The 60,948-nt window shown below is 44.2% G+C and overlaps 3 protein-coding genes and 1 non-coding gene across 20 annotated transcripts in view; 2 read left to right on the forward strand and 2 right to left on the reverse strand.

Annotated features, from left to right (window-relative positions):
* Positions 1-931, reverse strand: part of Alpk1 (alpha-kinase 1) — a 122,589-nt gene extending 121,658 nt beyond the window's left edge. For 2 of the 5 annotated variants that reach the window (XM_039104062.2, XM_039104061.2), the window contains exon 1: positions 1-931. This exon is cut by the window's left edge and continues 1,825 nt beyond it. The gene's annotated coding sequence lies outside the window, so the exon portion shown is untranslated. The other 3 variants (XM_017591342.3, XM_063282918.1, XM_227715.10) reach the window with 3 other exon arrangements.
* Positions 932-4,641: 3,710 nt separating this feature from the next.
* On the forward strand, positions 4,642-19,029 carry Tifa (TRAF-interacting protein with forkhead-associated domain). Of its 7 annotated transcripts, XR_005500306.2 has the most exons (4): positions 9,585-10,010; positions 11,473-11,529; positions 17,656-18,370; positions 18,854-19,029. XR_005500306.2 is itself a non-coding variant. In XM_039102464.2 (3 exons), the coding sequence occupies exon 3, from the start codon at positions 17,669-17,671 to the stop codon at positions 18,224-18,226; it is 558 nt and encodes a 185-aa protein (XP_038958392.1). In that variant the 5' UTR covers positions 9,067-9,403; positions 11,473-11,529; positions 17,656-17,668; the 3' UTR covers positions 18,227-19,029. The 7 variants fall into 7 exon arrangements, 4 of the variants coding, with proteins under 4 accessions (XP_038958392.1, NP_001014066.1, XP_038958391.1 ...); XR_010063618.1 differs by lacking the exons at positions 9,585-10,010; positions 17,656-18,370; positions 18,854-19,029 and adding exons at positions 4,642-6,674; positions 7,697-9,403; XM_039102464.2 differs by lacking the exon at positions 9,585-10,010 and adding an exon at positions 9,067-9,403 and having other exon boundaries at positions 17,656-19,029.
* Positions 19,030-28,021: 8,992 nt separating this feature from the next.
* Positions 28,022-60,413, reverse strand: Ap1ar (adaptor-related protein complex 1 associated regulatory protein). Of its 7 annotated transcripts, XM_063282218.1 has the most exons (12): positions 60,056-60,137; positions 57,766-57,791; positions 48,840-48,844; positions 43,968-44,016; positions 43,150-43,176; positions 41,407-41,432; positions 37,405-37,501; positions 35,946-36,044; positions 33,921-33,976; positions 33,220-33,293; positions 32,904-33,032; positions 28,022-29,755 (listed from the first exon to the last, which is right to left on the reverse strand). In XM_063282218.1, the coding sequence occupies exons 1-12, from the start codon at positions 60,135-60,137 to the stop codon at positions 29,493-29,495; spliced, it is 933 nt and encodes a 310-aa protein (XP_063138288.1). In that variant the 3' UTR covers positions 28,022-29,492. The 7 variants fall into 7 exon arrangements, with proteins under 7 accessions (XP_063138288.1, XP_063138289.1, NP_001178779.1 ...); XM_063282219.1 differs by lacking the exon at positions 35,946-36,044; NM_001191850.1 differs by lacking the exons at positions 48,840-48,844; positions 57,766-57,791 and adding an exon at positions 47,540-47,545 and having other exon boundaries at positions 60,056-60,132.
* Positions 51,904-51,976, forward strand: Trnaa-agc70 (transfer RNA alanine (anticodon AGC) 70). Its single transcript has one exon. It is a non-coding gene; the product is annotated as a tRNA-Ala (tRNA).
* Positions 60,414-60,948: the final 535 nt, after the last annotated feature.

Raw genomic sequence — 60,948 nt, forward strand, 5'->3', positions numbered from 1 at the left:
AGGAAATGGAGTAAAAACAGAAACTTAGTGAGATAGAAAAGTAATGCAAAATTTCCCAATTGTTAAAAAAAAAAAGACTTCGTGCCTTTAGAGAGAGATGTTAGCCAAATTATTTGACATATAATTTTGTTTGGCCTTTAGAAGAATACCCATGGATGTTGTAACACACACCATTAATCTCAACCCTTGACGGAGTGGGGGGATGCAAGTGAATATCTGTGAGTTCAAGGCCAGTCTGGCATGTAGAGTGAGTCTCAGAGGGTTACATAGTGAGATCTAGTCCCAAGGAGAGGAAAGAAAGGAAGAAAGGAAGAAAGGAAGAAAGAAAGAAAGAAAGAAAGAAAGAAAGAAAGAAAGAAAGAAAGAAAGAGAGAGAAAGAAACAAAGAAAGGAAGGAAGAAACAAAGAAAGGAAGGGAGGAAGAAGGAAGGAAGGAAGAAGGAAGAAGGAAGGAAGGAAGGAGGAAGAAGGAAGGAAGAAGGAAGAAGGAAGGAAGGAAGCAGGAAGAAGGAAGAAGGAAGGAAGAAGGAAGAAGGGAGGAAGAAGGAAGAAGGGAGGAAGGAAGAAGGCAGGAAGAAGGAAGGCAGGAAGAAGGAAGGCAGGAAGAAGGAAGGAAGGAAGAAGGAAGGAAGAAGGCAGGAAGAAGGAAGGCAGGAAAAAGGAAGGCAGGAAGAAGGAAGGAAGAAGGAAGAAGGAAGGCAGGAAGAAGGAAGGAAGAAAGATGGATGTGTAGAGTTTTGTTTAGGAAAACCACACAGAGGTCTTTTGTAATTATTTAAGATTATAGTAAAAAATGAACATCAACTTCAATATACGTGACTTTTATTTTTTTAAGGAATCCTGTTTGGGAGCAGGTGAGCACAGGAAGTGTTAGAAATTATTTGAGTCTGATGGAAGAACAGGAGGAAGGATTGCAGGGCCCCAAAGGAGATAGGAACTCTGCAGGAAGACCAACAGAGCCAACTAACCCGGACCCTCATGGCTCTCAGAGTCTGAACCACCAACCAAAGAACATACATGGGCTGGACCTAGGTCTCCCCACTCATATGTAGCAGATGTGCAGCTTGGTCTTCATGTAGATCCCAAACAACTGGAGCAGAGGCTATCCCAAAAGCTGTTGCCTGTACATGGGTTATGTTCTTCTGGCTGGGCTGCCTTGTCTGGCCTCAGTGGGAGAAGATGTGACTAACCACAAAGAGACTTACAGTGCCAGGGTCAGGATACCAGGGGGCTCCACCCACTCAGTGGAGATGGGGAAGGATTGTGTGGGTGGGTGGGTGGGTGGGTGTGACCAGGAGAGGGACAGTAGCAGAATGAATAAGTAAAAACATAAAGTTATATTGAAAAAAGAAATTATTTGAGGAGAAGGAGTGATATTTTAGTGCCTAAGAGAAGGTAATGGATACATAGAAATATGAGAAGAAACTGAGAAGAAACCAGTGAGTAAGTGGTTTATCTTCATAGAGTCTGGACAAAAGCCAAGTCTGTCTGTGATAAGGATTCCTGGCAAAATTCCCAGAGCCATAGCAACATGAGATATAATGTTTTGTTTTTAATCACAACATTTGAGTTCCAGAAATTTCCCTTGTAGAAATTCACAAGCAAAAGCTTCACTTACTGGAAATGTGTGAGGTGTAAAGGCAGCTCGAATGATACACTTGAAAAAAATGCCTGCCTTACCACATTTATTCCGATTATCTAGGTTGCATGGTATTGATTATAAAACACTGAAGCAAGCTTCTACCGCTTATTCATTTGTAAAAGCATGATAGGAGTGTCTGGCTTGTGCCAAGTGCTGCCTTGGCATTGTGGGTGCTCATAGTGCACACGAGCCAGGCCCCCAAGGCCCCCTGGTGGCAGGTGGGTGGAGGAGGATGGGGTCAAGCGTTAGCTGGGTCTGCGAGCAGGAGTTGGCACAGACAGTGGCCTTTGTGCTTCACCATCACTGGGCACTTCTGCCCACTGCCCGCTGGCAAATATTGGAAAGCCTTCAGGTATGTGATTTATTATCATAAAATAAACAGGCACAGATTTTAGAAAGAAAACTTAGAGCAGGAAGTGAAGATTGTAGAATATGGTAGGATTAAAGGCACTGAATTCCAAAGTTATTGTGACAGTCTAGACATAACTGATGGTTGAGTTCAATTAATCTTGACAACAGTGGAAATAAACAGGCCTGGATGAGAGATACGCAGAATGGGAATAAATAAGTTAGAGGTGATAGACAAAAAAAACAAACAAATTGTGGGTAGAGATGAGCAGAAGGTGGGAGATGGACAGAAGGGGGTACTCAGTAATATAAATATAATACTAGGACTTAGATGATTTTGTTCCTTTTCATTTTCCTCCTCTTCCTCCTCCCCTCCTTCCGTTCTCTTCTCCCTCCTCTTCTCCCTTCTCCCCTCCTTCCCTCCCTCCTCCCCTCCTCTCCTCCCTCCTTCCCTCCTCTTCTCCCTCCTCTTCTCCCTGCTCCCCTCCTCCCCTCCCTCTTCCCCTCCTCTTCTCCCTCCTTCTTCACCTCTTTGTGCTGGGAAGTAAATCCAGCACTTGGCACATGTCTAACAAGCCACCACCAGGAACTCAACCTAAAACAGGATTTATGAAGAAAAAGAGGAATCTGATCTATCCAGGATTTGGTGAAAGAATGCCCAGAATGGCAGAAGAAAAACAACAATGACAACAAAATTATGTTCCTCAAATAAAACAAAACCAGCCACATTATATATAGTTTCTCTTTAAAGGCAGATTGGTTAAGGACTTCAACAAGGTGACAACAGATTCAATCAAGGTCATACCCTTGACACTAGGCCTGCCTTAAGGCCCAGCGAGTAGGAGTGGAGATAGCTTGGGCCACGGTTGCAATGAATAGGAGGGATCAGTAGTAAAGGATGATGGAGAGGAAAATAAATAAGGACAGGACAGCATCCCACCTAGCAGAAGCACAGGTCTCTGACACCTTTTAAAGAATTCACCTGATTGGGTCTAGCCCAGCAGGTTTTCCTCCCTTTGGGTGAATCAAAGAAGAATAATTAGAAGTTAAATTCCAATGGTGACATCTTATTCTGGGTTTTTCCCCTCCTTGTGGAAAAAGGAGCTGAGATATGGCGGTGGGGGGCGGGGAGGTAGATGAGTTACTAGGGTACTCTTCACACTGTCTGTCAAAAGGCAGAACCCCCAGCTAGAAGGCAAGGTGATGACGCCTACGTCACCAGTGTGTGAATATCGGGCGTAGGTCTGCGGGATTGAAAGAAAACACATACACGGGTCACCCATTTTCAGAGAGTGCCACCAAGGCTTTACTGATATCTCCTTATATACCCAAGGCAAAAGACGAGGAAAAACAAGGCAGGCGAAAATCCCCAACCAGGAAAACAGGAAAAGTCTGTGTGGTGGAAAGTCCTGGGCCCAATCAGGGGCATAAACAACTTCTTAACAACAACAAGCTGGAGAGCTCCATGCGGGGGAAGGGTGCCATGGAAAGTCCCGGCACCAAATCAGGGGTCAAGAGCAGCTGCCAAGGGTGTAAACAACTTCTTGCTATAGCAGACCAAAAGGCTCAACAAGAGGGAAGGGAAAGACCCCAAGGTAGGGCCCAACAATTCCCCCTCTTTTATTTTTTTAAGTAGCGCCTGTCTTAGGATCAATCTGGGGTTCCAAAATTCTTTCCCATCTCTGAAAACCCTGCCAGCCTCAGGGTTTCTGTCTTAGGCGAGTATGGTCCCAGAAGGTTGCCTTTGGCTAACTAATTTTCGTACAAACAGCCTAATTTGGGCCGATGGATTATTCCTGGCCAATGAAAACCAAACCTGTTTGGTTTCAGCCTGAGACTGGATCTGTTGGTACTTCGAAACAGCCCAAGGGCAGCTGCTAAGAGTGAGCAATCAAGATAAGCATTTAAGTCCCCAACAGCTTTGCTGCTATTAAAAACCTTAACAGGGATTACACACATAGAATGATAAACGGTAGAACAAGATATAACATGGGTTTCTTAGAGAAAGTCCAATTGAGAACAGTTTGTTGGTTGAGATTAAGAATAACCAACTGAATCTGAATATTAACGCTACTCTGCACAGTCAATGCCGTGGGAACTTCTCCAGACAACGTATCCACAGTTCCAATGACAGCTGCCAGTTGATATATGGCCACACTGGCCATTGCAGCAGCAGTGGTGGCTGAAATGGTGATGGTAGCAATGTCTGTCACAGTAATGCCAAAGTCTCTTTTGTGCCTGTAGAGTACCACTGGGAATCAGCCTTCATCCAGACGTATGGGGATGACGCCGCTTGCGCCGCCAGTGTGTGAATATCGTGCGTAGGTCTGCGGGATTGAAAGAAAACACGTACACGGGTCACCTGTTTTCAGAGAGTGCCACCAAGGCTTTACTCATATCTCCTTATATACCCAAGGCAAAAGATGAGGCTGAAAAACCCCAACCAGGAAAATGGGAAAAGTCTGTGTGGTAGAAAGTCTTGGGCCCAACAACTTCTTAACAACAAGCTGGAAGGCTCAGTGGTGGGGAAAGGGTGCCATGGAAAGTCCCGGCACCAAATCAGGGGTCAAGAGCAGCTGCCAAGGGTGTAAACAGCTTTTTGCTATAGCAAGCTAAAAGGCTCAGCGAGAGGGGAGGGAAAAACCTCAAGGTAGGGCCCAACAGCAAAGCACTCCCGAACTGAATTACATACAATCTGAGGGACTGAGGTAGACAAAAAAGTCAGATGAGTGTGTGGGATGCTTCCGTGAAGAGACCAGAGGGAGCCAAGCACCTCTTTCTCACTATTCCTATGTGGTACTACGAAAACCAAGCTTCCTCCATTACTTAAGTGAAATAAGGAAAATTGAGGAATGGAGATAGTACCTGTAAGCTATTTGAGATTCTTTCCATAGCTGAGCATGGTTATGCATGCCTTTAATTCCAGCACTTGGGGGACAGAGGCAGACTGATCTCTGTGAGTTTGAGGCCAACCTGGTCTACATAGTGAATGAATGCAGGATTATGTAGAAAGTGTAAAGACCCTGTCAAAAAAAAAAATAACCTTTCCATGAAAATGTTACCTGAGCTTCAGATAACTGTCTTAGTCAGTGTTCTATTGCTCTGAAGACACACTATATGACCACAGCAATTCTTATAGAAGAAAACATTTATTTGGGGTTAGCTTACAGTTTCCAAGGTCTAATCCATTATCATGGTGGGGAGCATGGCAACATGCAGGCAGACATATTCCTAGAGAAGTAGTTGAGAGTTCTACATCTGGATCTAGAGGCAGCAGAAAAAGATTGACTTGGGCTTCTAAAACCCCAAAGCACATCCATATTGACTCACTTCCTTCAACAAGGCCACATCTACTCCAAGGCCACACCTTCTAATCCCTCTTGAGTAGTGTCACTCCCTGATGACCAAGCACTCAAATACATGAGCCTGAGTGATGGGGGTGGGGAATTCATATTCAAACAACCACATTCCATTCCCTGGCCCCCATAGGCTTGGGGCCATATCATAATGCAAAAAACAAAAAATGCATTCAGTCCAACTTCAAAAGTCCCCATAGTCTGCAACAGCCTTAACACTGTTTCAAAGTCCAAAGTTCAAAGTCTCTTGGGAGATAGTCACAAGGAGAAAAATTGTAACCCACCTGTGAAATCAAAATTAAAAAAAACAGACCACATACTTTCAACATACAATGGCGCATGATATATGTTACCATCCCAAAAACAGGGACAAAGAGCATGGTGAGGAAATTCTGGACCAGAGAAAGACTGACAACTAGCAGGGTCAACACCAAACTGTATCTCCGTGTCTGATGTCCAAGTACCCTTCAGATCTCCAACTCCTTCCAACTGTGTTGACTGCCACATCCTCTTCCTCTCTCCCTCCCTCTCCCTGTTCTCCTCTCCCTCTTCTCCTCTCCCTCTACCCTCCCCTCCCTCCCTCTCCCTCCCCCTTCCCTCTCTTTACCTCTCTCTCTCTCTGTCCCTCCCTCTCCTTCCCTCTCCCTCTCCCTCTCCCTCCCCCTCCCCTCCCCTTTCCCTTCTCCTTCCCTCCCCCTACCTCATCTCTCTGTCTCTCTGTCTCTCTCTCTCTCCCTGTCCCTCCCTCCCTCTCCTTCCCTCTCCCTCCCCCTCCCCTTTCCCTTCTCCTTCCCTCCCCCTACCTCATCTCTCTGTCTCTGTCTCTTCCTCTCTCCCTCCCTCTCCCTCTTCCCCTCTCCCTCTGCCCTCCCCTCCTTCCCTCCCCCAGCCCCCTTCCCTCCCTTTACCTCTCTCTCTCTCCCTCCCTCCCTCTGCCCTCCCCTCCTTCCCTCCCCCTCCCCCTTCCCTCCCTTTACCTCTCTCTCTCTGTCCCTCCCTCCCTCTCCTTCCCTCTCCCTCCCCCTCCCCTTTCCCTTCTCCTTCCCTCCCCCTACCTCATCTCTCTGTCTCTGTCTCTGTCTCTCTCCCTCTCCCCCCTCCACGCCTCTCAGGATGATCCCACACTGGGTTTACAGTTCTCCTCAGCAAGTGTCTCACAATTCTGCATCTCCAACACCTTTAGGTCTTTTAACACAATCCAGGCTTCACCTCCACAGCTTCACATAATGGCCTCTCTGGGGAATTCAGGACACCCCAAAACACAGCTGGCCTCAGTGGCTTTCCTGTCAACTCCAAACTCAGAACCACCTGGCTCAAGCTACCACATAGTAAGTATGGTAGTTAGACGTTGTGTGCAGCCCATATCATGAGGGTTGGCATGCTGACCCCTGGGAGTTTGAGGCCAACCTGGTCTACTTAGTGAACGAATGCAGGAATAAGTAGAAAGGGTGGAAACCCTGTCTAAAAAAAAACTGGCGAGGAAGACAGATCCAGTGAGACAATATCAATGGACTAGGAGAGCTTCGACAAACTTTTACCTAATGTTTAAACAGGAGTAGAGTCTGTGTATTCCAAACTGTGATTGATAGAGATGTGCTGAGTTGTGGGCACTTGATGTTATTTTCTCATTAAATACTAAGTCGCTCAACGTTGTGATGGGAAACCCCTTCTTTCGGAATCAAGAACAGATATTTGATACTGCTGGCTTTTGACTTAGTAAACAATTCAGGCTTAGCTCTTGGAGTATCCACTTCCCTAAAGGGCTCAGCTCAGACTCTGTGTACTTCCTACAAACCCACACCACCCAGAGCCTTTGGCTCAGTCAAGGGAGGCCAATGAAGGGTAAAAGTCAACTGGGGCCTTCAGTAAAACCACTGGAAAGGAGACACTGGCAGCCATGAGCAGCTGCCAGTGCAAAGAACCTCATTCCTCACTCCTCACTCAAAGAAACAAACTCACCTCATCATACAACCCCCTAGCCCCCAAATACAAATTTGTTAACATGACAACCTTAAAAAAGTGAAAGAAACGTTTTGGTCCCTTTTCAAAAAAGGGAACCACAGAACTGGGTATGGTAGCATTGGGTAGACTGTGGCAGGAAGAACATGAATTTGAGGCCAAGCTGGGCTATACAGGGAGAGGGATTTTTCTGTTTTGTTTTTCCTTTAAGAAAACTGTAGAAGATGAAGAAGGTGTTGGGGAGAAAGAGGGAGGAAAAGAAAGAGGTGGAAGAGGAAAAAGAAGAAATCAAACATGAATTCCAACAGTCATGGTCTTAGCAGATTAAAAAAAGTATTTTTGCAACTTTGGTCATACTCTTAATCATACTCTTCCTGTTTTCCCTTCTTAGCACATTTGTAAAAGCAGCACATGCTAGGCCGTGCAGTTCTCAGAGCTGATGAACAGTTGACTGCCTAGGATTTGACTTTGAATTAAAAAAAGAAGAAGAAGCAGCAGCAAAATCTGAAGTAACTTTGCGAAATAATCTCATTTAAAAACTGCTTTTAAAGTTCTCATAGGAATGAACAACTGTAAGGCACAGTTAGAAAAGAGGGCCTAGTGTATTTCCTGCATGTCCTCTGGGGATCTTCAGAAGACTCTACAAACTGAAATTATAGAAACAAGTGAGTGCATTTCTGTTGGCTTTTACCCAAGTTGAGGCCTTAGACCCATTCTGGGCCTTCTGCCTCTTGTCAAGAAGTGTAGCTAACAGAGATTCCTGGAACGATATTGTAACTATCTGAACTGAGATAAGCAAAGGCCAGTAACTAGGGCTCAAGTATTCCTCAGGCCCTGAGGCAACAGGAACTCTCTGATGCGCACTCCTGTCTGCTGACCACGTGCTCATCTTCAGTTTTAAGATCCATTATTTTTAACTCGTTGCCAAGGTTAAGCAGTTGTGACTGAGATGAGATTCTAAAGTCGATCTAGATGCTTATGTAAAGTCTCATTCTGAATCAATCAAGCCCGACAGTTCTAGGAAACAGAAGACTGCTCTCTACCATCCTGAATTTTAACCTGTATTTTCTCTGTCAGTGTTATAAGTAACCCCTTCTTATATATTCATGGTATAAAGTAAAGGTTTCTATGTCATTTCTGTCCTTGTGTTAATGCACTTTGACCATATCCACTGCTTTATTAGTCTTTCTCTTTGTATTTTTTTTTTCCACATGATCTTCAAGTTAATTTTGAAGATTAAAGTGTTCAGAGTGGTGGAGCAGGATCAGGATGCTAGCATTCACTGAGGCTAAGGCAGAAGGATCTTGAGTTGGGCTAGCCTGAGCTACATGACAAAGCCCTGTCTAAAAATAAAACCGTTAACCACAGAGATTTGAGAGCAGAAACTCCAATGATTATGTTATTTTATTCACGGATTTATTTGACACAATCAGTTGGCAATGTCTTATCTTGCACCTGCCTTGAGACTGCTCCATCGTGTCTGTCTCTTCTTCCAAGAAGAAATAATAAACGTTGATCATTAACCAACGGAAATTACATCCCTTACTGGAATCTGCCTCGCTTAAATGCAGACTTCCTGGCCCAGCCTTGGTTTCCCATCAGAATTTGAAAAAAAAAAAGCCCTCCAGTAGACTGGCAAAACAGTGCAGAAGCCGCAAGAGTCTACATCATTTTATTGTCAGAGAAAAAAAGACCTGCCTCCCCTGAAATTAAGGACAGAGTCCAGACAAATAAACGGTTTCCCTGGAATGACTGTGAGAATTGGTATGCGGGCTCCCAAGCAGGGAGGACAACTAGAACATCCTTGGCAACATCTTCAGTCACTCTGTTCTCTTCCCTCTGTTCTCGCTCCATTGCTCTTCTCCCAAAACAGACTTCCACTCCTATCTCTCTTCACACCTGCCTATTCCCATCCCAACCTCCTTGAACTTCGGAAATTAGTGTCCGGGTATCCACCGGGTCCTCTGAAGGACCCCCACGGAACTGTTGCCCCTGTCACCACCCAACACTAGGTGTTGGGCAAAGAAAGGCTGGTTAGCCAGAAGTGACGGGTGAGGAAGCTACTGGACGGCTGTGCGCAGGGTGGCAACATCCCGAGGTAGGTTCCAATCCTATTTGGCTTTGGCTGGACTCTCATCCACTCCCCGCGCCTACAGTTGAGCATCTGCGGAGAGTGGCCACTGTCTCCTGAGGCCTGAGAGCAGGCGTGCATCCTTACAGTCCCCAAGGAGTCCTCCAACTCCCTGCGGGTTCACCACCCCACTACAGCTCTTAATCTGGAACCGACTCAGTTCCCTCCTTGTCCAAGCCCAGCTGCCCGGTCACACGCCACCTAGAGCAGCCTCTGGTTGGAGAAGGTGCGGTCGCCCCGGGTGCTGGGCGACTCAAACCCGGTCAGTCCGGAGACCTCAGAAAGGCGACAGGGGGCAGGGCTTCCGGTGGGAAAGGGCCAGAGGGAGGCGACGGCCTCCAGCCTGGCTCTGCGGGGCTTTCCGCCCCGCGAGGGCTTTGCTGAGGTCACTCGCGCGAGGCCGCTCTTGGCGCGCCCGTGGGAGGCTCGGTGGCACGGGAGGACTGGCGACCTGCGGGTTCGGCGAGCTCGTACGGCGCTGGTCGCGACGACGGTCCCCCACCGAGGCCGCGCCCCGCCGCTTCCACCGAAGGCTCCGCAAGGCTCACGGACCACCCAGCCCTCCCAGCCCCAGGTACCTATTATTATTGGTCACCTGTTTAACCTGAGAGTGGGGACTGTCGCTTGCTTGCTAGCTTGGTTTCATTCTCTCTCTCTCTCTCTCTCTCTCTCTCTCTCTCTCTCTCTCTCTCTCTCCCTCCCTCCTCTCTCCATCCCTCCTTCCCCACCCCCACCCCAGAGGGGGCTGCTTTGTCAGGAAGTTTTCAAGGAGTCATCATCTACCTCCCTTCCACGGCCTGGTTTACAGACGTGCACAATATACTAAGGAAAGGTTGAAAAAATATAGTCAGCACCATCCCAGGTTTATGAAATACGTGATCTTTATAAAATAAGGGAGGAACCGAACAATACTGGGGGAGAGGGAGGGGGGAGTGTGTGTCTTTTCTCTCCTATTCTTGCAAACTTTTCATCGAATAGGAAACTAGAAGGGTGCTGCTCGTGCCTTCTGGCTCACGAGCCGAGGTCCTGTTCCCCACTCCGCCACACACTGTTATTGAACTTGGGAGATTTTCCCAGTCCGGGATGCACGAGGCTCTTCCTGACCCATCTCCGGGCTTCAGCCGGGTCACAGAAAAGCCCAGCGTCATCGGAATCTGGGATTTTCCTATTTTCCGGAACATTCAGATCCGGTGGCTGAGAGAGGCTCCGCAGGGGGTCCGCAGCCGGGGAGGGGAGTGGGGGTGGGGATTAGAACTAGAGGGTGGGCAGAGCGAGGCCGAGAGTTGCGGTCGCTTAAAAGCGTTGAGCTCGCCTGTCGCTCTCCTCTCAGTGCTTGGTTTTCGTCACTCTCTCTGAAAGATTGGGAACCAAAAAGACTGCTGACTCCGCAGAGGAGGTCTGCTTTGGCATAAAATTCGCGGACAGATGTCTTTCTTCTAAACTACCTCGTGGGGCCATGGCAACTGAGGAGTTGGGCAAGAAGATAAATTTGCCCTTTGCTTCTTCCAAGTTTCTCTTCCCCTTCTACCAGCTCGGTGTCGGGTGTTTGTCAAGGAGAGAAGCTTTTTTGCGAAAATAGAAACTTCCTTCTTGCAATCACAATCTCTCTCAGAGACTAAGAGCTGGAGCGCAGAGGGAGGTGAAGGTAAACGTTTTAGAGGGGAACCTTCCCTAGCTCATCGATTCAGAGGAACCTCCATTTACAGCCATTACTGTCTTAAACAAAACAAATTCTCAAAACGTGAGAAACCCTAATAGCATGCGTGACCACCACCCGGGGGAGTCGTGCCAACTTCCCTTTAAACCGTTTGGACACCTGGCTCATTTTAGTAAAAACATCTCTGGGAAGCTTCTCATCTGTGACCTTTGCAACCAATCAGCCTTGCGCAAAAACAAAGCCGGGTAGACCCTTCACTAGTTTCGTTGGACACAGGGGTCAGAGAGGAGCAGCTTGTCCGGTGTGTGCAGCTGGGGTTTCAGTGCTGCTGTGTCCCTAATACACCTATACAGACCCTTCTTTTTTTTTCCCCCCTCAGGAGAAGAGACAAGGCCCAAGAGTCCTGATCTAGCTGTGGCCACTGGAAGACTCTCAGGTGAGTGTGTGCATCTTGGTATCCAGCATGCAACGGGTTAAGCCTGGGTTGGAGGGGGGGCGGGGCATGCCTTTGGCTCCCGTCTGTTAGCAGAACTTGATTTTCATTTCATCCCTCTCCTCGTTGTATAATAGTTTCTTTGTTCACATTTTATTACTCTTTGCCAGATGTTCGTGTTTAACAACTTTGTGATGTCAGATAGCAGAGTAATATACTGTGTAGCCCAAGAATTGCCAATGATACATTATTATTGCTAATTCTATTTTATTCCACAAAAATATGACGGTTTGTGGGCTTTGTAAAGAAAGGCAATTGTTAACTATTTGAACCGGTCTTAGTGTATGTGGTGTCAAATTCCAAAGGTGCATAGTATGCAGGGAGAAATGGCTCTTCTTCCTCTGGCCCTTGGTTCCCCTTCCTCAGACATTGTTACCATGTATAGTCTGTTAGCTTTCTGTCTATTTGGTAATTTAAAACTAGCAGAGTTCAAAACTTTTGTTAAGCCTCCACACACACCAGTGGCTTAAAAAAATCAACAAAAACCAACAACCAAACAAAAACAACCACTACTCTCAAATTTCTTATTTTAATTGTTTATTTTTGTCTTTCTACTGAATACTGACGTGCCAAGGGTTCAAGCTACTTGGTAGAAGGGTCTTTGTGCCTGTGGAAACTAACGGTTTAGTTTGTTTATCTGCCTTCTTCACTCTCCAAACAACCAGCAGAGTTGCCTGTGGTAGGCCTGTGCCCGCATTCTCATATTCTCGTAGTATTCTTGCAGGCAGGAGCAAGGATGATCGGCCTTTGCGGTAAGCCAATGCTTTGGTTCACATCCTCCTCTGAGGCAGCACAGGCAGCCGCACTTCCCTCCTCAACAATGGTGTGGCATCAGGGTTCATATCTCGCTGGCTGCAGCACGTGCCTCTGAGCCCCCCTTCTCTTAACTTCCATAGTCTGCAAAGTGTAACTGTGAGCCCCGGAAGGGAGGCAGTGTGTGGAGCGCTAAGACACAGTGACTTCGTGCCTGGACCCTGCCTTTGGCACCTTGTTTTAGAGGGGAACCTACTCTTTAAATTCTGCACAACCCCATCTCTGTCACCTGTAAAGGGGTCGGTCGTTCATGGAGCTATTTTGGAGATAAGCTGACATGGCACAGGCCAAGGACTCAGCACCATGCCTAGCACATGAAAGGGACACACAAGCAGAAAGCCCTCGAAATGGGTTTGTCACCATTTCGTCCTCCTAAGAGATGAATGCAGTTGTTAGCCTAGCATGGAGTAACACATAGCATAGCTTCAAGAATCCAAGAATCACAGGGACTCAGACAGAAGGGACTCACCTCTGGGACTCAGACAGAAGTAGGGGTTCTTTAGAGGGCTGCTGTTATACAGTAAGGGAGGTGACTTAATGAAGGAAAGCGAAACTGTATGGTGGTTTTTTTGAATCGTTTGCTTGGCAGTAAACTTCTGCATAGCTTCCACTCATGTTTGTTTGTGTTGACATAGTTATTAACTGATTGGGCCAGCAATCTAAACCACGGGGACCTTTTTTAAAGGGCCAGCTGGAGAACATCAGGGAAGGTGGGGCAGAAGTAATGAAAGGTCTACCTCAGTGTTTGCTGGACGGAACCATAAGTCATAATTGTGGACTCAGAGAATCATCAAACCCTAAGAATGAATCCATACTAAGACTGTCATGGGCCCCATCTCAAAGAAGGGGCCGGCTCTCCCTAGAGGACCAAGGGTCCAGGGGTAGAGCCTATTTGCAGCACACCTTTTAGCAAATGGATCCACTCAACAAGACAGAACTGTAAACTCCCAGGTTATATAAAGTGTACAAAATAATATTTAGCTGTCGACAAAGCACATTTGGAAAAATACTTTTTTTTAAAAAAAGATTTATTTATTCTGTGTATGTGAGTACACTCGCTTTCTTCAGGCACACCAGATGAGGGCATCGGATATCATTACAGATGGTTGTGAGCCACCATGTGGTTGCTGGGATTTGAACTCAGGACCTTGGGAAGAGCAGTCAGTGCTCTTAACCACTGAGCCATCTCTCCAGCCCCCGGAAAAATATTCTTAATATAGTTCTTATGGAATTGTCAAAGCCCCAGGATGAGCTGGAGTCGAACCATTTCCTAGACAAAATGGAGATGGTTCCTGCTCTTTAGTTTTAAGAGCTTTGCTTTAAAAATTGCTATTTAAAAATTGTGTGTGTGTGTGTGTGTGTGTGTGTGTCTGTGTGTGTGTGTGTGCACATGTACATGCATGAGTGTATGCACATGCATGTAGAGGTCAGAGGCTGGGGTGAGATGTTACCCCTTAGGCATCGACTACCTTCTTTGGGACAAGGCCTCTCAGTGACTTACTCTTTGCCAAGTAGGCTAGGCTATCTGGCCAGTAAACCCCCAAGGGCTCCTCTCTTACCAGCCCTGGGATTACAAGTACTTGCTCCTCAGTGTCTTCTGTGAGTCCTGGGGATCTAGGCACAGCCCTCACACTGGCAAGGCAAATGCTTTACCAATCAAGCCATCCTCCACGTTCATCATTTTATTCTGATGTTTTCACTTGCAAGTGTGATGCAGTTTCAATGTACACATTTTTTTTTTAAAACCAACAGGGAATATAGATGGAAAGTGGTTGTTACCCAAGATTCACAACAATGAATTATTTTTATCGATTGCTAATTGCATCATCAGATAAGTTAGTGTGATTATTCTCATTCATGCTGTCTGCGTCTTGAATAATGAGACTCGATTATCATAATGAAAGTATATTCAAATAACAGCATGAACTGGTTTAATCGGTTCCACCCAATGCATGGCAGTTAATTCCTGATGGCTTTTGTTTCATTTATTTTTACCATGTTTGGCCCAAGACTTTGAGGATTCCTTTTGCTGTTTTTTCTTTTTTTAACTTATACTGGAGGAAATCTTACCTTGCTAGGCAGTTCAGTATGCTGTAATAAAGTCCAAGAGGTAGGAATATAAAGTATTAAAGATTAATGTCTAAATAAACAAAAGACCTTTCGCTTGGCTGCCATTTATGGGAGAGCTGCATGCAGCTTGGTTTTAGCAGCACAACTTTGTAAACAAGAGAAAAATAATGTCTGAAAAGCAGACAGCCCTGGGTATGGTGGGAAGAATGAGGCAGCACACACACACACACACACACACACACACACACACACACACACACACACACACACAAAGACTCCGTCTTAGTTCATTTCTATTGCTGAGATGAGACACCATGACCTAGGCTTCCATATATAGGAACGTTCATCTGGAGATTGCAGTCTCAGAGGGCTAGAGTCCATAACTTCATGGCAAGGACCACGGCAGCTGGTAAGGAGGTGTGGAGCTGCAACGCACACTGAAACATAACTGCCAGGTGGCGAGGACGGAAAGGAGTGAGCTTTTGAAACCCCCAAACCCTAGACCTCCTCTAACAAGGCCACGCCCCTAATCAGTTCTATGCAATCCCACTAACTGGATACCACATATTGAAACATATGAGCCTCCGGGGCCACTCCCATTCAAATCACCACAGCCCTGTCAAGAAAAACAACACAGTAAAAGGCTGGGATAGAAGAGTCGTGAAAGCACTCCCGGTTTTTTTTTTTCAAACCATGATAGTTTTGATACCAGTGTCTAAGATAGATGGTAGTTTAATATTAACCTATATTTTTCTTTCTTATAAACAAACAAAAAAATCCCACCCAGTATAGCTATAAATTTAATTATAAAACCTCATTGAAGGGGGGTGGAGCGATAGCTCAGTGGTTAAGACCTGGCTGCTTTTCCAGAGGACCTGGGTTCATTCTCGGCATCCACACGCTACCTCACAACTGTCTGTAACTCCAGTTTCAGGGGACCTGATGCCGATATGCAGGCAAAACACCAGTGCACACAAGATAAAAATATTGCAATTAAAAAAATACTTACAGAAGATTAGTGCTTCCCAAGCCCCAAATCAATGTAAGCAGATAAAAGCCAACTACACAAACAAGTGAGGGTCGTTCAGAGGCCGCAGTGAACAGTCAGCAGCTGGTGAGAGTGATGCCTTCGCCGCACTTGGTGGAAGGAGCTCTGTGGCTGCAGCAAAAAGCCACCAACAGGCACGGAACAATCAAGGGCCACAATGAAATATAATTTGTTTCTTTTTTTTTCCCCCCCCCCGGAGCTGGGGACCGAACCCAGGGCCTTGCGCTTGCTAGGCAAGCGCTGTACCACTGAGCTAAATCCCCAACCTATAATGTGTTTCTATTTGTGTGAGAGAAATTGCTCTCTGTAGAGAACATGTGCCTGTGAGTTTGCGTGTGTGTGTGTGTGTGTGTGTGTACGCATGTGCACGTGTGCATGCTCACGTAATTTTGCTTGTGTGGAGAACACGTTTATAAAGTTCAAGAGCTTTATAAGGGTTGATTCTAGAACAGAAAGATAAAAGATTGGGATTGAGAAACTTGTTTCTAAAACCTTTTGGTTTTCTTGAACTTTCAAGTGATATGTGCTTAGAGACACAGCCAGAATACAGCAAATACAGAGGCGAATGCCAGCAGCAAACCACTGAACTGAGAATAGGTCCCCTATTGAAGGAATCAGAGAAAGAACTGGAAGAGCTTGAAGGGGCTCGAGACCCCAAAAGTACAACAATGCCAAGCAATCAGAGCTTCCAGGGACTAAGCCACTACCTAAAGACTATACATGGACTGACCCTGGACTCTGACCCCATAGGTAGCAATGAATATCCTAGTAAGAGCACCAGTGGAAGGGGAAGCCCTGGGTCCTGCTAAGACTGAACCCCCAGTGAACTAGTCTATGGGGGGAGGGCGGCAATGGGGGGAGGGTTGGGAGGGGAACACCCATAAGGAAGGGGAGGGGGGAGGGGGATGTTTGCCCAGAAACCGGGAAAGGGAATAACACTCGAAATGTATATAAGAAATACTCAAGTTAATAAAAAAAAAAAAAAGAAAAAAAACTTAGTTTTTTTATGTTTTATTTTTTTATATTAGTTCTGTATCAAGATGGCTTCTGGAAAATTTAAGAAATGAAATTTTATTTTCTGTTGTAACCCTGTAGATAGCACCCCATCCCACTGCACTGTAGTATAGCCTGGTATATAGCGAGGTTTAGGTGGGGACCTCAGGCCTCGGGCCTCAAGGGCACCAAGAGTAGCTAGATGGAACCGCTGGGGTTAATGCCTCTTTTCCAAGCCATTTACAAAAGACCAAGGACAAAAATAACTCTTGGCACCAGCGAAGGGAGTGGTACTGAGTGGCAGCCTCATGGGAGTTGTTAAAAACGTAATGTCAAAGCAGAACTGCTAGAAATCCAAGACTTAATTTAATATAAATTAATTTAATTTAATGACATAAGGCGATATGGTTACAATTATTTATTTATAATTTTAATGTTTAAAATTTTCACTTTATTTTTTGAATGTATGGATGTTTTGCTTCTATGTGTGTGTGTCTGTGCACCATGTGTGTGCAGTACCCAAGCAGGCCAGAAGAGGGCATTGCAACCACAGAATAGGGGCTGGGAATCTCACCAAGCTCTTCCTCGGGAAAAGCAACCTCTTAACAACTGCTCCATCTCTCCAGCCCTCTGTCTATAACCTTTACGTTTCTTATTTTAAAAAGAGTTCACAATTTATAATAATCATGTTGTAATAGAATCAACAGGCTGTAGGTTTTGTGTATAGCTCCTCTGAGGGTATTAAGACCCAAACCAGTTTGTTTTTAATAGTCTCACTAGGTAGCCCAGGCTGGGCTTGAACTAATGATCTTTCTGCCTTAACTTAACAAGATTTAAGGGTGTGCCACCACGACATACCTGATTTTATTTTTTAATTACAACCATCCTTTTTTTTTTTTTTTGATTTGCATCACTATTTAAATGAGAAGGGAATGAGACTTCCCTCTGCTTCCCCTAAATCACTGTAATATTAGTAATCTCATAACTGTCCACATTATAGGGATGGACAAAGGAGAAGTGAAACAAGGCAAGAGGAAGGGGCTGGTGTTGTTCTCAGTGTAGGATCCCCTATCACATTTTGAGCCTACTCTTAGAGAGGGCAGTACGGGCTGGACTAACCAGACTAACCGGATGCTTTGTTGCAGGCCGGGGAGCGTCATGTCCACCTTTGAAGACGCTGATACAGAAGAGACGGTCACTTGTCTCCAGATGACCATTTACCATCCTGGCCAGCTGCAAAGTGGAATATTTAAATCGATAAGGTTTTGCAGCAAGGAGAAATTCCCTTCCATTGAAGTGGTGAAATTTGGACGGAATTCCAATATGTGCCAGTACACGTTTCAGGACAAACAGGTTTCCCGAGTTCAGTTTGCTTTACAGCCGTTTAAACAATTCAACAGCTCGGTTCTGTCGTTTGAAATAAAAAACATGAGCAAGAAGACGAGTCTGATGGTGGACAACCAGGAGCTCGGCTACCTCAATAAAATGGACCTGCCTTACAAGTGCATGCTCCGGTTCGGAGAGTATCAGTTCCTGCTGCAGAAGGAAGATGGAGAGTCAGTAGAATCTTTTGAGACTCAATTTATCTTGTCTCCAAGACCTCTCTTGCAAGAAAACAACTGGCCAACGCAGAGCCCCATACCCGAGGATGGGGTGTATTCTTCCTACTTCACCCATAGAAGTTCTCCTGCAGAAATGGATGAAAACGAGCTGTGAAGAGGGTCCACCCGGAGACACGTGAAGGATGAGGACGCATGGGTAGACACTCCTGCTTCCCTGGAGTTCGTGAGTGTAGCATAACACAGACGTCCGCGTGCTGACTTCAGTTTTGGCAGTGGCATTTGGAAGTCTGTACACTGGGTTAGTCATCAACTTAGTCAACTGTTTGAGTTTCGGCTCTAGCAAGAATTAAGTGTGCGGAGGTGGCGCGTAAGACACGCCTTCCGCGTAATGACGTCACTCTCGTTGCTTCTCTGCTTGACGCCACCCCCACGCTATGTCTTGGTAGCAGCCATCTTGTCCTGGTCACGTCATTTCGCGGCAGCCTTTGTTTTTCAAGTTTAGAGCCTGGGCAGATTGTTCGCTGCTGGTGTCTTCGGCATGCTAGTGCTTGTAGAGCCAGAGTCCTGGGCTAAGCTCTAGAGTGCTGAGTCCCTGAGTCACTGTGGCTCCATTATGGAAAGACTTGAGAAATAGCTCCTTGGTTTTCTTTCTATGGAACTGTCATGTCCATCCCTAAGACGGCAGCTTTGCTTTCTTATGTGTAGGCCCTTCAGCTAACATGTAAAGAACCAAAATGGTTTTCTCCTGAAGTCGAAAGTGAATTTTTTTGTATCTTAACAGATTTAGAAATGGCAGAAATCAAAACGGTTTAGCAGCCTCTTCGCATATGATGAAGTCGGAGCTCAGTTCCTCAGCTGCTTCTTTGAAACTTCTTAAAGGGAAACATCTGTTCTTAGGCCGCTCTACAGAAGTCAGTATATGTGAATATTTATAATAAATGCTTAACTATTTCTAAACGTTTAGTTTCACGTGAAGTTGTATTTATTTAAAAGATTCTCGCTCACTTCATTCTAGCTAGATTAAGAGGAGTGTTAGTGAACATTATGGAAAAGAGAATGGTAGCCATCAAGTTAAGGTAAATTCTAGCATTACCAGAAGTAAAGCTTCTTGTATAATTTCCTCGGTAAATGAAATTTCATGTTGCAATAGGTGTATGTAGGATTTGGGGGGGGGTGCAGAAGGGTCAGGTGGGGGAAGCTAGCCACATACATATTTTTTTTTCAACAATAGGTTACTTTGAAATTCAGGCAGGCTCTGAACTCCTGATCCTCATACCTCAGTCCCCTGAATGCTGTGCCCAGCTTAATGTAACTATATTTCTGCACCAACCCTTTGAAACTATTTCTAGTAACCTTTTCAGCCTGGTGCCATGCGAATGTTATCTGCAGTTTGCCTCTTGCTACAAATCACCAGTCAATCACCCCCAACCTATAAAATAAGACATCAGCTGCTGCCCCAGCCTAGGGATTGTCACTATGCGTGCCACTTTGTGTCTCTGTGCTAAGTGCTCAGGTGACTACTTCATTTCTTGCCTCGTTTTCCTCCTGACCCCTGTGGTAAGCTGTTGGGTGTAGCTTTTTGCTACCCTGTCTATGCTCTGGGAATCAGACCGCACTACAAACTCCCTCCAGCTTCCCTTGAATCAGCAAATAGAAGATAAGACAGAGTTGTTCGTGTTCAACATGTCTTCTTGGCACAGTTTCCGGTGCTACTATCTCCCAGCTGGAAAAGCATGGCCTTCTCATTACTCTTAGCTCTACTCCTCCGGCCTGTCCTAACTTTAGTTGGTCAGTTGAATCTAGTCCCTGCTAATTGTCTCTGACTACTGCCTATAAGAACAGCCCCAGCCCACTGCTCCTCTTGCCTGGTTCTCCTCTCTCCATCCTCTCTCCAAAGCATGGCAAACTCCTTCCTGCCTGTACCTTCCATGCAGCAGATGTCCAGGTGTCCACGTGCCACCTACCAGAACCTGTGGGTATGTCATAACGGAGCAGGGACAAATGAAAGCTGCAGATAGAATTAAGATTGTTCATTTGATGATCTCAAGTTAAAGAGATCATCCTGGATCATCCCAGACTCAGGTAATAACAAGGTCCTTAAAAGCAGGAGGGGAAAACAATGTTACCGGAAGGTTGCAGTGTGACACAGACTTGGCCGACTGGTATGGGCTTTGCACTTGGGAGGAAAGGAGGCCATGAACCAAGGAAAGTGGCAACATCTTAGAGCCAGAAAAATGCATAGACATCTACATGCTGGAAAAGGCATGGAAACCTCAGCAAGAATCGAAATCCCAAGGACTCTTTAGCCCGGTGACACCTGCTGTTGACTTCTGTCTGCAGAATGTTACATTTCTACGTCTTTGTCGCAAATTAGAGCAATTTGTTACAGCAACAAAGAGAAAACAAACACACTCCCTCTTAACATAAGATTATTATCCTAATTATTCTATCACTGTGGAGAGACATCATGATCAAGGCTACTTATAAAAGGAAACATTTAATTGGGGAGCTTGCTTACAGTTTTAGAGGGTGAATCCATGACCATCATAGTGGGACGGCAAGCAAGCAGGCATGGCGCTGAAGCGGCTGGAAGTTCACATCCTCGTCCAAAGGCTGAAAGGGGAGAGGAGACTAGGACTGGCTTGGGTTTTTGAAACCTCAAAGCCTCCCCCAACCCAGTGATGTACCTCCTCCAACAAGATAACACCCCCTAATCCTTCCTAAACAGTCCACCAACTGGGAACCAGACCCTCAAACATACCAGTCTATGAGGGCCTTTCTCATTGGACCCCACCAACCGATGCACTGCCATCCTTGTCTCTGTCAATCAATGGCCTCCATGACACTACTCTCTGTTAGGATTATAACTTCCTTTCTGAGGCAAATTTGCCAACTAAATCGCCTAGCTTGTTAGAAGTGCTTACAGGGTGGACCGTCTGGGGCAAAGGCTGCCTAGGAGTGCGAGAGGTGTATGAGAGTGTTTCTGATTACAAATGACAAATCTCTTCTGAGCTATTCAAGCACAGTGGGGGATTATTAGCAGGGAAACTCAAGGGTCTCATAGAACAATAGGAAGGAACGCTTCAGGCTCGCAGTGAGATCAAGTGAGATCACATCACCCAGGCTCATTCCTAGATGAGTGTTGGCCCCATTCTCCACCCACACCGCTGCACGTGATCACCACAACTCCCAAGATTTTCACGCATTCATCACTCAGAGAATCTGAACTTCCTGGTTCAGGTCTTGGAAAGAATAAGCTTGATTGATGCTCAACCCTCCTCCAACCAACTCTTCGAAGGTAACACAATCACGTTGTAAAACAGCTCCCTCTCCCCACCCCCCACCCGACCCAGTGCCGGAAATGGGGTGACCATTTAGAGGGGGGGAGCATTTCCTAACAACTACAGCTAAATCTTCACTGCAGAGGGGAGACAAGGACAGAAGAAAAGTGGTGTTTGATGCCTCAGACCGAGGAGCTAGGTGAACATTTCAACACAGGTCCTAGGGGACTCTGCCCCGGGGAGTGGGTATCAAGCTTTCCAAGGGGTGTGCCAACTTGTAACATGTTGTTTTAGCATCCATTGTTACAGCCACTGGCATTCATGACCTGGCCATGCAGTCCTGTGGGGGAAAGCGAACTCACATGGCATATGAGCTTTAAAACTTTTATTTTTCAAAAAATTGTGGGTGTGTGGGTACGTCATGCTAGAGTTAGAAGAAGCTGTGAGCTTCCGAGTATGAGTGTTTGGAACCAATCTTGGGTCTTCCGCAAAAACAGTAGTCAAGGTCCTCTTAACTGCTGACTCACCTCTCCAGGACCTGGTTAAAAGTTAAAACTTTTTTTTTAAAATCAGATGTATTTATGTGTGTGAAAAGTTACACATGAGGGGTGGAGGTCAGAGGCCAGCTCTTGAGAGTCAGCTAAGTCTTTCCACATACAACTTCTACAACCATCTTCTAAAAAATTCCTCTTCTAGAAATGTGCCTTGACCGGCAGGCAGCTGCTCTAACATGAGTGAAGGTCTTTGTTTCAGTGGATGTAGCAGGGGGGTGTGCTCCCCACAAGCTGGACTTTACAAAGTAATTTACATATGTAGATATTATCTACCTGTTACAGAAAACTAACCATAACCTTACTGTCGAGAGATACTGTTGACAGTTTGAGTGGCAGCTGTCTCTATGGTATCTAGTGGTTCCATTGTTTCTTCTACTTAGACTTCATCTACTTCCTTGATTGTTACTTGGGAATGAAATAGGTGTGGACTGTGATTGGGACCATCAGTCACCATTGCAAGTGGTGACTAAGGAGAGAGCTGTGGAAAGTGTGGTTGGGATTCAGTGAGCTTCTAGCTGGTCTGAGTTGCTCCAGAATCCAGTTACTCATCACTCTGCTAGTCTGTCTACAGGAAAATATTTGCCTGCAACTCACCTGTCAAGTACTAGGTTTAAGATCAGGAGCTATGGGGAAGCAAATAGCAAATGGGGGAGCTCTGTTGCTGGGTCCATTTTCTTCTGGATGGAAGGCCACTAAGGAATTGGAGACGAGTATTTGGGCCTTGTGGCCAGCATCAATGATTTCATTGCTCCAAGGACAAAATTGTGGTAACACAGAAAACTGAGGTTAGACGGTTGTAAACTGTGACAATGGAACCCACCTTAGGCCTTTTAATGATGCCTGCCTCTCAAATTCCTTCCCTGAGGAAGACAGCATTTACCCCTCCTCCTGAAGTCCAACCCCAAAGCAAGGTGTGTTCCCATCGGAGTTCATTCTGGGAGGCCCTGCGCTTGTCATGCTTACAGATAGGACAGTGGGTGAGAGGTTACAGGCAGGAGCATGGGTAGCATTGAAGGAGCCACACTGCAAGGAAGGTCTGCTCAACCTAGCATGGATTCTATTTCCATAGGCTCCTCTATAGACTCCCCTATGGCCATGTAGATGGATACCCTGCTCCCTCTCCTTCTCTGTTTATGCACTCTAGCTCTCCCTGAAGCCAAGGGCACTGAGAGCATTGCACAAAACTGGCTAGGAGAAAGGGGTGGACATTTGGGTGAGGGTCCCAAGACCCTCCCCAGCCCTTCCTCCAATGAAGAAGTCCCCAGTCAACAAATCTGGCTGGGATGATCTTTTGTGATCTTTTGTAGGAAGGTACAAATGAGAGCAGTTTCACTCAGAAGTACACACACACACACACACACACACACACACACACACACACACACAGAGAGAGAGAGAGAGAGAGAGAGAGAGAGAGAGAGAGAGAGAGAGAGAGAGACATCATAATTCAAACAGGATAGAAGATAGTTTTATTCTCGAGCCAAGTATGAATGGCCATAGCCTGGAAACACAGATTTAGATTATCCCAAATTCCAAGCATTGACCTGGAAGAAGTTTTTATAGAAATAGAATAAGAAAAGTCATAAATCAAGGTGCTTTTCAAATGCACTGGTGTAAACATTGAGTGGGCCACTGTAGCACTGTGGAAAACCTCGCCTTAAGCCTCAGCTGTGGTTCGATGACTTTTAACTTTTTGGTTGGTGGGAAATTAGGGTGTTGTTAATAGACTCCAAAAGGTTTTAACTGTACCCAGGGTTTTAGGTTTTAATGTAGAGGGGAGCAAAGAATCATTATGTAGTGAGCTAAAAAAAAAAAAAAGCCTAAGATAAATTGTAATTAGTTTCTGGATCTACAACATTCTCAACTCTAGAGTCATTTAAGTTTTTGCAGGCAGTTTCTACCCAGGGATTATTCACAGACGATAGTCTTGTACAAAAACATCACTGGGCTATTTTAAAACGAGTTTTAAATCCCCACTAAGTCAATAAAACAAACCCCAAGCTTCCCAAGCCCTCACCAACAATGTTGACCCAGTTTCTAGAGGAAGCATGACATTCAGTGTGGACTATGAATCATACCGCCAGGGTTTATCTGCATTTCCCATGTATCCTGACACTATTTTCGTTTTCGTTTTTTGAAACTAAGGATTAAGGCAGTGCCTCCCACACAGGACCTCTGTGAAGCTCAGCTGGGGTGTGGTGTCCAGTCCCTCTTCACCGTGCCCCATGTTATGTAAGGAGTAGCACCAAGCAACTGGGCCTTGTATCTAATGTTCTCTGTCTTAAAACAGCTCTCACCTCCATGGAACTAAAAGGGAGGAAGAGATTAAGTTTATTCCTGGGCCAAATTTGAATAACCATATCCAGGATTGCCCTAAAAGATGTTCCATAGATGTGGGTTCATGAGATTTTTTTTAAATCAAAGAATAAATACATTGGTGGGTTTAGTAGGTAGGGGGATAAAACTAATTTATTCTGGTAAAACTATTCTGCTAAGAATATATTTCAAAGGTTCTGACGGCCCTAAGAATGGTAGGTGAGGCAGGACTGTGGATAATGGAGGCTTTCAAAGGGATGACAAAGAATACAACGGTGACTTAACTCTGCAACATTTCAACTCTCCCAGTCATTCAGTTCTAATCAGCCACTCAGGCTTGTAGTACCCTCAGAACTGGGTGGATGCTGTTTTCCTAGGGAATTAATTTACCATAAATGTTATTATGTCTACGTGTCAGGGGAAGGGTCTTCAGATAAATGTGTAATTTTAACAAAGAGCTCATCACAATAATTTTCAAATTCCATCTCGTGTCTCCTTTAAAGTTTTTTTTTAAGGATATTAAATATCATTTTGGTGAAGCTGTTTCTTTCACAGAATTCCATTTTTTCCTCTCTACAATCAAATTACTAATAGGAGATAGTAAATATAGATAGGGAAATATTGTATCCAATATCTTTTAAATTTTTAAACAAATTATTTTTCATGTGCAGTGATGTTTTGCCTGCATGTTTGTCTACATGAGGGTGTCGGATTCCTTAGAACTGGAGTTGCAGACAATTGCGAGCTGCCATGCGGGTGCTGGGAATTGAATCTGGGTTCTCTGGGAAAGCAGCCAGTGTCTTAACCCTTGAGCCATCTCTCCAGTCCTCAATATAGTATCTTATTAGATACTTGCTAATAAACTATGATAGAAGACATTCATCCAATTTCTGAAAAAAAGGGGGTACAATTTCAAATTATATCATTTTAGGGGTAAAGAATCTTCTGTAAGATCCCTCACATAACCTCTTATGCCCCTCCAGCACCCCACTTCTCTGAGAGGAAAACTTTGGAAATATCTATGCTGACCTGTCTTTCTTTTTCACCTCCCCCTTCATTTGTCTAACATACATCATCCATCAGTCTTGCTGCTCCCTAAGGTCGCCCATCCCCTTTACGAAGCATTTGATGGCAGTGACCCACTCTCATTCTCTATGTGCATCTCTAGGTGACTTTTACCACCCACCCCACACACGCCCCAAGAGAAGCTGGGCTGGCTTCTCTGCCTGTACTTCCCTGGGAACTCATCTACTTTGACTTAAAACCACCCACTTACTGTTATGGTTAATGCCAATTTGACAGGATCTAGAATTGCCAAGGAGACAGGCCTTGGGGCACACCCACGAGGGATCACCTAGGTAGGGTAGGGATCCATACCTTGCCTGTGGTACTCTTTGAGGGGATGGGGTCTCGGACTGCATAGACCGGACAACTCGAGCTGAGGATAAGTCTTAGTCATTCTCTGCTTCCTGACTGGGGGAAAATGTATCCATCTGCCTCAAACCTCTGTAGCCAAGACGTCCTTGCTATGGACTGCATACCTGACTATGAGCCCGAATAAACCCTTTGGCCCTCAAGTTGTTTTTGTTATGGTATTTAATGGCAGCAACGAGTCAAATATATATCTACCAAGAATCCTCAAACGTAGAGCCACACCTCTTGAGTGGCAGACACATGTAAACACTTTTTGATACTCTGTGGAAAACAAAAATGTTCACGTCACCAAATCTGTTCTTCCCACTGCTCTGATGACGTCAGTCAGAAGCACAATGCTATTGTCAGGTGGAGCTGCAGAAGGCTGTCTGTCCAATAACCACAGGTTTATCCAGAAGGGAAACAAACCCAGGCACTTATTATTTGCCCAGAGCAAAGCAATCAGAGTTTGAAGTCATTCTCAGGGATGCTCGTAAGGTGTCACTGAACCAAGGAGGCCAAATGTCAGGTCACAGAAGCAGAATCATAGAGAGTCACCTGTGTTTATGCTATTGAGGTCACTGAGCTGCGGCCATGAAGACATAGATTGTCTCTGTATCTGCATGGAGTGACGTCAGTTCTGTGCTTCACTACAGTGATGGCATTGGATGAGGACGGCCTCCCAGCAGAGAGGCAAGTGATGTACGGTCTGACAGTTCCTCTAAGGACTGAATGACCACTTTCCCACATCCCAGGAGAGATACCAAGGCTTTCGGCCAAGATCTGCTTCAGTGCTGAGTCCTGCCTGTGTGGAACGTACACATGGGGTGGAGTATCTGATTCAGCCCTTGTTTTTATCCCTGTATTCAAATCAACAGGAAACCCTTGTGATTCCCCTCTAAACTGCTCTGACTCCACAGCTACCGTGGACTTAAGCCCACCCCACCCACTGAGATCAGTATGCATCTGTTTGCTCTCTTATGATCTGAGCCCTCTTTAATGGCCCGGCCAACTTTCAGAAATGCAAATCTGATCCTTATTTGGTCCAAGCTTCCAACAAAAATGTCAGGAGCATTCTCTTCCACGTCAAAAGATTTGTTTCGTCTTTTGCTCTTAACCACCGCCTGTAAAGCCTCCATGAACTGCACCTAACACCCCCCCTAAAATCATCTCCTACAAGGCTTTCCCTCACCCCTGACATTTCGGTTCCTCAGTCTTTTTCTTCTCAAAACATTTCTTTCCCTGCCTCAAGATCCTAGGACATCTTCTCTTCATTGCCTACGACATGCTCTGCTAGGCTCTCCCACCTGCTCCATTAACACCCAGAACATACGTCTCCCAAGAAAAGAAGCCTCCTGACCTGGGGAAAGCCTGGACTTGTTACCTGGCCCTATCACTCTGTGTAACTGGCGTAACTGGCCTGTGATTTTTTTTTTTTTTTTAACGTATATGTTTGTGGTGGTTGGAATGAGAATGGCCTCCACGGGCTCCTATGTTTGAGTATCTGGCCCCCCAGTTGGTATAACTGTTTGGAAGGATTGGGATGTGTACCCTTGTTAGAAGAGCTGTGTCACTAGGGGTAGCTTTGAAGTTTCAAGAGCCCATGCCATGTCATAGTGCTGTCTGCCTCACGTGTGAATGAGATGGGAGTTCTCTGTGGTACATGAACCCCTGATATACCTTTTCTTGTGTACATTGTCTTGGTCATGGTGTCTCTTCACAGCAACAGAAAAATAATTACGACAGAAGTTGGTGCTGCGGCAGGCCTGACCACACTGCCTTTTGGAGGAACATGGATTAGGAAAGTGAATGCTGTTGAGCTGGGCCATCTAGGCAGGAGCTTGGAAGACAGAGTAGTGCTGAGAGCACTGGGGGCTGTGGTGGCTCCAGTTCCAGAAGCATCAGAGGCAGCAGCTGGGCTAGAGACAGTCCTGTGATCTTTTGGCAAAGACTGTGACTGACTGCTTTTTGCCCTTGTTCTAGGGATCTGCCTTAGGCGAAACTGCAGAGCTCTAGTCTAATTTCATTGGCACAGGAGATTTCAAGACAGCCTATCACCCTTATGCAGGTCTACAGTGAACAAGATCCAAACAAGACAAAGGACACAGTGTTCATGCAGTCTGAGGGAGAAAGAACGATGTTAGGTCTCCAGATGGGACGAAACGCTGAGGTGCCATTGACACACCGAAGCAGGCGCTCGATGCCGGCTCTCCTAGTACCTCCCAGTCCCTACCTGCTTCAGAGAACGGCTAGCAGGAATGCATCCCCCACCCCAATTAAAGCAAATCTTTATGTTTTCTTACCTTCACAGCTGATTTAAGGAAATACTTAACACCAAGAGTCACACTGCCTGCCCCATTACGAAGCAATGATAGGCAAATACGATTAATTGTAAAAATGTTTATTCACAATCCTTGAAAGGTTACCATTCCTTCAGAAAATTCTTTATGAACAAAAAGCCAAGAAAATTACAACAGTAGCTTATGCCAAACCAAAAATATACATCTGATGTAATATAAACCTTAGAAAGCATGAACACAGGCAATGTGAACAGAGTGCCTTTAAATTATTTCCATGACACACCTACAATTTAAATCTTAAGATAGATATAAATAATAGCATAACCTAATGCATATTTACATATCAAAGTATATTTATTTGTATGAGATTTAAAAATGACAAAATTATAGATGTCATCGTATAGCAGTTCAAATATTGAAAGGGCCACATAAGTTTTCACGCACAGCAAGAACTTGACTATTTCTACCTGACCGCCCTGTACTGCTGAAAGCATGCACCATCGCTGCTGAGGAGAGGAAAACAGCAAGGGAGACAGAATGCCGTGTGCTTCCCAAAGTGACACTCAGTCCTCAGCCAAAGCAAGGAACGCAGTTAGGAAACACTTCCCAGCCCTGGCCTTCTCTACAGATTCAGACATGGGTCTTTAATACGCCGCCATTTTAGTTCCATCCCACACAGCGCCTTGCACTACAAGGCGAAGGAAAGGGTAATACAATGGGACCTTTCATATCAGAAAGGAGGTTATATACTTTGAAATACCCGTATTTTAATGTCTTCTTAAATCACTCACAGAATATGTTCTGTGTAAAAATCTTTCAAAGATCACTCACTGGAAATATAGAATTTTTAAAAAATGAAAGTGAAAACTTAAAATCTCAATTTAAAGCCAATATAATGGCATGTGAAAGGAAGTAAAAATTTTAAATATATATTTTTATGTATTAGTTTTCATTATTACCAACTCAAAGTGTCCAAACTCTGGAAGCATCTTTAATCCTGTCACCAGATTGAGTGAAGCAGGGCTTAGGATGTGTGTGTGTGTGTGTGTGTGTGTGTGTGTGTGTGCGTGTGTGTGTGTGTGCGCGTGTGTGCCCGCACATCAGTATGCTTGGGTCATCTCCAATTCCTGCTGTCTACAAGACAAGAAGAGTAAAAGCAACCAAAGGAGCCTCTGCTGGAAGGGTCTGCCTTCCTGGGATCCCCCCACCTCCTCATGCTGCCTGTACATATGCTGAACTAACAAAAACACTTTTAGATTGTTATAGGAAGATAGGCTGAGTAAAGCGGTCAGAGGAAAACGAATGCAGACTTAAGATGCAGAACTTGACGGGGTGAACAGAAAGGCATGAGTGTTTGATATGTCAGAATCACTGAGTCAGTCCTGGGACGCAGAAGGCAGATGCTGCGCTCACACCAACTGGAGCACTCAGCTGTCCCTCCAGGAAAACAAGCATCTGTCACGTGGTATTTTGCTGCCCTCACAAAGAGCCCTGGCGTGCCACCTGTACATTCTAGCTGATTGTTAACATTTGGTGAGTAAGGTCACAGCTTCACCCTACCGGATCTGCTGATCTGTATCAGACTGCTTGATGGCGGACTCCGACAGTTCCAACACAGGATTCACAAACCCCGCGTACTCAGAATTGCCATTGTCGTCCATCTCGGCACTGACAAAGTCGTTCTCCCACTCCAGCCCGTTGGAGTCATCGGAGGCGGACGTGGGGTTGCTGCCCTTCTTGCTGCTGCACTTCAGCGCTGCCCGCAGGATGTCTTCCTCTGTCTTGGAGCGCTCTCTCATGGGCAGCATCCTATTCATTCCTGCCATTGTAAGAACATTGAAAGAAAGCCCAGTAAGACTGAATGCCAGCTAAGCCAGGGTTTCTGACTTTGATCCCAGCACTCAGGAGGCAGAGGTAGGTGGGTCTGTAAGTCTGAGGTCAGCCTGGTCTACAAAGAGAGTTCCAGGCTGTCCAAACCTGCCTGGAAAAACAGACAAACAAAGTGCCAGCTTAATAATATGACTGCTCTTGTTTGACTCTCAGGTTTGCTTTGTAAATTATCCCATGGCGCCTGTCCTGTGAGTGAGGCTTAAGGGAAAAAACCTGAGGTGTGATCTCCACATATCACACCGTTGAGAAAACAAACAAAAACTTGCGACACTGATTTCCTGATAAGAAAAAACTTCTGAAGGCCCTCAAATGAAACACAACGGAGACCAGAGTTCACTGCTACAGGTCTCATAAGGCCATTTGGTGTCTGCCCAGGTCCTTTCCCAGCAGATGGCTGCTGCATTTCCTGGGGAAAGGCGAAGACCAAACTACAGAGATGACAAGGGCTTTTCCAGGAACTCCCAGGTCCCTGCCACGTTGCACTTACGTCCAGTACGCTGGCCAGCCCTGTGAGGCTGCGTACAGCACTATCATCCGCTCCGTTTACAGTGAAAGAAACTGCAGCCGAGAGGTGCGTGTCAGCCACGTCACAGCTATGAAGCAGAGCCTGAACCCCAGGGCTCCCTGTGGGCTGGGCCAGTCTCAGGCTCACGGGCTAACCAAGGCAGGATTTTAATTTACCTAGTCTGGCCCCAAAGTCTGTGTTCTTGTGATGGCTTGGATCTCTACTACAATAGAGTACAGATGTTTCACGGTTCTAGATTTAGTATAAATTGTTAGTAACATGAGTCTCAAAAATCTTGAAGTAGACGGAGGGGACAAAGGACAGTGACTTCTAAATTTCTAAATACAAATTGACATTGGTAAAAGAACTAAAATCTAGGATGGGCAGAGGTTATAGGGAATAGGGGACACAATCGACTTTATTTTCTGACCTTAAAGAATCAGATCTCACAGGAAAGGAAGGAAAAGGAGTATTCTATCTCTACCACTGTTGCCTGTTACTCCCAAAAAAATTACAAAGACTCAACTCAATAAAGTAAGTTGTTATACTAGATGAGGGCATACTCATAAAAAAAATGAGCAGGATTGGGGGAATGGATGGCTCAGCTGGTGACCTGTTTGCCAGACAAATAGGAGAACGTCAGCAGCCATGCAGGCCTAGTGAGCCTGCAAGTGTAATCGGAGAGCTCAAGAGCAGAGACAAGGCGCTCTGACAGCCAGCTCTGACAGCCAGCTCTGACAGCCAGCTAGCATAAGCAGTGAGCCAGTTCCCAGAGACAAGACAGACAGCGCCAGAGCACTTGAGGCAGACCCCGCCTCCACATGCATGCAATACACACATGATATGCACGCGCGCGCGCGCGCGCACACACACACACACACACACACACACACACACACACACATATACACACAGATATTGTGGGCTGAGAAGTCACATGCCTATGTGTTTGTATAGAATAGAATGGACCTGTTTCCTTGGACTGAAATTTCTCTAAAGGAAGCTGCAATTGTGTATCAACCAAAAAGGTTTTCCGGGGATTCTTTCTTCCGCCCACTCTAGTAGAACGACTTTGCTAATGAGCTGCGTGATGACCAGGACAGTCTTATCTATGACTATGACGAGCACATGTACATGACAGAGTAAGTACAAACGAACAGGAGACTGGGAACCAAACCTACACCAAGGTAACTGCAGGACTAGGGAAGGAGACACCAGGAAGATCTCACGAGCTAACGGAGCCCATCATAAACGGAGCTGTTCACGTTCCCTGCCCGTCTTTTAATTGACAAAACAAATGAGCATGCTTACAGGATATCTAGGATCCATTTCATCGCAGCATCCTATGAACTGTGCACAGCTTGCTGGCTCCCTCAGTTCTGTACTCCAGGTCTTTCTTACATTGTGTACTTTTAACATGCAGTGGTGTTGGAAACAAGTCAATATTTTGGCTACAATTCTGAGGATGTGTGTGTGCCATGCCCTGTACTGGGTGTTTTATATATTTAATGCCAACCATTTTCATTTCCCTCAAATAGTTTTCTTTATTGTTTCTTTCTCATGTATTGAAGAGCAAACCCAGGTCTCTGCACACGGTAGGCAAACACTCTCCCTTTGAGCTACATCACTGTCCCTAGCCAAATACAGGTTAGTAATGCATGAACATTATATAAAACATGAAAAATTACTCTTTATTCCTGCCTCTTGGGGATGAAAACCATTGCATGATAGATTACATAGCTATGCAAGCGTTAGAGCTCAGAACACCAAGCAGCTAAAATTCAAACATTATCCAAACAACAGGTTCCGGTCTATAAATGCCTGAAGAGCTAAACTGTTCATTTACAGTGAATCACACATTAGCTGACTTACTTAAAAATTACTTACATTTTTATGTTTTTTGGAATTAAGAAAGCAAATACTAATTTTAAAAATGTTTTTCTAACCTAACGCATGAAGTTTTCCACTTGAAGGATTCTGTCTCCTCTTGAGCAGTTTAAAGTCATTTTCTAAACAACTGATTATGCGATTAGAACTGTTAATGAATTAAGCCATGGTTGTATAATGTCTGAGGTGGTAAAGGTGCTTGCTGTCCAGAGGGAGGTCTGATTTAATCCCTAGGCCCCATATCGTGGAAGGAGAACCAATTGCTCCCGTAGTTGGTCTGTGACCTCCACACTTGTGGTATGAATGTCGTAAGGTGTGCGCACACACACACACACACACACACACACACACACTCTCTCTCTCTCTCTCTCTCTCTCTCTCTCTCTCTCTCTTCTTCCCTCTCTCTAACCATAAGAAACAATAACCATCGGCCAGGTTATTAAAGCTCATGCCTTTAACTGCAGTACCCAGGAGACAGAGGTAGGTGGATCTCTGTGAGTTTGAGGCTAGCCTGGTCTACAGAGCAGGTTCCTGGACACCTAAGGCTAGTAAGACTCCATAAAAAAAATCTGATTATGAATTTTCATGGGCTTGTATATAGTCAATTTAAATACTATGAACACAAGGCAGAAAACATTTGGACTAACGCAAGCTCGTGACTCTGCAGGGAAACTGAGTAACGTACCTTCTTCATCTTCCCACTCCAGGTCTAAGGAGGTGCTGTCGTCATTCCCACTGGTTGATTTGGTTTTGGTCATTAGGTCACAGCTGCTTTCCGTATTTGGTGTCAACACTGTGGCATCAGATGAGAGTCCTGGAACACACATCAAGTGAACTGAAATGTCGCCTTGGCTCTGACCACAACAGTCATTTTCTTTTTCTCTTTTTAAGGAAACAGTTGTCTCTCTAAATAGTATTGTTCTTCCAAATGCCCAGAAATATAGTTCTTAATGTGGTAAAAAGTGAACTGGAAATGTTTAGAGAATATATTAAAAACTTACTACTACTTCGAAAAACTTCATACTGTGACTTTATATTTCTTAAGGAAGCTTCAAAGTCGTCTTCTGGTCCTACACTGTAATAAAAGTGAATTTTAAAAATGCATTAGTAATAGATTTAACAGAATGAATACCTATGTCAGTGATGGGGTTTCTGGCTTGAAGTTTACTCCTCAAAGTTGTAATTGTTGTGCAATCAGAATATTCTGGTGAAAATGGGTCTTAATTTATTAATGCTACCATGAAACTGAAAACAGACTGACAAATTGTGAAGGCAGTCTCAGAGCTGAGCTGTGCGATGACCCCATACCAGCAAGCACCGTCTTCATTAACTAAGATTATTGCCACCTTACCCGCAGGAACCCAGTTACCACATCCCTTCCTACAGGATGATGCGATCACTCAGACAATGGTACCAAAGTCAATTTGAATAAATGATCACTTATAGCTTAAAAAACCCACGGCTCTCAGTATCCTGAGACAGTGTATATATGTATACATGAGTGTATACACACACATATTATATGTATAAGTGTGTATATATGTGTGTGTGTGTGTGTGTGTGTGTGTACACATGTGTGCATGTGTCTACATTTACATGTGTGATTGAACCCAGGGCCTTGAGGTGACTACATTTACAAACATTGTGAGACCGACAGTGTCTGTGGCCACAGACAGAGGCGGGAAGGCGCGATGTTCTTTACCTTTGACAGTCTCCACTGCTGGGATGATAGCGCTGGGCAATTCTCTGCTTTTCTTGCTTTGGGAACATAATGCAATACAAAATCATTTTGATGTCAAGTTACTCTCTTAAAAAATACCCATGCAATGTCAACATCCTTCTGTGCCCAGTTTCTAAAAACAGAAAGTTAGTGTTATTCCACTGAAATAATTTCCCTTCATCATTACTTCATCATCTACATCCTCTTATTTAAGGACAGGACTTTTCTCAGCCTACCAGTGTGTGATGTTCTAGTGCTGAGAATATTCAGTTGTGAAGTGGATGTAGACAGATGCTGCCCTAACATCTCGCTACTGACGTCATGAATAAGGCAGGTAGGGCAACTGCTAGGTCACACTGCAGTCCTCTCTGCTGGAGAAAGGAGTAATCTAAGGATCTGAACGCTGATCTGACTCAGGTACTTTAATGGCAATGGTTTGGTTTGGGGACTCAGCACAGGATTCTACAGAGCCGTCCAAGTTGTGCTCTGAAGGTGGCTGTGTATTCCTGGCATGAGTGCTAATTTTGCTTCTCCATCTGATTATAGATGGCTATCGTGCTGCCTTAGCAGACCCAGTTGCTATGACAAGCAATGAACCAGCCAGCATCTGTCTGTATAGTTGAGCCCATGGATGATGCATGTATGATATGCAAATGATGCATCCCCAAAGCAAACATTTAGTCATGGGAACAAGAACACAGAGGACCTAGATTACCCAAACTGACACATCAAATGGGGTGCTTTAATCCAGTGGCTCTCAACCTTCTTAAGACTGTGACCCTTTATACTGTTCCTCATGTTATGGTGACGCCAATCATAAAATTATTTTCATTGCTACTTCATAACTGTAATTTTGCTACTGTTATGTATGTAAATGTCTGATATGCAGGATATCTGATGTGAGACCCCTATGAGAGGGTCATTTGATCACCAAAGGTGATTCGGTCCATAGGCTGAGAACCATTGCTTTAACCAAAGACATGGCAGAGAGGAAATTTATTATTGTAAAAAAGAATGTCTATATTAAGAGCAACAATTTGTTTCATAGAAAGTGACAGTCAACTGTAAAGTTTTCCACTACTTAGGATGTACTATAAAAAGGCACTTCCCCATAAAGCATCTGCTGAAACCCACCCCTCAGAGAGAGAGAAGGAAATAGTTTATATAGAAATCACAAAGACAGGATTTTCCAGGTCATCTGAGTTTCGGGTTTTATCCTATTGAACACTGGACCACTGCACACTGGCGGCAAATCCACAGGAAATTATGGCTAAGCACCGCTGCGCCTGAACTCTGGCTCTCCTGTGTCAGCAGGAAGAGCCTCCTTTCAGCCTCCTTACCTCTGAGGCAGGGGACTCAAATGCCGCCTTCTCCTAAGACTGCTGTATATTTTAAACTAAGACCCTTCCTTCCCATTAATGTTTCTGACACCTAGTTCTATAAAACTCTGTTACTGTTAGTTGTCAAGTATGTGAAAATGCTGTTCCCATGTCATGTAAGAGATGGTAAAGCTGTCTTCCCTGATAACATACTAAAGATTTCTAGACTAACACTTAATGTCTCAAACACGTAAGAAATTGAGAATCAGACAATACCCCTAGTGAGCCATAAAGCATATAGCGTGTCTTATATTAAGAATAAGAGTCTTACCATTTAAGAAACTGTTTTTAAAAGTCTTCATGAACATACACTAAAATACTTGAGAATTTATATTGATGGCTAATTTCAAAATATTTGTCCTCTAAACACAGCACTTTCCCCAAAAGAATCTGAACTGAGAACAATCAGCTGCTGCTAACCTGAAGCTAAACTTACACAGAGAGCATCAAGCACAGGTTCTCGAAGAGAAAGAAAGGTTAATCTGCCTTTGGGATTCCAAAGAATATACGCATAAGTACAGCCTCTACTAAACAAGGAGCACTGACTGTAGGAAGAAGTCCCAAGTGGAGCTGTCAGAGGGGACAAGGAGAGAAGGAACCCTGGTGTGCGCTGGGGCTGCCCCCTCACCTCCAGGAGCTTTCGCTGCCTTGCTGCCCTGGCTGCTTCACGCTGGGCAGCGTATAAAGCTTCTTCTTCTAGTCTTAACTTCTCCTCTTGTAAGGCTAACTGTGCATGAACAAAATGATAAGGATTAACAGAAACCAGAACCTGTCTAGCTGCTCTGAAAACCAGCTATTCTAATTATAAAACAAAACATAAATCATTGAAAATAATTGATATCTACGAAACATATGGAAATTGGTATGTTTGTAGCTGCTCATTTCAAATTCCTTTATAAAATACCCAAGAGGATATGTAAGCCATCACTGCATTCTGTAGAAAACGCACTGACTTTCATTTTCAGGCATCATGTTAATACTCGTCACCCTGACAGCAATGGCTTTGGCACTCACATATCGAAAAGTCTTGAATCCAAGGTCAATCACATCTCTGCTTTTCCCAGATTCCTGTCTTTCCACTTAATAGACATCTATACACATTTCTCAATTTTATTAGTATTCGTTAGTCAAAACTGCTCTCTGATTTAAATTCTTTTTTTTTTTTAAGATTTATTTATTTTATTTATATGAGTACACTGTAGCTGTCTTCAGCCACACCAGGAGAGGGCATCAGAATCCATTACAGATGGTTGTGAACCACCATGTGGTTGCTGAGAATTGAACTCAGGACCTCTGGAAGAGCAGTCAGTGCTCTTAACCACTGAGCCATCTCTCCAGCCCCATGATTTAAATTCTTACCATTCATAATGGCATACACAAAATCCTAGTGATAAGTTACTGCACTTTAAATCTGTTAACCTTATATTAAAATTGCATTTTAAATCAAGCTCTAACCCCCTTTTTCTTTCGAGTACTGTCAGCTATAATGTGTAGATTAGATTAACACATTCGTGAGTCATAGATGGTAGTAAACATTCTGTTTTTTATTTTTACTTTAAACAATTCCTTTTGGTAGTCAGACTGAACCCAGCACCTTTATACCGCATCAGGGCCTCCCTATATAGTTTGGGCTGTCCTTGAGGCTATGCTCCACAGACTAGCCTCAAACTCACACGCTCCTGCCTGTGCCTCTCGAGGGCTGTGAATTATAGGCACATACCACCATGCCCAGCTTGAAGATGGCTTTTCAATGTGGAGTGACATAAACTGACTGTCTTTAACTCAGTGATATTGAGGCCGTGATTACAGGCCACCTCCATAAACTTACGTACACATTATGACTGCTCAGGTACTTGGCTCACTGAGAACACACAAACCCAAGACACGAAAACTTAAAACACAGCTCATCATGAAACAGCAGTTGATTTAGGCTGACCCAGAAAAGTACTTGTTCTTGCTTGACACGTCTACTAGTGAATTGAGAACTGCATTTAAGAGTCCTCTAGATTTGTCATGTGACATCACATGAGCTCTTACTATGACAGGGTCACAACATGTGTTTCATGAGGTAAGGGCAGGCCACTTACCTCCCTCTGGATTTTCCTATCCACGTCTTTCTGCTTCTCAGCAATAGAGTCATAATGCCTCTCTTGTAAGTCAACGATTTCTTCCTCAGTAAGTGGCCTAGAGAAAACAGGGAGGGAGGGAGGGAAGGAACAGGAAAAAACAAAACAAGAACCCTTCTGATGAACCTGAGTCCAAATAAAACACTCCAAAAGCCAGAGAATGCTGAAATTTTACTGTTAAACATATATATATAAAAGCAACAGAACACAGCTTCAACTGTTAGGTGAAACTATAAGCTGCAACACAAAAACCCTTCTGTCAGTGAGGTGGTGTGCTTCCCTTTACAGACTCTGCACAGCTCTGCGCCACAGCTGTCCTCGGCTACCCTCCCCCCACCCCCAACACCTCACCAGAGTGTAGCCTCAGTATGCTCTACTCTCTTCTCAGTGCTCACAGTCAGAACTAATCCTTCCAATGATCCAGGGCTCCCTGGGCCCTGCATCCTTCCCCATACTAGCCAATAAAGACAGCAATCTCCTGGCTTCCACTTAGGAAAGGACGTTCTCATATCAGGTCTGAATTTCCTTCTCTCTACACACCTTCCCACATTCCTACATTACACCGGTCACTCTGCTCATCCACTCTAAGCCCCTTCTGCTAGAAAAAAGGCAGCAACAATTTGGCCCTCAGCCTCCAGCAAGTCTTTTAACTTACACAAGGTGACCACCTACACTAACTACTCTGTAACTTTAAGTTTCTTATTCAAGCTCTTTATTCTTAAGGGCAGCCTCATTTCATTTCCACTTCAGTGCTTAAATTCATTGTATTCCTGCTTCCCTTCTAAAGATGACCTACCTGAGGCCATCACTATCTCGAGATTCCCTCACGTCCACGGCCTGTACCTTGGTGCTTACCCCGTGCAGCTCCTCCACGTAAGCACAGAGATGACATGGGAGGGAAATGAGATGGACCCGGATTAAGACAAGCATGCGGTAGCTGGGACTTACTGCAGGCGGTCCAGCACCGTTCTACCCAGCCTGCTTCCTGTCTCCATGCCCTGTTTCAGCTCACTCCTTCGGTCCCTGCAGACACCAGCTGCCGTCACCCCAGTAACTCTGGTGACCAGCGGCTTCTATGCTGCTAAACACATCAAACAACTTGGATCCTTCTGACTCACGTTCCTGAGCGTCCCCTCTAACCCGGCCTGTGTCTGGACCTTCTCATTTCTCCTTTGCCTTCCTAAGTTCTCTGGTTCTCTGCCTCTATCACTTTTCAACCATTCTCAAAGTCCCTTTCCTGTGTGCCTATTTAATTCCCACCATTCTTCCCTATGCTCCGAGAACCCTGCTCTATCATCCCGCAATCCAGGTATGCGACCGACGCACTGACCTGACCCTGACTTGGTGCCTACTAGATAAGTGCCCTAGCACGGAGCTAGTTACCTCTGGGCACAGCAACAGGCTAGTAATGCCAGCATTCAGAAAGATCTAAAGCTCACCCCAGGCTAAACTACACAGGAACTCTTGAGGCCAGGCCGAGTTACATATATCAGGATCCCACCTCTAGGCAACTATGTCTCAAAACGAAGCACAGTACAGCAACACAGACACCCTAGAGTTTATTAAGCGCTTACCTAATGCTTACTTACACATTTTTCATACAATATAATTGTAAACATATTCTTTCCCTCCCTCAATGCCTTCCTGACCCTCTCCATTCAATTTAATGTCCTTTCTCTCCTCCCCTGCTAAAATAGAAAACCAATAAACAAACAAACAAAAAAAAAACAAGAACAAAAAAAGAAAACAAGAAAAAAGAAAGAGAAAAGAAAATCGGCAAAAGAGAAAAGAAAAAGCTTAAAAAAAAAAAAAAAAAAAAAAAAAAAAAAAAAAAAAAAGAAGGCAGAGAGTGTTTTGTGTTGGTCAATTACTCCTGGGCTTGGCCTGGCGCCTGTACTGGAGTGTGGCTGATACCCAACAGCCACACTCCAGAGAAAGCTGATTCTCCCCTTCCCAGCAGGTATCAACTGCAAACAGCTTCTTGGTTAGGGGTGGAACTTTGTGTCTTTTATTGTCTTTTCAGAACCTTCACTGAAAGCAAGGCATACATTTCTGTCATTATTTATGGTCTCCTCTTAGAAGGAGGGCTTCTGTTAGAAGGGCAGAGCTCCCTTCTAAGCGATTCTCTCACTCTGTATGGACACTTTTTGACTACCCGTGAAGGTCTCTCTGCCTGAACAATACTTGTTAACTAGTTCTTTAGAGATCAACCCAGTTATCATTTATTTAAAAAAAGTCCTTTTGGACACAGCTCCCCATACACATTTGGGTCACAGGGATTCTCTAGGTTTATTAGTATGTTCTATAACAGCTGTTTTAATTGCTACCTAATATTGAAATATTGAAATGTAATCGCCAGGATCTTTCAGTAAAATATACTTTCTTCTGGTCTCTCTCTCTCTCTCTCTCTCTCTCTCTCTCTCTCTCTCTCACACACACACACACACACACACACACACACACACACACACACACACACACACGGGGAGAGGTGGAGGTGGGGGATGGGGAGAGTGAGAGCACTGAAGCCTGGACTAACCAGGGCTGTGCACGTGCTAGGCAAGCATCTGACCGCTCAGCCTTGTCGTCTTCCTGTTTAAGGGTGGACGCAGCCCAGACATTCCTCCGCGTGTGTCTGTCTGTCTGTCGTACGTCTACGTCACTGATCCTGTGGCCCCAGGGCTGCCATTACAGACCTGCATTGTCACAACAGGTTCACACTTGATTGTTCAAAGTCCAATATGTAACCCAGTGCCTGGCACACGGACAGCTGCCCAACAAAGGTTTGCTAAACTAAGAAAATGCAAGGGCAAAAATAACAAAGAGGAGACACCTACACTGACACTAGAACGTTCTGTGCACCATTTGCTCACCTAGCGCCTAGGGAGGCCAGAGATAGTTTTAGGTTCCCTAGAACTGGAGTTACAGACGATTGTAAACGCCATGGCTGCTGAAAACCAAATCTGGGTCATCTGGAATAGTAATCAGTCAGTGCTCTTGACTTCTGAGCCATCGCTTCAGCCCAGGAACTTTCTTTTGAGTTCAAGGCAAGATGCTTCTTTTTCAAGCAGTCTATGCAATTTTAATAGCAGATAAAAAGTTATGTAAATAAATTATATTTCCAAGGTTTTAGTTACTTCTGAAGTTGTAAAAGTTTTTTAATTAGAAGAATGTTTTAGAATGTCAAAAAGAAGAAAAAGGGGGTAAAATAAATATAAAAAGAAATAGTTATCAATGTTAAGAGGCTTTAAGAAAACTAAATGATTCATAACCTAAGTCCAAAAGAAAAAAAATCTGAGAAATTAATATACATCTTTTTTTACTATTCAAAATATTGTTTGGGGAAACGCATTATTTGTCTTACTTTTATGTAATGAGAAAATTTTGTTTCTAAATCATAAAATACTCAGTATCTTGAAGACTGTGATAAGACTCTGAAGAGCTCACATGTGTTGTTTAAAAGTTCTAATCCATTCTGAGGAGAAGCTCCTTAAATAAAAAGGTAAACAAGTCAAAATAACTTCAGCAAGTCCCTGAAACTGACCAGATTCACCAGGCCCCTCTCTGCCAGAGTAAGAAAAAACTAAGCGTCATTCTTAGATAAGTCTTATGCAAAGAAGACTCTGACACCAGATGAGCTGCCTACAGGCGGTATGAACCACCTGAGGCACCTGAGGACACGATCCAACCCTTTGAGCTACCTGCAGGCTGTGCAGTGTACTCCAGATTCCCAGCTTTGTGAGCTGTTACCTAGCTAGAGTGGTTTTGCTGTCTTTGAGTCATTTCTGCTCCTGTATGTAACCCCTCACCCATAATCCTGTAAGTAACCCCAATAAAACTCATTGACTTTGGTGGAGTCCATACTTTGGTCTGTCGTGGGAGTGAGCAGATGTGTGTGTTGCATCTCCCCAGGAAGTTTTGTCACACAACACTTACACATTTTGTTGTTTTGATAAACCTTACCTATGGCTGCTTCCTGGGCTCTCCCCCTGCACAAAAATTAAACAAGTAAAAGAATTTTCACTAGGTGAACTCACTACTTAAGGCAAGCCAAAGCAATTTTCATTTAATCAAAAATACTTTTTACTTACCTATTTCTGTCACAATAAGCAAATCTCATTATTAAAAGGATTTAAAACAAACAAACAAACAAAAACTTCACTATTTCCAAAGGCAAAATGCCACTACAGAAAAAACATTTGTTGGCTATTTCTTAACTTTTTTTTTTAAATAGACATGTGTTATGTAGCGAATGAACCCTCACAGTTAGGACACAAAAGACAACACACTCACTGTGTCTTCCACATTTGTGGCTGACCTTTGTTATTCAGATTCCAAAGCTTTAAAACGTACAGGCCTGTTGAAGGGTTTAAAATGTATAGGCCCGGTGAAGGGATTTTGCAGCCCTCCCCTGGAAGTCAGTACCTTAGACTTCCTAGCCACTTGAAAACATGCAGAAGAGCACATAACTGAAGAGTTGGCCCAGGACTGTGGTCCTAGCTAAGGCACAACAGGCACCACTGTGCCCTCTGCTACACTTCTCAGGCCAAATGAGGAGCCTTCGCCATTGCTGCTTGTGCTCTGTGGTTTCACTGTTTAAAATTATTCCCGAGCCATGGAGATTCTGCCTTAGAATAAAACAAAACACCCCAAATATGGCCTGTAACTGCTTTCTGCTGTTCCTAAGCACAGGAAGGCATGAACTGTCTTGTACAGAGAAGATGTGGGGTAGATAAAGCATGTTGACAGTGAGCTCACACTCAGCAGTCTATGCTAAGAACAGTTGCCTATAGAAAAATATGAACTAAACCTATGAATTCTCAGGCATGAAGATGCTGTGACCAAGGTTTCAGGGATCCATCTCTTAGTTTCGCTAGGAGGAGGGATTGCACAGCACTCATGGGGACTCTGAACCATTACAGTTACAGAATGAACTGGGGCTGGTGAAACAGTTCAGTGCTCATGACCAGTACTGCTCCTGCAGAGGGATCTGAGGTTAGTTCCCAGCACCCACACAATGTGGTTCCCAGTTGCCTGTGACTCCGGCTGCAGAGATCTACCACACACACGGCATATGTGTAGCAAATCTATGCAGTGAATAGAACTAAGAAATACATCTAAAAGGAAGAAAAAGAAATTAACAGGTTCAGTTTCTTTTAAGACTAATTTGGGCTTATGAGTATTTCTTATATGTTTACACTACAAATGTCTGTCAGCTAAAATACATTACTAAGTTGGCAGTAAGAATCTAATTCTAGATGGTCCACACTCAGGTCGGAAGTGGCATCACAGAAGAGGATGGGGTGTAACCTGATCATCGTGAGCAGGGCACAGCAGAGGCTGGTCAGCAAGGTACGGACTAACAAAAAGCCCGGAGCCAACCACTGAAAGGGAAACATGAAGCAAGCCTCAGGCTGTTCTGAGAAGGATACTGCTGGGGTGAAGTATGACCCTGAAAGAAGCCTCATTTGTGAGAAGGAGATGGAAGTGACTGCTGGGAAGGGAAGGAAGGCGGCCATGGAAGGCAGGTGTTGCTTCACTCGGAAAATAAAGGCTGGACAGGTCTCTGGACTCCTCCTGGATGATGCAAATCTTTGCTTTTAGAAGGTCTTTTTGTTGCAGAATGGATGAGGAGTGAAAAGCAAAACAAAAAGTGTCCAACGAATTCAACAACCAGTAAGAACGAAAACTGAGGCAGACACTTACCTCATCGCTCTCCACAAGATTCTCAAACTGAAAAGACAGAAAGACAACCATTAGGAGGGATGATATTTGTCTAGTAGACACTGTTCACAAGAAACATCACTCTTTTTAGCCTTAAAATAATACAACTTTATATTTATGAGGGAACCTAAGAAGTTGAGTGCCTTTTATGATCAGCACATGTCATATATTCCAGTCAGCAAAATGGCCAACCCAAGCATGCATATATAAAAAATTATTTCTGTCTATCAGAATCTACAATACTGAGCCATGCCTAATGGTTCAGACCTGTGATCTCAGCTACTCTGAAGGGGGAGGCAGGGAGATGCAAAGCTGAAGGCCAGCCTTGGAGACAGAGTGAGTTCTGGGCCAGCCTGTATGGCCTTGTGAGACATTGCCTTAAAATAAAGGGTCAAATGAGAGGGATGGGGATGTCAGCCAGAGTCTAACCTCTACCACTCACGAGGCATGCCTCAAAAAGCAATCAACAACATTCAAATACACAGTTAGTTTTTCATACTTAGTCCATACTAAACGTAGGTCTAAATCCTTCTCTAGTATCTTAAAATAACAACAAGGAGCTGGAACGATGGCCCTGCAGTTCGGAACATTTGTGACTCTTGTAGAGGACCCAGGTTCGGTTCCCAGCACCTATATGGTGGCTCACAAAAGCCTGTAACTTGCTAGGAAACTGTCATCCTTTCCTGGTCTCAGGGGGCACTGTACGCACATAATGAACGGAGCACAGTGCAGGCAAAAGTCTCATATGTGTAAAACAGAATTCTGGTATTTCGGATCCCACCCAACACTCAAGGACTCACCTCTATGGTCAAGTGCTCTCCTCTTGGGCATGTTCTAAAATACTTGGATCTAGGAAGAAAAAGATAAGATGTTAAAAAATCACAACTAAGTCTAAAACTGAATTAAAATTATGGCATAAACATATTCCTACAACACACAACTGTAAATTTTCTAATATAGAGCACTTTGTATTTCTAAAAACAAACCAAATTTACCTAAGACTATATATATAAATAGTTTAGGTTTTTTTTTTTTTTTGATGTAACAGCAAGAGGTAGCTTTATTAACGAGATCCCGGGTCTTAGCGGGATCCCGGGTCGACACGTATCTCACACAGGAGACAGAGGAATCGACCCCGAGCTTCCAAACTCGGGGGTTTATATAGGGGAGGTTAGGGGCATTCGCGCGGTTACAATAGTTTAGATTTTTAAACTTCATCCTAAGTTTAGCTAACTAACCAATCTTTTTATTGACACTAATGGTTACTTAGACTGTAATAGTAAGTTAATTTATACAAATATTACATAGAACAGAATATAGCGATTTTAATTTTAGTTCATTTTATTATATAAGTAAAATATCTTGTTAAAAATGGAGGTAAATATAATCAAATCACATGCACTGTATGAAAATATCAATGAAATCCATTATTATTTTAACTAACACGTCAAAAAACCAGAAATCCCTTTAAAAGCACACAAAAGGCCATACTAAATTATATACAACGACTATGTCCCTTACACTTTAAACCTATGTGAAACCTCACAACTCTGAAAGGACAACACAGGCCAGTGTGTGACGAGCAGCAGCCACAGTAGCCACAGCAGCTTCTGCTTATAACACCATGGCTTAAAGGCTGAGGCGGGAGGGCTGCTGTGAGCCTAACCCAGCTTTGCCTATGTCGCCAGGCCTCTCGATAATGGGCCACGTAGTCTATGAAGGCTTTATGCTCCTTTCTTATGCCTTCACAAATGAAAGAAGGAAAGAGTTCATACAGGCCCACTAGATTAACTTTTCGAAGGCGTGGGGTAGGGCAAACCTTTCCTTTTACTTTGGCAGTTTATTTCTGTACGTCTCTCTGACACTTAGATCAGTTAAACGAGCACCTTCCTTGTCACGTCTGCACCAACAATATATGCTCTACTGCAATTCAAGTTCAGCTCAGACTCGGCCAACTCAAATTCTGGTGCTACTGAGAGAGAACTAGGCATCTTTAAGACTCTCACTCACGAGCAGTTCCCACTATGGTGCCAAAATGAACAAAGGGAAGAGCCTCACATAGGAACCACTACGCCTTATAGTTCGACTGTCAGCTGTACTAGACAGAAAAGACCTCTTTGAATAACGAGATCTCTGGGGTCAGGTCTGATGCTCTGTACTTTTGCATGGAGGTGGCTGAGAGAGTTAGTAAGAAAATGAAGCATTGCAACTGACAAATAAAAACATCAAAGAAGGGGTTGGGGATTTAGCTCAGTGGCAGAGCGCTTGCCTAGGAAGCGCAAGACCCTGGGTTCAGTCCCCAGCTCCGGAAAAAAGAACCAAAAAAAAAAAAAAAAACAAAAACAAAAAAAAAAAAAAACATCAAAGAAGTTATCTGACAGATGTGACAGCTGATCTTCACTGTCCACTGACTGGGTTTAGAAGCACTTGGAGCCTGTGGCAGCGTCTCCCTAAAGAATGGCAGGAGCTTGTTTTAGTCATTTCCTGTTGCTGTGATGAGACACCCATACAGAAGCCACTAACGGAGAGCGGTGCGTTTGCTCTGTTCCAGGTTCCAGTCCATCACTGCGGAGGAGACAAGCTGGAGAACCGGAAGCCACTAGTCACACCACACCCAGGGAAAGCAGACAGCACCGAGTTGTGTACACTAGTGCTTTCTCCTTCTCCTCCTCCTTCCCAGGGCCTGGCCATGAAATGCAGGTGCCCACCATCAGTGCGGGTCTTTCCATCTTATCACGATTAAGGACACCTCTCACAAGCACACTCACAGACTAACCTAATCTAGACAACTTTTTGGGATTCCCTTCCCAAGGAACTCTGGATTGGGTCAAACTGTATAAAGGAACCATCCCAGGCACCAGCATCCTGAACAGAATAAAGAGAAGAAGAGCAGCCGAGAGCTTGGCGGCCCTGATGTGATGGCATATGTCCCCCATGAGTTAAAGAGTGCCAAGGTCAGCCCTTTCTCCTGCTTTAATCTGTATTCCTGGGGTAGTTTGATCAAACAGACCAACATGATACATGGCTTTGTGCCTTCCCTTTTCCAGATTATTGGTAAAAAGTAGAAGATTTTATATTGTCTTTTTAAAAAGCTAATGGAAGGGGTTGGGGATTTAGCTCAGTGGTAGAGCACTTGCCTAGCAAGTGCAAGGCCCTGGGTTCAGTCCCCAGCTCTGAAAAAAAAGAAAAGAGAAAAAAAAAAAAAGCTACTGGAATATTCCGATATAAATACAGTATCTTTTATCCTCTAGCAACACGGGGTCTCTACTCCTTGGCTTTTCAAGCAAAACCAGAAATGAGCTGAACATTCTAGAAGAACTGTGTTCTGACAGTAGGATTCCTGCTTCTGGTATTCCAGTGTTTCTCTACATGTAACCATTCAACAATTTGACAGACTAAACTGTTCCTGTTCAGGCCTGCTGAGTGCTAGGAGTAAATGACGAGAGAAAGTTCAGCAATACTAAGATAATACAGAGCATCCGAAGCTCCACAGAACAGTCAAGACCAGAGTAAGCACTGCACTGCTCTTACATCAGGTTACATGACTTAAGTCAACCGTCTCTGGCCTCTCTAGCCACAACTGGTTACAGTGAGAACAACCACATTCCTGCCTGACTCTGACTGGACAAACTATGCACACCTAGACTTCATTTGATTTGTTCAGAGTTCTCTGGAAAACAAACATTGATAATATATTCCTAAGATCTGTAGGGCTTCACTTAAAATAAATTAGACAAATCTTATCACAAAGACTATTTACTGCCTCCTACAGTAGTAAGAGCATATTGATTGGTTAACATGAATATGCAATTTGGCAAACTCAGGCATTGTTTTTTTAAGAGAAGCTTTACTATGGGGCTTTTCTAAAACACAAATGGGTATCAGAGTATATATATGTATATATATGTATGTATATGGATGAATTATGGATGTCCTTATTTATTTAAACACTGCTGGCGCCTCCTAGAACCCCCCATGGACATGTGCAGTATTCAAGTTGACCAGTTCTATTTTGCCAACAATGACCCATATAAAAACTAGAGCTGTGCTCCAAGTTTTCCAAATGGAGCATGGTTAGAAAGGCAAATGTTTTCAAGTACCATTTCAAGGATGTCTCCGTAGCGCACAGGCAATGTATCAGTTCACAGAAGAGCCCTTAAGTAAATACCCCATCACTTAAGCAAAAGAAGGACACCAAGATTCAAGTCTTTCATACTACTGACTGCTAAAAATCTAACAAATTTGGGACATATATTTCTAGTATTTCCTATAAAAAGCTATTCTGATTTTTTAAAAAACGTTCTATTGATTCTTTGTGAATTTCACATCATGTACCCCATCCCCACTCATCTCCTGGACCCTTTGTGTCTGCCCTCCACTCTTGCAGCCTCCCCCCAAAAGCAAATAAAAAAATAAATATAAATAAAACACCAAAACACTGGTTAGAAGTGGAACAATTGTGCAGTGGCAGTGTACCACAGAGTACACCCTTTTGTCCACACATCTTTACTTGGAAATATCCACTGCAATGAGTCATTGGTCTGATTCGAGGTCTCTGGATTCTGCCACACTATCAATACTAGATTCTTGCTGGGACTCCTCTCAGATATACTGATGTTGCCCGTGTCATGGAGATCCTGCAGGACCAGCCCGTTCACATGCCCCAACAGTTTACAGATGCCACAGCTATTGGGTTAGGCCAACTCAAAGCCAACTCTAAGCTGGTCCTGGTGGGGAAGGTGCTGGTGAGCCAGCTCTGAGGGTTTAACAGCAGAAGAGCTGGTCCAGCTTCTTGCTGGCTACAGCACTTGGAGCTGTCCTGACTTTTTATTTTGTACCTCACAAATCTTTTAAGGGTGAAGCTTTGTCAATCACCTGGGCTCCTAACCTACCCATGGTTAAAGTGCCACATTACCTTTACCATGGTTGTTAGCAGCCATTAACAACCCTGCTCGCTTCATTGTAAGGGGTGAAGCTTTGGTCAATCACCGGGCTCCTCAGCCACCCACGGTTGTTAGCAACCATTAAAAACCCTTCATTGTCTCACTGGATATTGAAGGCAATCATCTTCCAGATTCTTCACAGATGTTCTTAGAAGCCCTCAGCTGTATAAAGAACTTCCCTAGGGGATCTTAAGAGATGATTTACTGCTTTGAGAGGCCAACTAGCAAGCACTGTGGCAGCACAAAGAAGAATAGCAGTGGCTAGGATCACAGTGATAACAGACAGAACTGAGAAGTCCTTTGAAGACAAGGCTGGCAGAACGTGTTCTTAAGTGGACAGCAATCACAAAATGAACTGTCAGAGATGAGGAAGGTGCAGCCTGGAGATCAACGTCCACATGAAGCAAGAGTCTGTGAGAATCTACTTATTGCCAAGTTAACAACACTAACATAAACTTCGTCAGTCGAAAGTCCCCTGTGGAGTGCTCTAGAGCTGGAGATGAAAGGGCAAGATGAGGAGAAGAGTTCCCTAAGAGGCGGCGCCAGCCTACAAGGGCATCCAGCTTTGTCTCAGACACTGCTTATGAACAACTTGTTCTCCATTCCAGACTACAGGAAGTATTTTTCTTTTCTTTCTTGCTTCAGATTCAAGAAATGATTTATTTACTACCCCCAAGGAATGTTGGTCATAGGCAAAGACAGTAATGCCAGCATCTCCCCCTCCCATACTTGAACTTCACGTTACGACCTGAATGTATATGGACGCTAACAACTGTGGTAAAAGGTTAGTGTGGTATTTTAATGATGGGTGGGTTAGGAGCGAGATGACTGACAGTCCCTCCCCTCACTCTGGAACAGAGTGAATATATATAATACATATATTCTTAGGGTTTTAAAGGAGTTTATACCTAATTACTATGGGAGAATGGAGTTGTTCTTGGGGTGGGAGGGACAGGGAAATTGAGTTAAATTTTGGTAAGTTAGAAATAGACTAAAACCAAACTGCCCCTAGCAGGTCAATTACATTGGCATGCTGGTCTTTGTTCCAAGACCACACCAACGCCTTCTACCATATGGTCATTTCAAAGCAAAAGGTCACCCTTACCGAAAGACAATTACTATACACTTTCCAAGCAGCTGACTTCTCAACTTAAATTAAAAATTTATAACTTAATGTTCTATATCTGAACAAACACAGCCAAGGGTGAAAGCCTGGGACACAGAGAAACCACGTACAGAACTGCCTAAAACAATCTGCCACGTTTAAATAAATCAACCAAACGAATCCTGTGTTTCACAAAGGTACAAGAATTGTTTTAAATTTAAGGGAAAACCTCAGTATTTCACTAACTTGATTTCCAGCTATGTGTGACATGAGCCAAGACGAGAGAGGGCGAGGCGTTAACACGGTAAAGAATAGACTCACATTTACCAAGTACACAGACTAGGCCCTGAACTGAGCTAATTCTCACATGTGTCTCAGAAATTTGCTTTCCCCTATACTCTGTGGCTCTTGTTACCCTAGAGTGATCTCCGCTGTCCAGTATGACAGCCACTAATGAGGAGTTCTACCAAGCACTTGAAATGCAACCAGTCTGAATTTGGAGGGCTATGAGATGTCAAACTGACCTGGATTCTAAAGACAGTACAAAGGCGACTGTAGGGCCTCCTCCAGGATCTAAGCTCTTCGGCATAGATTCATGACTAGAGGTGCCAAACGTTCAGATCTTCTTCAATTTTCCTCCCTGTTTAATTTCATCAATTCTACAGCTGTACACATTGCCACACATCTAGTACTAAGTGTGCAGTTTTGAGTCTAAGCATGTTCATTTTATATGTAATGCCATCCCCAGAAGTGCTTCTGTACGTTAGACATGACTACATTTTTCATACCATTTTCACCGAGCACTGGCAGTAAACAGCTGGCCAACAGTCAAAGAAAGCCTGGGCTGATAATTTGAATCATACAATCTATAAAGAAAACAACAAACAAACAAACAAACCAGCCACCCTACTGTTTAGAACTACTACTGTTAGCACGTAAGTGGGTGTGTCAGATTATACAAAAGTCCCTGAATCTACTTAAGAAAAAAGTTCAAGCCAGAATGGAAGATCTATTGGTCCCTCCCCCCCCATCATGCTTATAAGGGGAGACCCTTATTCTCTGCCTTCCTATTTGTAGAATGTGAGAAGAGATACTTAATGGTGTTTCTTTGATATAGATTTTACAAACAGTAGGATTAAGAGAAAGAACACAGTTAAGAAAGCATTTTTATTGTACCTTACTTGTGGTCATCGGTGTGAGCACCGAGGCAGAGTCCTCCCGTGACCACAGTGGTGCTCTCCATTCATCTGAGGTTAAAAAGAGCCACTGCCGTTTTTAACGTATCCTACTCCTTATCCCTAGTTTCTCATATTTTTTTTAAAAAAAGTACACATTCTATTTGCTCCAGGCACACAGGGTTATAATGAAGTTCTCGTATAAATACGCAACATTTCACATTAATAAGTTGGAAAAGGCACCTTGCCGGTACTTAGAAAGTGGAGCAATGAAAATCCCTTATGGGTAGAAGTATAAACTGGCATAACTTTAATGTATTTGGTACTGATGAAGATCTGCATAAGCTATGAACCTGTAACTCCATTCCCGGGAACCTCTGGTATGGGTGTAGGGAGGGATATATTAGAACACCTAGTAATGGTAGCAGCAGAAGGAAGAACAGAACAACAAGAACAACAAGAACAACAACAACAAAAAAAAAAAACCCAAAACAACACAACCATCCTTGAAGTAACAGAAATGTCCATCAATAAAATAATAAATTATGGTATATTAATGCCATATATGTAGCATATATATATGTAGCATATATATATGCTACAACAGGAAGCAAAGTGAGTGGATGACCAGGTATGAAAATGAGAGTTTGGACACTTTGAAATCACTGAGAACAAAAACAAATGTATATGACTAATATTTACTGTATTTAAAGTAATTACTGAGGAACAAGAATACAACTCTTCCCTTAAACCTAGCAGGGTAAACCAGCATAAAAAGCTTGCTTCAGGTGCCAGGAACCACAGAGTCTGAGGGAGCTTCGAGAGGATGAGGAGAGTGAACGCATGAATAATGCATGCAATCAACTTGAGGCTATGGATAAAGCAATGATAGCCTGGATTAGGGCGCTGTCGCGAGAGAAGCGGATAAACAAATACTCAGCAGATAGAAGATTCTGATCTGGAAGGATTAGATAATGAGATGCTGGGAAGCAGGTCAGAATCAGAATGTGCTACATACAGTGTGCGAGTGGGTACCACACAGAGTAAACACGGTAAGCCCAGGATGCAAGGAACCTGAGAAGCTAGGGGAGTCCTCGGAAACACAGCGGGGTCACACGGGGCTGAGCTGTGAAGAAATTAGAGTCACATCATATGTACATTTAACTTTCACCAACTCGAGCACATGCTCTGGGAAAAGGGAGGGGGAAAGTAATGTGTTAACCAAACGCACCCAGCACGGGGTGTGCAGTCAGTCACTAAAGAAAACACAAGTGTGCTTCCCTCCTTAGCTTGAAGGCTCTGAAGCTCAGAGCCATCCTGGGTGATTTATAGAGAGTCCCTGTGTCGTAGAGAGTTGTCTCAACAGGAGACAGATTCCTGCGTATTTACTCTACTACTAAATATGTGGATGCGGCTCAACACGGAGAGAGTGGCAGAGAAGCAGAAAAGAGGCTGTGGTTGGTGCATGGAATATTAACAAAAGAACTCAGAATAAGAAATGGAGGTTCCGGGGTTGGGGATTTAGCTCAGTGGTAGAGCGCTTGCCTAGCAAGCACAAGGCCCTGGGTTCGATCCCCAGCTCCAAAAAAAAGAAAAGAAAAGAGAGAGAAAAAAAAAAAGAAATCGAAGTTCCTTATTGTCAAGACAGATACTACAGTAACCTTAAATCTTGTTGACAGTGGGCTGAAAACGTAGCTCTTTATGCTTTTCTGTTACGTTAAAAAATAAAATCCCACAAAGCTCAAAACTACATTGGTATTGTTCTTTTTCAACATGTTTTAGATCATACCTGGTGAAATACAGTAAGACAATCCTTCACATTTTCTTAAACATTGTAAATAAATGATCAGCAAGCAAGGTAAATGATTCCAAAGCCTACAAAAACTTCAAAGCATCCAAGACATTCTCCCAGCCCACACAGAAGACAGGTCAGGCTATAACTCATATGCCTGTCAAAGCTATCATGACAAAGACACACGGCACTGTTTTCCAGCCAACATCAAACATTTCAGTAGAGATTCACCTGAATCTGAAGGGATGAGATAATGTCAACACAGGTCTACGTTACGCCTGCGGGAACGGGTCTCTGCCTCAGTGAGCTGCCTGAGCTGCCGCCCTGGCTACCTTGTGACCAGGTACTCAAACTCAAACCGTTGGTTTTTCTGGGTCACAAGCTTGCCCACAGCAGAGAGAGGCACCTAGTTTCCACTGGAGCCAATCCCTCATCACATTTTATATCTACTACTGCAGCTATTGGACGGTCTATGCTGTTTTTCTATATGCAAGGCCCATATAGAACTGGTAATCATAAAGTAAAAACAGCTACTATTAACAATGCCTTCTGAATGATTAGCTTTAGAATGGATATTCAGAAGATTACTTTATGCCTTGCAAGGACAGTGGAGACAGATCTTCCCTCTGTCAAGGCAAAGACAGAAAAGGTTAAACAAGAGGCTGCTCTAGAGGAAATGAGTAACAAAAGAGGGAGCTCCAGCCTGATGCTTTCACGCTGTGGGCATCACCTGACATCACCCATCATCTCCTGTTGGAGAATGAAGCATGTGACCTCTTTTCTTATGTGAACCCAGTCTTTTCTTTTTCTTCCTTTCCTAAGTTACTGAGCAAAGGGCAAAGCAAATTATTAATATTTAGAACATGAAAGTCAATAAAAATTAATTTTACAGTTAAATGGGGTAAATTACAAGCAAGGTTGTTTTAATCACTCTGGAGAAGAGAAATCAGCCCATCCCCAAATATGGGAAAGGGCAGTTCCGAAGTATCAGAGACCAAAAGCCAGGCCCGTGAGGCAGTGACAGACTTAAGAAACTCTTCACAGAATCAACAAACACTTGCACATCTACCTACTAGGAACTTAACTAGGTACTCAGCAGAAGCATGGGTCAGCACGTCTACCTACTAGAAACTTAACTAGGTACTCAGCAGAAGCATGGGTCAGCACGTCTACCTACTAGGAAATTAACTAGGTACTCAACAGAAGCATGGGTCAGCACGTCTACCTACTAGGAACTTAACTAGGTACTCAACAGAAGCATGGGTCAGCACGTCTACCTACTAGGAAATTAACTAGGTACTCAGCAGAAGCATGGGTCAGCACGTCTACCTACTAGGAAATTAACTAGGTACTCAGCAGAAGCATGGGTCAGCACGTCTACCTACTAGGAAATTAACTAGGTACTCAGCAGAAGCATGGGTCAGCACGTCTACCTACTAGAAACTTAACTAGGTACTCAGCAGAAGCATGGGTCAGCACGTCTACCTACTAGAAACTTAACTAGGTACTCAACAGAAGTATGGATCGCCATGGGCAGCGACCAATGAGATGGTGCACTCAGAAGCTAAGTAGGGAAGAGGAGCTCAGGAGAGCGGGCTCAGGAGAGCAGACTGTTGGGCAGTGCTGTAAGTGAGCTCTTATTTCTGGAGGGCTGGTGATGCTTCTAGAAAACTGTGGAAAGTAATTCTTGAATTGCCAGTAAAAAGATGAGTAAGTGGGTGTTATTTAAGTGAAGACAAGGAAGAAATAGGGAAGAAATAGACTTGGGGAAGACAGGACGGAGCAAGAGACAAAACAAGAAAAAACAGAAGAAATAAATACTGCAGAATCTGGAAAGATACAAATATCTAGAGGGATACATATTTAGCCTTAACCCTAGGATTAGCATTAAAGTGAGGGCTCTACAGGCCAATCTGATGTAGGAGATTCCTCAATCAAGATTCCCTCTTCTCACATATTACTAGGTTTGTGTCAGATGTGGAGGTGACACAGAAAGAAGTAACATTGAGAATGTGGGTTTGGAGGGAAGGACAATGACCCTCTGTTCACAGCTAAGGCGACTACAGACTGATTTTCTATGAAGAAGGTAGGAAACAAAAGCAAAAATGATTGGATGTAATCATTTCCTCTGAAAACAGAGGAGAGAAGGGCTATGAGAAGAAGAGGTAAAGGCAGCATTGAAAGATGGATTTAAAGGTACACAGTAAGTACTGGATGATTCTAGAACTCAGCAGGAGGACTAAACTCAACAAGACACAGGGAGTAGATAAACATACAGCATTACCTCAAAGTACACTGGGGGCGTGGGGGCCGCTGGGAAATATTCACTCATATACATATATGAATGAGAAGACTAAAAGGTCAGAAAGAAAAAAGTCCTCGGAGTCTCTAAGCTGTAACACAGAACACACGAGTAACTTGTGAAATTTCAGAAGCATCTTTCATCTGTGGTTTTCAAAGCCAATAAACATGTACACTAATACAATGAATCCTTACTACTGACACCATAGCTTCCTGTGTCTTAGCAACCCCTATTATGGCAAAACGGCATACATGAAGCAAAGGTGAGACGATATTGTTCCTCAGCAGGGTAACAGCTCAGCTGGCGTACAGGATGCTAAAGAGGGTTAATAAGAGAACCAAGGAGACCTAGGCTGGTACTTCAGGGCCAACACTATTTTCAAATGAAGGATAATACTTACCAAAAAGTTATAATATGAAGATTTGTGAATGTGCTGTATTGAACCTAGAATATCTTTAATGTTCTTTTTTTTCTGACCTATTTGCACTAATGTGTTTTTGCTGAGAATAAAAAGTGAATTACAGATATGGATACATGCTGAGCATATATGCATGAATTACAAATGGATATATGCTGAGCATGAATTCCATACAGCTCATCTGCCTGCCATAGAAGAAAACAAGACTCCGGAGTTCCGGAATCTAGCCATAGGAAACAGACGGCAGAAGTCAGTCAACAAGGAGACAGGACAGCACAGTGTGTAAAGGGGAGGTTAAAACAGAATCAAGGCTACAACCGTTCTGGAATTCAGTCTGGAGGTTCCTCAGAAAATTGGACATTGAACTACCTGAGGATCCAGCTATACCTCTCTTGGGCATATACCCAAAAGATGCCCCAACATATAACAAAGACACACGCTCCACTATGTTCATAGCAGCCTTATTTATAATAGCCAGAAGCTGGAAAGAACCCAGATACCCTTCAACAGAGGAATGGATACAGAAAATGTGGTACATCTACACAATGGAATATTACTCAGCTATCAAAAACAATGACTTTATGAAATTTATAGGCAAATGGAGGGAACTGGAAAATATCATCCTGTGTGAGGTAACCCAATCACAGAAAAACACACATGGTATGCACTCATTGATAAGTGGCTATTAGCCCAAATGCTTGAATTATCCTAGATGCACAGAACACATGAAACTCAAGAAGGATGACCAAAATGTGAATGCTTCACTCCTTCTTTAAAAGGGGAACGAGAATACCCTTGGGAGGGAATAGGGAGGCAAAGTTTAGAACAGACACAGAAGGAACACCCATTCAGAGCCTGCCCCACATGTGGCCCATACATATACAGCCATCCAATTAGACAAGATGGATGAAGCAAAGAAGTGCAGGCAGACAGGAACCGGATGTAGATCTCTCCTGAGAGGCACACCCAGAATATGGCAAATACATAGGCAAATGCCAGCAGCAAACCACTGTACTGAGAACGGGATCCCCGTTGAAGGAATCAGAGAAAGGACTGAAAGAGCTTGAAGGGGCTCAAGACCCCATATGAACAACAATGTCAACCAACCAGAGCTTCCAGGGACTAAGCCACTACCCAAAGACTATACATGGACTGACCCTGAACTCCAACCAATGAATAGCCTAGTAAGAGCACCAGTGGAAGGGGAAGCCCTTGGTCTTGCTAAGACTGAACCCCCAGTGAACGTGATTGTTGGGGGAGGGCAGTAGTGGGGGGAGGATGATGAGGGGGACACCCATAGAGAAGGGGGGGGAGAGAGGTTAGGGAGATGTTGGCCCGGAAACCGGGAAGGGGAATAACAATCGAAATGTAAATGAGAAATACTCAAGTTAATAAAGATGGAGGAAAAAAAAAAAAAAAACAGAACCAAGGCAAGAGCATCTCTTTAGTCGGCTAAAAAGGAGTAGTGGCTGAAGTAACAAGAATGGCTGAAGTGTCCTTGGGATAAGCAGTATACATGTCAGAGGAATTAAATAAAGACATCAAAACAAAACAACAACAACAAAAAACACCCTTATCTGATAGTGAGAAAAAGGAAGACAAGCCAGGAAAGGAATGAAAACGGAGAAGACAGTGATTCTGCAGAGACTAAGTGCACAGCCTGACCAAGCCTGTCACACAGTCAGTGCACAGCCTGACCAAGCTTGTCACACAGTCAGGGTACAGCCTGACCAAGTCTGTCACACAGTCAGGGCACAGCCTGACCAAGCCTGTCACACAGTCAGGGCACAGCCTGACCAAGCCTGTCACACAGTCAGGGCACAGCCTGACCAAGCTTGTCACACAGTCAGGGCACAGCCTCACCAAGCCTGTCACACAGTCAGTGCACAGCCTCACCAAGCCTGTCACACAGTCAGTGCACAGCCTCATCAAGCCTGTCACACAGTCAGTGCACAGCCTCACCAAGCCTGTCACACAGTCAGGGCACAGCCTCACCAAGCCTGTCACATGAGACAGGCAGGGTCCAGGTGCTGAGCTATTCATAAGGTCTTCACCAACAGGGTTCAGGACAGTTCCGACACAGAGGGTAACCAGATGTTTATCTACAAAATAAAGAGCCGCAAGCTATTACCAGTTAAAGATAAGGGCTCTGGCTTCAGAGGGACTTTGACTGCAATCACGGCTCTGTTATCTCAGGCAAGTTAAACTTTCAAGCTTTGGTTTTCAGTCTGTAACACACGTACAAGTTGAACACCATTAATCTGAAAGTTCAAAATCTAAAATGCCCTATGCTCTGAAAGCTTCTGTGAGCCAACATGAGGCCACAGTGGAAATTCCATACTTGACTTCAGGATAGGAGAGTTTGAAGCCAGCCTGGGTAAAACAGTAAGATTCTTATGCTACCTAAAGCAAACAGTGAAAAGCCAGAGGCGGACTAAAAATACTGTATAAAATCACCTTCAAGTATACAAGATGTATATGAAATACAATCACTTTTATACCTTACCTTGTGTCACTGTCTAAGAGTGTTATCTATAGACGTACTCCAAACTCCTATTTAAAATAAGAAATTGGTTTCATGCATTTTAGATTGAGGACTAAATTTTCAATAGCACTTATTTCTTGGCAGGAGTGTGCAAAAGAAAAGGAAGGTAACGTATAGTATTTACGATACTGCCCAGCCTAGAGAAGTAGCTAAACATTGACAAGTACTAAAGCCATTTTCCCTAGGAAAGGAAAAGCAAACCACTGAGAACTTGTACGCTATTACCTAGAAGCCACTCTGCTGCTAGAATCCAAGGGGCTGACACCTCAGCCACAGACATGGTCACACCTGTGTGAGTGATACTACAACTCAACTGACGCCAGGATGGGCGATTTCACAGCCATCTAAAACAGGAATTAACATACTACACAACTAGCTTCCTTAGAACCCATCCAAGGACAAGTAACTCGTAGGGCTGGGCATGTAGCTTAGTTAGAGAGTGCTTCCTCAAAATGCAAGACACCTTAGATCTGAGACCCAGCACCGCATAAGTCAGGCAAGGTAGCACACACAGAGTTCTAGTACTGTTCACAGAAACAACTGGTCAGCACGTGGAGCTCTGGAGAAGGCGGCTAACCCATTGGGATATCAGTATTTTTTTTCTTGGTAGTAAGGTCTCCAAGACACCTTAGCACTTATATTGGTATTTGGACTGGCCAACAGTTATCCTAGCACACTCTAGTATGTTTGGTAATTGTACTGCTGATATTATATAGTGTGGAGTAAGTGATCTCATTTTGAGAGACTCCTGGGAAATGTGCAAGGCTAAGAAATCAGGCCTCAAATCACAAGGCACCCCCCTCCCCCTGTGGAGTCCAGACTAAATGAGCCTGACAAAGGTCAGAATGTCCTATTTCTTCCTAGCCACGATAAGTTCAGTGACATAAAATCAACGCACGCTTTTGTGATTACCCGTTTCTCCACTTTTACGAGTACTCACTAACTGTCCAGATGCATGCCTAAAGGAAGACTAACGGCGGCTAAGCTGAAAGGCAGTTTACTATTACTGTGCAAGTTACTGCATGCTTCCAGGAAGCCGAGAAGAATTGTGGAAACTAATATTAAACACTAAGATTATGGAAAGATTCAACCAAGGGAACTGTTGAAACCTGTGCTTACAGATGACAAGAAACTGGACTGATACTGATCACATGGTCTTAGATGTCAGCATCCACAGGCCCTAGGACTTACTCAAGGTGTCAGTCAAAAACAAAGTACATATTCACGATCAAGTATTACAACATAGCTACAGACAGTGTACGCGTGGCTCACATGACCGTGGCTCACATGATTTCATCCTGCTCTCTTACCCTATGCTGCCAAGCCTGTGCTCAACCAGTCAAACCCACAATTTTAATGAATAGCATCTAATTAAAATATCATTTGTAAAGTCACTGTTAAAAAAACACCCAAGGTTCTTACAGAACCCAGGTAACATACTCCAAAGTCAAATACAAGAATATATTGTCCATCACAGAATTCAAAACACTCCTTCCCAGAGTTTGTTATGCCTTCCAAGGAATGATAATAAAGCCAAAGATGGTGTAATGTCCAGTTCTTCCATGAGCCCATTTCTACAGCTTTACGAGTTCACTCATAGGATACTTAGAAGAGCATGATTTTGGATCACAATACAAAACAGCTGTCACATGCCTGTGAAAGTAACGGTATCGAAATCAGGAAAATCAAAACACCAAACTAAGTAGAAATCTTTTAAGTCCACCCATTCCCATTCTAGGGGTGCACAGTGTAACACCTTAAGTACTTTGACACACTGCTTGATGAGTGAATCATTTCATAATGTATCCATGACTCAAAGATTCGAATTACAAATCACTTGTTTCCAGTTTGTGTACGCTGATAGTTTCGTGATACAAAGCTATTGGCTCAAAATTTGGCACAATGCTTAAGAAAGTAAAAAACAGAATATTCTTTAGATAGATTAGCTGGCTTAGGTTTTTTGCTTCTAGATTTAAATTTTTGGGAAATACTTAGGAAGAATAAAATCAACATCAATGCTATGTGCCCCTGTTTTTTTTTTTTTTTTCTTTACTTCATTATTCAAGGAAATAAAGATAGAACAGTAATCATACAATTTTGCTATTGGATAGTGCAGATAGAGAATTCTTAAGCATATCCACTTTCACACAAGAGAAGTGATGCTAGGTTTTATTTTGATTAGATTACCAAGCATAGCAATCACAGCGGGGCATTTCTTTTCAAAATTCTAAGTATTACTATTAAAAGATTCACAAACTGTCGCACCAATCACTTAAATGGCCAGTGTGCACTGTGATCCTGTATCTCTTTTACCTAACAGAGTTCACCAGAGCCTGGAGCAGAAGTGCCTTCCATTTAAAATGCACCTGAGGCATCAACCTTGGGGTCAGATTTTCACCAGTTCTGTCAAGGCCCAAAAGGAAGACCAAATACAGAGACCGACGCTTCGGCAGTAAGTCAAAGTAGGGTGTGTCCAGACGGCAGTGCGGGGTGCTCACAGGAGCCGTGCCTCCCGAGGTAAGTCTTAAGGGACATGGATCACGCACGGGGGCGGGGGTACCACCACCGCCGACCCCGGGCGGGCATCCGGGCCTGCGCTGCCGCTTACCCTCCGCCCGCTCGCTGCAGCCGACCCGCTTCCCGGCGGAGCAGCCCGAAGCATTGCGTCCAGCAGCAGTTCCCCATCGCATGCCGCCTGGAGCTGCCGCTCCTCCTCCAGCCCCGAGCGCGAGCCCAGGCGGAGCAGCTGCATCCGCGCCGGCCGGAGCTCGGCAGACGGTGATGTAGGGAACAAAGGCCGCCGCTAGGCCCGCGGGCTCCTGGATACCCGGGCGCGAGGGACGAGCGCAGGGCCGTGGGGTCCCGGGTCGCCAGCCGTCCGCATGGCCTGCTTGCCACCCGCCCGAGCCGGTCACCGCCCCGGCACCCGCGGGAGGCCCGCGCCGCCACGCCCCCTGCCGCTTCTGTGTTCCCATTGGACACGCTTCTGGCGGCTCCGCTTCCGGCGGCTGGCGTGTGCGTCATTTCCGCTAGCTTCCGGTTTGGCTGTCTCAGTTTGGCAGGAGGCGCTGTTCTTGGTTGTAGGTGATGTGTGGTGAATTTCCCTCTCTGTGTGTCATGTCTGGCGTCTTCGTCACTTGCTATCAAGCCATGGGGATAGTGCAGGGAGCGTCGAGCGCAGGCTTAGCCTTCGAACTTTGTACCTAAAGCACACGAGCCTCCTCCCCTGCAGCAGCGGGTCGCAAGTTACCCAACGAATGCGTTCCAGTACTGCACCAGAGCTAGAGGTAGAGACTAGGAACTCATTGCCATTACTTAGAACACACCAAGAAGGTTTTGTTTTGTTTTAAATTCTTCAAATATTCTCGTTTGCGTGGCAGCGTATGCCCGTTATACTGCCAGCGTACTGGAGAAACACTTAACTGTACTACTAGCCAGATTTTCTTTTATTAAAAACGAAAAATTCAAGTTTGGGAATGTAGCTCGGTTGGTAGAAGTATG

The sequence above is a fragment of the Rattus norvegicus genome, chromosome 2 (genome assembly GCF_036323735.1).
Source record: "Rattus norvegicus strain BN/NHsdMcwi chromosome 2, GRCr8, whole genome shotgun sequence".
NCBI classification, from domain to species: Eukaryota; Metazoa; Chordata; class Mammalia; order Rodentia; family Muridae; genus Rattus; species Rattus norvegicus.

Excerpts from the sequence above, each read along its gene's own strand:
- Tifa (XM_039102464.2), top strand. The coding sequence starts at position 17,669 with ATGTCCACCTTTGAAGACGCTGATACAGAAGAGACGGTCACTTGTCTC.
- Ap1ar (XM_063282218.1), bottom strand. The coding sequence starts at position 60,137 with ATGCGATGGGGAACTGCTGCTGGACGCAATGCTTCGGGCTGCTCCGCC. Across the intron at positions 33,977-35,945 it reads GGCAGCGAAAGCTCCTGGAG|CAAGAAAAGCAGAGAATTGC; the intron begins GTGAGGGGGCAG and ends ATGTTCCCAAAG. Across the intron at positions 29,756-32,903 it reads GGAGTGGGAAGATGAAGAAG|GAATGAATAGGATGCTGCCC; the intron begins GTACGTTACTCA and ends TTACAATGGCAG.